We start from the raw sequence: 72,089 nt of genomic DNA, 5'->3' as shown, positions 1-72,089 counted from the left end.
TCTACCATCCTGTTACCTCACCAACTCCTACCCAGACTCCTGCAGAACACCAGTATTACATGTTACCAGCCCACGAATGACCCCGCTGTGCAGAATTCTTCAACAACACCTTCATCCAAATGTTGCATCATCACCAGCTGATCATGAACACTTCCAACTGCTAGGTGTGTGGACTGATGCCGCATTCCATGATACACCCTGTCCCATTCTTTCCCTACCCCTTTTCCATCCCTGGGTCTTGTCTTGCATGGTGGATGTTGAAGCAGGAGTCCTACACTGTCAATGGTACTGCCAATACTGCCCTTGGAACATTTCGGGATGAATTCTAGCGGAACAGATCCGGCCATGCCAATGCTCCTTTTTGCCCGACCAGCTCATCCACAGCGCTACTACCACCAGATGAACTCAGTGAGACGGTAGTATTCAACTCAACTAATCGACGAACATTTTCCAGATTCCGCACAAGAAGGATACTGCCTGATGAACGAGACACTGTGAATGTCATAAATGTGCAAGGCAGTGTCCTTCCTTTCTGGGGCTCCATGGCCAACAGTCTGGCTGTACGAGGACTGACCAGGGTCCTTAAAGCCACCATCACAGTAACAGCTGGTGCCCTCTCCAATATCACAACACACAAGATGATGGACGGAATGTTGCACAATGGCAAAACATTCACCCCCAGTCACAGATCTGGGTTTAATCCATCGTTTTTGTGCTCACCAAGCCACCCCAGTTCAGACATGTCCATATGCAAGTCAGTCTAGACCCTGTGCCTCATGAGAACAGTCCAGCCCGAACTGCCAAGCCATGTCTTCCCTGGATCAGAATCAAGCATCCTAGGACCGGTTTCTGGCTATCAGCCGTCTTCAGCCAGGATAGCTTGACTCCAGTGGCTTAGTGAGCACGGGACCTACGTCTGGGCATACTCTTCCCACATAGGGTGAACAGCAAAACACACAAGATGATGGAAACCGGTCCCAGGATGCTTGTTTCCGGTCCAGGAAAGACATGGCTTGGCAGTTCGGGCTCGACTGTTCCCATGAGGCACAGGGTCAGACTGATTTGCATATGGCCATGTCTGAACTCGGGTGGCAGAGTGAGCTAAAGACTGGTGATGGATTAAACCCAGATCAGTTGACTGGGGGTGAGTGTTGAATTTGCTCAGACGCTCTGTCGATCATACCCTTTTGTATCGCTTTGTTCGCCATAAGTTGGCATGGTATGCTCAGACGTGAGTCCCTTTCTCACTTTGCCACTGGATTCAAGATAGCCTGGCTGAAGAGGATTATGAATCCAAAACCAGTCCCAGGATGCTTGTTTTCAGTCCAGGAAAGAATTGGCAGTTTGGGCTGGACTGTTCCCATGAGGCACAGGGTCAGACTGATTTGCATTTGGCCATGTCTAAACTGGGGTGGCAGAGTGAGCTAAAGAATGGTGATGGATTAAACCCAGATCAGTTGACTGGGGGTGAGTGTTTGATTTGCTCAGACGCTCCGTCCATCATCCCCTTTTGTATCGCTTTGTTCGTCATAAGTTGGCAGGGTATGCTCAGATGTGAGTGTAGGAGAGTAGCGTCTGCTTCCTATGGTCACCCCCACTTTTTGCTGTGATTTTCTGGTTTTTCTACTTTATTGTGGCTGTGGGCCTGCTAATTAGACCAACAGCCAGCTGTTCCCTTTCTCTAAATTGATACCATGTACTTTAGGTACATACCTAATTGGGAATTGGGTCATCTTTGTGAGCCCCTGTATAGCTTACCATATGTACCCAGGGCACAGGTGCATCCAAGGCCTACCAGGGGCTGCAGCATGTATTATGTCACCCCTGGCTGGACATCCAAACTGACACCACAGGCTGATCACTCAGCTTGGGCAAAGTGGTGTAATCACCCATTGCTTAGATATATTATACCTATATCTACCTTTATATATCGACACATATATACCTATAAGTCACTCCTAAGCAGGCCTTAACAATCCTGGAGGCAGAGTGCTTGGTTTAATGTGAGAGGGTGCTCTAGCATGAGCTGAGCCCTTCTGCAGTTTTCGGAACCATGTCCTTATAGCTGTTCTATAATATAGCCATACCATATACTCTTAAGTGCATTATGAACCTCGCGGTTAATGCTAACTTTGGTTTGGCTTTATCAAAACATGTTGTGTAAGGTATCAAACACTTTGGAATACTACCCCCCACCCCCAAAGGTCCTGGCAGCGGGGGTAGCATTCCACCCTTCTAGAGGGAGAAGACACGTAGTTACTGCTTTACCCGGTTAAAAGCTAAACAGAGCCTCAGCATCACAAAATGGATGCTGCTGCCACAGGCACGAGTCTGACCTCCTGCAGCTGGACGAAACTCCGGCAATGGAGGCCTGGACAATAGGTTTCCTGTTGAGGGAAGTGCTAGCACCTCCCCAGACAGCCTGTAGTGTATTGGGGCAGGGTGGGTTGAATGGAAAGATGCTTTTCAAGAAACTGCCTGGGGCACACAAGGTGCTCCATGCATAGCCTGGTTCAAACCAGTTGCTGGGGCCCTCCAGCCCCAGCTCTGGCGCGAAACTGGACAAAGGGAAAGGGGTGTAACCACCCCCTTCTCAGGGTCCACCCATAGGAGGGACCTAGCAGGTAATCCAGCCCCTTAGTTTAGTATAAAGTTTAGTTTAGGAGAAGTGTGGCTCACTGGTTAGAGCAGGCAGACCCTGAAGCAGAGGTCAGACCCAGGACCAGGGTTCAATTCCCGACGCGGCAGGGTCTTGAGCTCAAATGTCCATGGACTCGATAATTCTCGCTTCGGTGCCTGACCTAATCATGGGTTCACACTCTGCAACTCTGGGCATTAAGCTTGCTTAATCTCCACAACGGCCCCTCGCGGCGGGATGCCTGGCTTTCACCTTGGGGACGCCCTGTAGGGGCTATCTCACAGGGAAAAGCCAGGATGGGTTCCCAAGGCAAGCGCGGAGATACCCCTTCGGGGGTCGATTCAGGCGCTATATAAGAAACATAATAATAAAGATAGGAGCTGTGTCTAGAGACATTAGATTATCCTGGACTGAAACTCTGAAATGAAACTCTTGGACCTTTGACGTTCTATTCTGACTAGAAGACTGAAGGCATCTCCCTTGTGGTCAAGGAGTGACCACCCTGTGCGAACAGGCACCAACAGTAACTTTCCGGGTTTTCTTTGTCGACGCTCCTGCCGGAACCTGAAGACTCAGCGACTCAGGAACTGGACTTCCAGACTTCTCCGACTCCGATCCACATCCACAACAGAGCTGAGACCCGTGGCGGACACGAGAGACGTGGGACCGGACATCCTGGACTACCTGCACTTTGCTAACTGTGCAACGACCGAGGCACCTTCGAAGTTCTGCATTGGGGATTGAGAAGCCCCAGACCCGAGCGCCATTTGCACCGAAACTCAGCCTTTCACACTCCACGAGTGCGGCGTGGGGCCTGCTCTTGCATTTCAGCTCAACCCGTCTTCCCAGTTGCTAGCCCGTGTGCTAGTTAGCCCTCTGAAGACTTTTCTTTGAAACTAAAATGCTTGCCTGGTTGCTCCGGGCTTGCTCCAGCTTCCCTGCAAAGGAGAAGCTCCCCAGACCTTGCTGGTCTGACCTGAAGCCAATCTTCCCTTCCTGCATGGATTGCGTTTGCCACTGCTTTTTTGTCCAATCCAGATACCGACACCGCAGTCAACTAGATCGTTCATGGGACAGCTCAAATCCAGCTCCTGGTCATCGTCGACGCCTCCTGGTCCTCATGGCTGCAGAGACAAGCTTCACCTCTTCACCTGATTGCATCTCGACATCGCCTGGTTCCTTCCTGGTTCCTTCCTGGTCACTGGCTGGTGACCCAGACTCTGTCCCCTCTGCTATCAGGTTCTTCACATATTCGATCCACACTTGGATCCACCTGGACACTTTCCTTCTGCTCGCCTGAAGCACTTCTTTGCAGCTCTCCATAAGAATCAGCGACGGAACCCGACACGAAAGAACACCTATGCACCCGGCTTCCCTGGGTGAGGTTACTTGAGTACTACGGTGCTCCCGTGGGTGTTGACTCACGAAGTATCCTAGTTTAAAAGGGTTTTACCGTAGTCCGTCCGGAGGTGTCCTTAATCTACTACTTTGTAAGTTTTATGTTCCCATTATAACTGTATGGTAACTCGTGACTGTGTTTAGACACTGCACGCGTCTCCCGTGGGCCTCCTACTTCCAATCCCTTGGTTGTCCAGTGTAGCCACAGCGATTCCCTAGGCCTATTCACCATTCCTGAAGTGGTCCTTATACCACTTATTTAGTATATGGTTCGTGAGGCCCCCGAGGGCAGAACTGTATGTGTGCAACTTATAGTATGCTTAATGAGTAACTTGTAATGTACTTCGATCTCTGACCTCATAAAGAGTGCAGAGGGGTTGTGTTAGTAATAAATACATACATATTTGATATATACCTTGTGTGGTGTCCTTTCATTTGGTATTCAATGGATTATAATTGGTAAAACAGCTTGCTTCACATGCTCTCTGAAGGTTTTAGCCTAAGACTGCTGGTCCATGCTACCACTATGATAGCTTGTCTATAAGGTTGACTTTACAACCGCCACCAATAAGGGTCGTTTAGACTGGCGCAATGTGCTCACTAGAATAGTGGACATCATATACCAGGCTAAGTTCTCACATTGGTGCGCAGCGCTTTGGGATAAGAGCTTGCTGTTGTTTTACCATATAATCTTAAAATATAATTTGAAAGATCACATTAAGGTACCTAGAGGCACATATAAATCAAGTCTTATAATACTTAAGTTCTACTGAACTTAGCTGTTGTAGATCAAATGGCTTAGCACACCCAGACTACAACTCCTAGAGAGGTTTAGTAGATAACACTAAGTGTAGGTAGGTGCACACACCACACCTCACTAGAAAACGTCCTTGAGAGGAGAGCCTAGTGGGTCTCTCCCCATAGAAGTTGACCCTCCCAGGGCACCTTCTTGATATGACACAATCACTTTTAATGAACTTAGAAGTTTGTGTTCACTCAAGAGACTGAGACAAGGACAGAGTCCAACCCTAAGACACCTAATAGATCTCTTAGTGGAGTATGATGCTGAGAAGGCAGAAACCCCAGATCAGACAGGTAGTGGAGGGGGGGGGGGGGGCATCCCTCAACAGAAGACTCCAGGGATGACAATCCAGGGGGTGCTGATGATGAAGAGGATGCTGATCAGGTTCATGTTGGAGAACTGAACCAGATCAACCTAAGGCTACATGGGGCTGGAGAAGAGAGAATCCAAGCCAGACCCTCAAGGAGACTCAACACTGAGCACAGAAGGAGGGCATCACTTTCCAGTGAATCCAACCACTCTGGTGACTCACTAGGGTCAGATGCCTCCGCTCTCAGGAGAATGACTTCCCCTGAGAGAAAAGAACATAAAGCAAGGATGAGAGAAACCAAGCTTAGGACCAAGAATCAAGAAATTGCCCTTGAGGAAGAGACCCTGGCTCTTGAGAGAGAGAGAAAATTGTGTGGACTAGAGTCCACTGGTGGAAGCATAATTTCTAGAGATAGGGAATGGTCTCATGACCATAAAAACCTAAATAAGATTGTCCCTCCCTACAAGAGTGGGGATGACATCCACAAATGGATAACTGCTTTGGAGAGGGCCTGCAAAGTACAGCAGGTACCCCAGAGTCAGTGGGCCGCTATACTATGGCTCTCCTTTTCAGATAAAGGCAGAGATAAGCTCCTCACGGTTAGTGATGAGGATGCTGACAACTACACTGTCCTGAAGAGTGCTCTGATCGATGAGTTTGGCTTAACCACTGCGCAGTACAGGTTGATGTTCAGAGACACCCAGAAGACACAGACTCAGGACTGGACTGACTTTGTAGATTGTGCCACTAAGGCTCTGGAAGGATGGTTACTGGGCAGTAAGGTGAAAGACTATACAGGATTGTATAATTTGATTATGAGAGAACACATTCTTAATAATTGTCAGAACCAGTTGTTACATCAATACCTGATTGACTCTGATCTGGCCTCTCCCCAAGAATTGGGAATGAAGGCAGACAAATGGGTCAGAACCAGGGTGAGGCAGAAGGTACAGAACCAAGGTGGTGATCAGAAGAAGCAAGACCAAAAGGTTGAGGAGAAAGCAAAAGAGCAGAAGTCTTCGCCAGGTTCCCAAAAAGCTTCTAATGAGGGAGGTTCCAAGAAATCCAAGAGGAAAGAAGGTCCAAAGAAACCATGGTGCAATTTTTGTAAAAGTAATACTCACTGGTTCAGTGATTGCACCAAGAAGGAGACAGCTCAAGCCACCATTGCCCCCAAGGCAACTGTTCCCCCTAGTTCAGCAAATAGTGGTGGTTCTCAACAGAAGGGTGTAGTAGGGTTAACCCTGAGAACTTAAGTGGATTCTGGCCTTGTCAGAATACTTACTCAGGCTGTTCTTGTCTGTGATGTGGACATGGCTATGTCCTCTACTGTGAGCCCCAGTAACCTGGGCAAGTACAGACAGGCTCCTTCGACTAATAATAAAGTGGCTCAGGTCTACAGGGACACATGTGCCAGTGTCACCATGGTGACGCCTAACTTTTTGGACCCTGGACAGATCATACTAGGTGACAATTACCTGGTGACCAATGCAAGCAATGTCACTACCACCCATAGTATGGCAATTGTTAATTTCTCCTGGGGAGGGGTAACTGGCCTCAAAAGAGTTGTTGTTAGTTCAGACCTCCCTGTAGAATGTCTGCTTGGCAATGATCTAGAATCTTCAGTCTGGTTTGAAGTGGAGTATAGGACTCATGCAGAGATGCTGGGTACATCAGCTTATGTCCTTGCTGTGACCAGGTCACAGGCCAAAAAGTGGAAAACTGAACAGGCCCTGGATACTGAAACTATGGACCAGTTGCCTACCAAGAGAAAGAGCAGTAGGGTTAAGGCAGTGCCTTCCCCCTTGCCTCAGAATGAGGACCAGTCTTCCACAAAGTTGGCTGTGAGACCCAAGAAGGAACTGTCCTAGAAGAACTTGAGCATGATCAGGTTGAGTTTCTTGGGACAGGGGGACCTTCCAGGGCAGACCTGAGGCAGGCGCAATTGGACTGCCCCTCTCTTGAACCCCTCAGACAGGAAGCTGCTGCTGAGGCTGCTGGGAAAGCTATAGGTACCCATAGAGTGTATTGGGATGAAGGGCTTGAGGTACCGGGTTTTTAGGAACCCGGTGGTGCCAGGGGAAAACACCCAAAGATCTCTTGAGTTCTTCCTGTTCTGGACCACAGAAACACAGAGTCTTCTAGGTGATGTCAAAGATCGAGTTTTATTGGCTGCAACCAAGTAACGAGCGTCCTAGAAGTACAACAGCACGGTTTGTATATTCTCAGGAGACTGTTCGTTTTTACAGAGCCAGCCTTCTCTTTTTATACACAATATTACACTTCAGGCAAGAATTCTTTGTTTTATGATGCAACCATATACATATTTCTACAACACAGAAAAAGCAAAGTCATGATGGCCAGCCTACATTTTCGTATGTCCAGTTTGTGATGGATTACCCGGCCAGGCCCAGAACTACCATCAGATATCGATGAAACCCCAATAAAATCGGGCACCTCCTCCTCGTAAAACTAACCATGAAGAAGAAACAGGGACAGGTGTGTGTATGATAAGCGTGGTTTGTATGCAGTGAATGGTTTATGACATGTTGTGCCTTGATGTTAATCTCGCTCGGCCAGTGGGTTGGGGACTGCCCGAACAGGTTTGGCTGGAGGCAGTGGAGGCAGCTCGCCCAGGTCAGCGAGGAGTCAGCAAAGGTGGACGTGTCCTTTCAGCTCGAATTCGGCCTTGGTCAATTGACTATGTAAGGGCAACCCACAAGATGGATGCCGCTCACAAGATGGAACCTCGAGGGTTCAAGACAGAAACTACTGTTCAAAGGTGATTGCATTGCTCGATCACGACGCAAATGCACAGGTATAATGTCCAAGTCATTACCGGTCTGCCGATACCAAATTCGTCATGATTGGATGATATTTTGTGACACGAGTGTTGGGCCTCGATACCACATCATAGCAGGGTCCATAATTTTCAGAACCACAGGCTCCTGTATTCAGAGGGTAGAGACCCCAAGCCTGGTGCTTCCAGGAGGTTGGTCATACCTTTGGCATTCAGGGGCTTCCTTTTTACCTTAGCCCAGAGGTCTTCAAACCTTTGGATGCCGAGACCCCCCTGTCAACATTTCGAGGCATAAGGACCCCCTCCAGACAAAAATGTCTAAACCTGTAGGCAGGGCTACTAGAATTATGAGGCAGGTGAGGACCAAATTACGGGACAAACTTGACTAAATTGTGTGGGAAGAAAATGTAAGTGATGGTATGTGATGCCGCGTATTTTGGGATAGCATTACTTCATTATTTTGACATTTTTTACACACAGTAACACTGAGGAAGGATTTCACCGCATCAGTACCCGTTTATAACCAAAATACAGCAATTAACTTCAGAAAGATTTCTAGTCAACTTTTGTGAAGGGCCTTCCACTCCGCACGAATAGGTGCTGCCACATTAGAAGCTCACCTGGCCAGAAGAAGCAGGGGTCCCTAAAAAAACTGGTGGTTTTGTGCAGCGTTAAGCAGTTTACCCATGCAGCTTTCCTCTCACCCCATCCCTTCCATTCCTCTCTCCTCTCCTAACCCTAGATCTCTCCCTCACTTTGCAGGCCATTTTCTTTCACCCCTTTTTACAACTTCTGAACTCTCCCCATTCAACCTCTCACTACACCTTTAATCACCTCTTGCCATTCTGTCTTTTCCCTGCCCTCATCTTTAACAATCTCTCGCATTTATCTCATGGCCTCTCTGGTCCCGTCATCTCCCATGCCCCTCAGCACTTCTCATTCACCTCATCTCTCCATTCAAACTTTTGTCTATTTGTATCTTACACCTCTCCAGTCCCCCCATTCAACTTTCATATCTCCTCTTTGTTCTAACAGAAGTCCTCACCTTTGGCTCACACTCACTTCTTGCGTGTCCACACTTCTCTTCGGCAATTCACATTTCTACTCATCCCTTACCTCTTCAATCGAATTCTCTCACTCCCTTGCTGTCCTCTCTCATCATCTCATCTCTCCTCATGGAGCATACGGGTCGGACCCGTATGCTCCTTTCGGCCTCTGCCACTCTGCTTATTGTTCCATAATTCAAGAAGGCATGAGTTGTCTGTCTCACTTTTTGATGCAGGCCGCGTCCACCACCACCACATCCACCATCACCACCACGGCCACCACCACGTCCACCACGAGGCCACCTCACTCTATCGCCCTCACTATCTATCTGTCGCCCTCACTATCTATCTGTCGCCCTCACTCTTATCTATCTGTCACCCTCAATCTATCTGTCGCCCTCACTCTATCTATCTGTCGCCCTCACTCTATCTATCGCCCTCACTCTGTCTATCTATCGCCCGCACTCTGTCTATCTATCGCCCTCACTCTGTCTATCTATCGCCCTCACTCTATCTATCTATCGCCCTCACTCTTATCTATCTATCGCCCTCACTCTTATCTATCTATCGCCCTCACTCTTATCTATCGCCCTCACTCTTATCTATCTATTGCCCTCACTCTTATCTATCTATCTCCCTCACTCTATCTATCGCCCTCACTCTATCTATCGCCCTCACGCTATCTATCTGTTACCCTCACTCTATCTATCTGTCGCCCACACGCTATCGCCCTCACGCTATCAATCTATTGCCCTCACTCTATCTATATATCGCCCTACCTCTATCTATCGCCCTCCCTCTATCTATATATCGCATCACCACTGCATCACTCAGCACCACCACAGCATCACTCAGGGGCACCACAACATCACTATGCGCTACCACAGCATCACTGAACACCACAGCATCACTCGTCGCCACCACATCACTCAGCGCCACCACAGCATCAATCTGTGCAACCATTCAACAACAACTGGTTCAAATATGTTCTCTGAATGTTTCAAGCTTTATTACAAATGTCACAAAAAGATGTTAATATTTCACTTCTGTTCTTGGATTTTCGTCACAATAAAATACACTGAACATAATCTTCACAAAAGTTATTTACAATTATAAATTACAATAGCTTTTATTTAAGTATTAATTATTTTAAAAAAATAAAAGCCATTGTTATTTGTGATATCAATACATCTAAGTTATGGAAATAAAACACATATTGCATTACAAATGCTATAGGTGTCACATTTGCGAAAGTTAAAACTATTGGCATTGTAAATGACAAAGCTATTAATTTTGCTATTTTCAAAACCAACACATAAATAAAAAATGTGTCATTTACAATACCAATAGCTCAAGCTTTTCTAATACGAGACCTATTGCATTGCAAATACTTGTTCTTTTGGCAACCCTACTTTATATTCCTTTTCATTTAATGCATTCTCACTCTACAGCAGTAATTGTAAAATTCAAATGTAAGGAACAGGCAGAGTGGGGGCACATGGGGTACTGGACCCAGGAAAAAAACGAAGCCTCTGTAACCAGTTTACAAAGGCATGTAAATATGCAAATGGTCTTTAAAGAAATGTGAAAAACTTGGGCGGCTGGAGATGACTCCGGACACTGCCCAGCCGAGCCCACAGCTCGAGTTATACTGCAGCAGCAGCCAGGCTGAGAGACACACGAGGGAGGAGGGGGGCTGAAGCCCTTGGGCCTGGGCAGAAGTATGACTGTAAAGGCGCGACCCCCTTTGCATCACTCCACGGCCCCCCCGAAGGTCGCGCCCCATAGTTTGAAGACCCCTGCCTTAGCCCATGATATTCCCTTAGCACAGGGGTACTCATAGTACGGCCCGCGGGCCGGTGGCAGCCCGGCAAGCCTTCCTTGGCGGCCCGCCGGACCTTGCAGACATGTACCAATTAAAAAAAAAAAAATTCAAGAGTTTTAGTAAACACCGGCGGTTGATGCAGCCTGACTCTGAGAGGCTCTGCTCTAGGGGGGCTGGGAAATCCCAGCCATAGAGTGGGGCTGCAGGGGCCTCAGAAGAGGTGAAACAGAACAAAGCCTCATTAATGATTTAATGGTCTTCTAAAGACCTATGAAGTGCTCCGGCTGTGTGCGCGCCAGGCAAGCTGACTCATCCCGGGCTGCCACAGAGGAGGGGGGTTGGGGGGGGGGATTGTTGGACAATTACTGTGATCAGGACAAACCCCGTGACTGATTGAACCGAGCCACTTGGAGATCACTCTGCGCAGACTCGAGTAGCATTTGTTTTATCGACACTGAAGGGATGAAAGTCTGAATCAGCCCAGCCTTATTTGGAATCTCTGCCCTCCGGATTACACCTGATCTCTGCTGCAGTGGTCCAGCCAGCTCTCGTGCACCCTCTACATCAGGGAGTCACTAATAATGTGCTGCAGATTTTGGGAAGGCTGGGGAAGGTGGTTCGATGTGTGCAGCAAATAGCTCTTGCTTTTCGTGATATTTCTAATAGAATTAATACACCTTGCCTAGACAGAGATAGGGAGACAGAGATGGAGAGAGGGGACGAGGGAGGGAGAGACAGAGGGAGGGAGAGTCAGGGGAGGTTGAGGGAGTGAGAGAGTCAGGGGAGGGCGAGGGAGGGAGTGAGAGAGGGAGGGGGAGAGTCAGGGCAGGGTGAGACAGAGGGAGGGAGAGACAGAGGGAGGGAGAGACAGGGGAGGTTGAGGAAGGGAGAGTGAGGGCGAGAGAGGGAGAGTCAGGGAAGGGAGACAGAGGGAGAGCCAGGGGGGTGAGGGAGGTAGAGAGAGGGAGAGTCGGGGAAGGGAGGGAGGGAGGGAGGGAGGGAGGGAGAGCCAGGGCAGGGAGAGGGAGAGTGAGAGTCAGGGGAGGGCGAGGGAGGGAGAGACAGAGGGAGGGAGTGTGATGGGAGGGAGGGAGAGTGAGGGGAGGGAGGTAGAGAGAGGGAGAGTCAGGGGAGGGAGAGAGAGGGAGAGTCAGGAGAGAGGGAGGGAGGGAGGGAGAGGGAGAGTGAGAGTCAGAGGAGGGCGAGGGAGGGAGAGACAGAGGGAGGGAGGGAGAGTGAGGGGAGGGCGAGGGAGGGAGAGACAGAGGGAGGGAGAGGGAGGGGAGGGCGAGGGAGGGAGAGACAGAGGGAGGGAGTGTGAGGGGAGGGAGGGAGAGACAGAGGGGGGAGTGTGAGGGGAGGGAGGTAGAGAGAGGGAGAGTCAGGGGAGGGAGAGAGAGGGAGAGTCAGGGGAGAGGGAGGGAGGGAGGGAGAGCCAGGGCAGGGTGAGGGAGAGGGAGAGTCAGGGGAGGGCGAGGGAGGGAGAGACGGAGGGAGGGAGAGTGAGGGGAGGGCGAGGGAGGGAGAGACAGAGGGAAGGAGTGTGAGGGGAGGGCGAGGGAGGGAGAGACAGAGGGAGGGAGTGTGAGGGGAGGGAAGGAGTGTGAGGGGAGGGAGGAAGAGAGTCAGGGGAGGGAGAGGGAGGGAGAGAGAGAGAGTCAGGTGAGGGCGAGGGAGAGAGGGTGAGTCAGGGGAAGGCGAGGGAGGGAAAGAGTCGGGGAGGGAGAGAGAGGGAGAGACAGGGGAGGGGAGGGAGGCATAGGCATAAGGAGGGAGGGAGACAAAGGGAGGGAGGGAGGGAGAAAGAGGGTGAGAGGGAGAGAGAGAGGAAGACAGGGAGAGGGAGGGAGACAAAGAAAGGGAGGTAGACCAAGAGAGGGAGGGATACAGAGAGAGGGAGGGAGACAGAGAGAGGGAGGGAGATGGAGGGAGGGAGGGAGGGAGGGAGGAAGTGGGAGGGAGTGAGGGAGACAGAGAGAGAGAGAGAAAAAGAGAGGGAGGGAGAAAAAGAGAGGGATGGAGAGAAAGAGAGGGATGGAGACAGAGAGGGGAGGTAGAGAAAGAGAGAGGGAGGGAGGGAGACAGAGATAGGGAGGGAGGGAGACCGAGAGAGGGAGGGAGAGAGGGAGACAGAGAGGGAGGGAGACAGAGAGAGGGAGGAAGATAGAGAGAGGGAAGGAGACAGAGAAGGAGGGAGACCTAGAGAGGGAGGGAGACAGGGAGGGAGACAGGGAGGGAGGGAGACAGACAGGGAGGGAGGGAGACAGAGAGAGTGAGGGAGACAGAGAGAGTGAGGGAGACAGAGAGAGTGAGGGAGACAGAGTGAGGGAGACAGAGAGAGTGAGGGAGACAGAGAGAGTGAGGGAGACAGAGGGAGTGAGGGAGACGAGAGAGGGAGGGACGGAGAGAGAGAGTGAGAGGGAGGTAGAGAAATAGAGAGAGGGAGGGAGGAAGAGAAAGAGAGAGAGGGAGGGAGACAGAGAGAGAGATGTGTGTATGCTCGGTCTGGCGGCTCAGTGGACAAAGACATCCGCTGCCAGGGCCTGTGTTCAACCTCATGGTCTCAGTTTTTTTTTGTCTCTAGCCCCGCCCCCTCTCTCACTGACCACGCCCCCACCGGTGCGGCCCTCGGCCACAAACTACACTGTAAATTTGGCCCCTTAGAGAAAGTTTGTGAGTACCCATGCCTTAGCAGAACATCTTGGCCAGAACAAGACTTGGGACAGGCTTGCCCCTCACTTTCACTGGCCCCACATGTCAGAGGAGACTAAGGAGTTTTGTCGCTCCTGTGTCACCTGCCAAGCCAGTGGAAAATCAGGTGGCACCACAAAGGCCCCTGTTATACCACTACCTGTGGTGGGGGTTCCCTTTGAAAGTGTTGGGATAGACATTGTTGGACCAATGGATCCTCAAACAGCATCTGGGCACAGGTTTATTCTGGTGGTAGTGGATCATGCCACCAGATACCCAGAAGCTATTCGCCTAAGGACCACAACAGCACCTGTTGTGGCACGAGCCCTCCTGGGAGTTTTCTAAATAGTGGGTTTTCCGAAGGAGGTTGTCTCAGACAGAGGTGCAAACTTTATGTCTGGATACTTGACTGCTATGTGGAAAGAGTGTGGCGTGAACTATGAGTTCACCACACCCTACCACCACAATGCAATGGTCTGGTGGGGAGATTCAACAAGACTTTTCTTTGAAACTACAATGCTTGCCTGGTTGCTCCGGGCTTGCTCCAGCTTCCCTGCAAAGGAGAAGCTGCCCAGACCTTGCTGGTCTGACCTGAAGCCAATCTTTCCTTCCTGCGTGCATTGCGTTTGCCAAGGCTTGTTGGGTCCAATCCAGATACTGACACCGCAGTCAACTAGAACCTTTGTAGGACAGCTCGAATCCAGCTCCTGGTCGTCGTCGACGCCTCCTGGTCCTCGTGGCTGCAGAGACAAGCTTCACCTCTTCACCCGATTGCATCTCGATATCACCTGGTTCCTTCCTGATCCCTTCCTGGTCACTGGCAAGGGACCCAGACTCTGACCCCTCTGCTTTCAGGTTCTTCACACTTTTCTCCTGGTCGCCTGCAGCACTTCTTTGCAGCTCTCCATAGGAAACAGCGACGAAAACCGATACGAAAGAACACCTATGCACCCGGCTTCCCTGGGTGAGGTAACTCGAGTACTCCGGTGCTCCCTTGGGTGTTGACTCTCGAAGTGTCCTAGTTTAAAAGGGTTTTACGGTAGTCCACCCAGAAGTGTCCTTAATCTACTACTTTGTAACTTTGACGTTCCCATTATAACTCTATGGTAACTCGCGACTGTGTTTAGAGACTGCACGCGTCTCCCGTGGACCTCCTACTTCCAATCCCTTGGTTGTCCAGTGTAACCTCTGCGATTCTCTAGGCCCTAGGCCTATTCACCATTCCTGAAGTGGTCCTTATACCACTTATTTAGTATATGGTTCATGAGGCCCCTAGGGCAGAACTGTATTTGTGTAACTGCTTAATGAGTAACTTGTAATGTACTTCTATCTCTGACCTCATAAAGAGTGCAGAGGGGCTGTGTTAGTAATACATACATATATATATGATATATACCTTGTGTGGTGTCCTTTCATTTGGTATTCAAGGGATTATAATTGGTGAAACAGCTTGCTTCACATGCTCTCTGAGGTTTTAGCCTAAGACTGCTGGTCCATGCTAACACTAGGATAGCTTGTCTATAAGGTTGACTTTACATACAACCACCTTCAATAAGGGTCTTTTAGACTGGTGCAAGGTGCCCACTAGAAAAGTGGACGTCATATGCCAGGCTAACTTCTCACAGTGAGTTCCTTGCTCACTTTGCCACTGGATTCAAGATAGCCTGGCTGATGAGGATTATGAATCCGAAACCGGTCCCAGGATACTTGTTTCTGGTCCAGGAAAGACATGGATTGGCAGTTCGGGCTGGACTGTTCCCATGAGGCACAGGGTCAGACTTATTTGCATATGGCCATGTCTGAACTGGGGTGGGAGAGTGAGCTAAAGAATGGTGATGCATTAAACCCAGATCCGTTGACTGGGGGTGAGTGTTTGATTTGCTCAGATGCTCCGTCCATCATCCCCTTTTGTATTGCTTGGTCTGCCAGCCTCAACCCTCACATTCTCTTGCGCATGCATGGTGTGCTCAGACTCAACCCTCACATTCTCTTGTGCACTCTTGGTGTGCTTAGACTCAACCCTCACATTCTCTTGTGCACCCTTGGTCAGCTCAGACTCAACCCTCACATTCAACTGTGTATGCGTGGTCTGCCCAGCCTCAACCCTCACATTCTCTTGTGCATGCTTGATCTGTGCAGCTTCAACCCTCACATTCTCTTGTGCATGCTTGATCCGTGCAGCCTCAACCCTCACATTCTCCTGTGTATGCGTGGTCTACCCAGCCTCACCTCAGAGTTGAGTTCTGTGTGATTATAAGAGAAACCACGTCATCTGTAATTCTACGTGCTTAGTCATCAGCACTAATAATTGAATGTGTTTTACACCAAGCGCGTAGAATTACAGATGGTTTATCTTATAATTACAGTGAACTTTCGCCAGCACTTATTTGGTTGGAAATGACAATGTGCCGCACATGACAATGCGGAATTAATGCTTTTTGCAACGGCAGGTAAAAAACTCAAGAAAAATGTTTAGGTTCACAGCAATGACCTAATGTTTAATTTACATACTGCATGATGATTTTAATGCAATGTCTCACGATGTATCTCCCAACATTGACTAAACAAGTCTGTTTTTCCAGCTCCGAGGACGTTCAAACACCTTGAATCTGTTGTCACTGTCTATTACGTAGAGGTGTATCACATGATATTGTATAAACACTGTGATTTGATTGTACTCGTACTCGTGAACCAGGAGGTTGCCTCCGAAACGCGCAGAGTGACTTGGCTTAAAATAAAAACACACTGAAAAGGAATACTTGTGGCCCTGGCATCGTTTGTGGGATACCGACAAACCGATTGTTGTTGAGATTTGGGGTTTGCGACCCCACCAAGGCCCGCCACTGAAAGCGGCTCGGATTTTAGCTGTAGGTTTACACATATATAGAAGTTGAGATGGACAAGGCGGGGGAAGAGAAATAAAGAGAAAGTTATTCGATTTTCAAAAATGCGATGGCGAAAATCCTGAGATCGGTGCTTTGAATTTTGCTGCTGCAGCAGGAATGCCTATGGTGATATATTTGTAATTACAAACATTTATATACACTTTCAAGTGCTTTATGTATAAGTCTTTTTATTGCAATATTGTGCACTAGTCCACTAAACGTAGAACACATAACCCATAACAGGATTTCCTGCAATGGGAGTAACAAGCTGACTGGACAGCCACATAAAACCTTTTTGCACGAAAATATATAGACTCAATCGCAAAAAGAAATATCTTTATCAATGTTTGTTCAAGCTTCGTTGATAGTACTTGGCTGGTGGACTCTAGTCAGCTTGGACTTTAGATGCTTTTGCCGGCCACGGGTTCTGAAGGCTTAACACGATTAAATATTTTTGGGGCATCACACGGACTTCAATGACCCTAAAAGCAGTAATACATTCAAGTGCATTCCAAATAGGGAGCCCCAAATATGTGTTGCCTGGGCCCCACAAATCATTAGTATATCAACGAATTAGAAGGCAGCTTCATATGCTAGTTATGAATAAAACAACCACCTCACTTTAGGGAACAAAGTCCGGATATCAAAGGGTTCAATGTACAGAACTGTGGAAAAAGGTGCTTACTAAACACATGCATTCTGAGAGAAGAAACTAATATTGTTCTGCAAAAATATGCTTTTGTTTCCTCCTTGTATCAAGGAACAGGAGCATAAACCTGTCAACCGTGTTGGGATTGGGGTGAAGTGTAATAAGAACAAGGAGTATCCCAACTGGTATTATTCATAGTCAATTAATAAGGATATGCATACAACATTATCCACAAGAAGACTCTATTTGATTATAGCATGTGCTCATGGCATCATTTATATAAACAGTAAATTTGGAAAGGAAAAGTAAATTACAGTTGTAACAGCACTGTACTACATAAATAAAAAGCAATTGTGGCAACCCAAATTGCACATGGTGCTCGTGGTTTGTGAGTGAAGACCGAAGTAGTGACTCAGGTGACAATGTGAACAGCGTGGGCGGCGCAAGGTGACTGGTGCAGAAATATATACAGTGAATAATTGGCACAGTATGGTTCCGGATGGTTAGAAGAGTTCGTTTTGACTTCAATGCAATTTTACTGTTCGTGAACCACTCTGTGTAAAGCGCCTATGGCTGCGCTGGTGTGTCGATGGCGTTTCGATCCACATGAATTGGGATCATCATCAGGACTGGGTTGGGTTCGAAGGCAGTGCTGGATACGTGACCCGGGGTCATAAATCGCCATAGTCTGGGACGTCTGTGGGGTGGCGGTAGAGGCGGTATCTGCGAGCGATCAGCTAAAATCTGGCCTTGGAGTCGTCATGCGTGGATTCGGCGAGGAATGCGGAACCGGACGCTCATTCAAGTGGGAAGGACGAGGTCCAAGGGGCCCACGGGGCCCATTCCGTAGTGATCGGTCTTGAGAGACTGAATCTCTGGCTCGCATGGAGTCGGCACGATGCTCGAACAAGGCTGGCGTTTAAGAAAGTGAATTGTGATGTAGTATCATGCGATGTAATGCCTGCGTTGTAAAGGATGTTGCGATGCAATGCTTGCGTTGTAAGTGTAGTGTGATGTAATGGTTGCGTTGTAAAGGTTGTTTCCCATTCTGGATATAAAGGAGTTAAGACCACACACTGAGGCCACACTAAATCTTTGATGTATTATAACAAGGTCACAATGTCACCCCCTTGCACAGTACAACTCAAGTTCTGAATTTCAGCAAGGATACATAGCATTCTGGCACACGTAGCTTGGATCTAAACACTGTTAATATGGGTGTTTAAATATCATAATGCACTGTTCTTTAAAGAGCCATGGCTAAATGAAGGGATTCATATATAACAGTGGGCCATGTCGTCTCACAATTAAACATTACACATACACCTGCAGGCTGCATCCCCTGATGATGTTGCGAGGTCAGTACACCTGCAGGCTGTGCCCCCTGATGATAATGTGAGGTCAGTACACCTGCCCCCTGCACCCCCTGATGATGGTGTGAGGTCAGTACACCTGCCCCCTGCACCCTCTGATGATGGTGTTAGGTCAGTACACCTGCCCCCTGCACCCCCCCCCCTGATGATGGTGTGAGGTCAGTACACCTGCCCCCTCTCCCCCCTGATTGTGGTGTGAGGTCAGTATACCTGACCCCTGCACTCCTGATGATGGTATGAGGTCAGTACACCTTCCCCCTACACCCCCTGATGATGGTGGAGGTGAGTACACCTGCCCCCTGCACTCCTGGTGGTGGTCTGAGGTCAGTACACCTGCCCCCTGCACTCCTGATGATGGTGTGAGGTCAGTACACCTGCCCCCTCCCCCCTGATGATGGCGTGAGGTCAGTACACCCTCAGGCTGAACCCCCTGATGACGGTGTGAGGTCAGTACACCTGCCCCCTGAACTCCCCTGATGATGGTGTGAGGCCAGTACACCTGCAGGCTGCACCCCCAATGATGGTGTGAGGTCAGTACACCTGCCCCCTGATGATGGTGTGAGGTCAGTAAACCTTCCCCCTGCACCCCCTGATAATGGTGTGAGGTCAGTACACCTTCCCCTGCATACCCTGGTGATGGTGTGAGGTCAGTACACCTGCCCCCTGCACTCCTGATGATGGTGTGAGGTCAGTACACCCCCCCTCCCCTGATGATGGCGTGAGGTCAGTACACCCCCAGGCTGAACCCCCTGATGATGGTGTGAGGTCAGTACATCTGTCCCCTGCACTCCCCTGATGATGGTGTGAGGCCTGTACACCTGCAGGCTGCACCCCCAATGATGGTGTGAGGTCAGTACACCTGCCCCCTGCACTCCTGATGATGGTGTGAGATCAGTACTCCCCAGGCTGCACCCCTGATGATGGTGTGAGGTCAGTACACCTGCCCCCGGCACTCCTGATGATGGTGTGAGATCAGTACTCCCCAGGCTGCACCCCTGATGATGGTGTGAGGTCAGTACACCTTCCCCCTGCACTCCTGATGATGGTGTGAGGTCAGTACTCCCCAGGCTGCACCCCTGATGATGGTGTGAGGTCAGTACACCTTCCCCCTGCACCCCCTGGTGATGGTGTGAAGTCAGTACACCTGCCCCCTGCAATCCCTGATGATGGTGTGAGGTCAGTACACCTGCCCTCTGCACCCCCTGATGATGGTGTGAGGCCAGTACACCTGCAGGGTGCACCCCCAATGATGGTGTGAGATCAGTACACCTGCCCCCTGCGCCCCTGATTTATTTATTTAATGTATTTATTTTTGATATTTATAAAGCGCAGCATATACCCTCGGGCGTCTTGGCGCTGAAAAAAACAGTTATTTGTGATGGGAGGCGAAGGGAAAGAGAATCATTGATCGAACAGCCAAGTTTTTAGGAGCTTGCGGAAGTGAAGGAGGGAGGGGCTCTGCCTGATGTTTAGGGGTAGAGTATTCCAGAGCTTCGGGCTGCCACCAGGAAGCGTCGATCACCCCTGATGATGGTGTGAGGTCAGTACACCTGCCCCCTGCACCCCCTGATGATGGTGTGAGGTCAGTACACCTGCCACCTGCATCCCCCGATGATGGTGTGAGGTCAGTACACCTGCCCCCTGCACTCCTGATGATGGTGTGAGGTCAGTACTCCTAGGCAGCACCCCTGATGATGGTGTGAGGTCAGTACACCTTCCCCCTGCTGATGGTGTGAGGTCAGTACACCTGTCCCCCTCCCCCTGATGATGGTGTGAGGTCAGTACACCTGCCCCATCCCCCCTGATGATGGTATGAGGTCAGTACACCTGCCCCCTGCACCCCCTGATGATGGTGTGAGGTCAGTACACCTTCCCCCTGCATACCTTGATGATGGTGTGAGGTCAGTACACCTGCCCTCTGCACCCCCTGATGATGGTGTGAGGTCAGTTCAGCTGCCCCCTGCGCCCCCCCGATGATGGTGTGAGGGCAGTACACCTTCCACCTGCACCCCTGATGATGGTGTGATGTCGGTACACCTTCCCCCTGTACGCCCTGATGATGGTGTGAGGTCAGTACACCTGTCCCCCTCCCCCCTGATGATGGTGTGAGGTCAGTACACCTGCCACCCTGATGATGGTGTGAGATCAGTACACCTGCCCACTGCACCCCCTGATGACAGTGTGAGGTAAGTACACCCCCAGGCTGTATTCACACCTCTTAGGTTGTACGATGGTTGTGAGAGGCTCACTTACCCCTGCAGTGTCTACAATTGAAACTGAAGGTAACTGCAGCCAGGGCTCCTCCTTCCACGGGACAGACAGACAGACCCTCAGGATTCCTCCTTCCACTGGACAGACAGACAGAACCTCAGGGCTCCTCCTTCCTCTGGACAGAGAGACAGATCCTCAGGGCTCCTCCTTCCACTGGACAGACAGACAGACCCTCAGGGCTCCTCCCCCCTGGACAGACAGACAGACCCTCAAGGCCACTCTCCTCTGCAAGAGGCTGGGACTCGCTGCTAGTGCTGACTCTGCCCTTCGTGACCCAGACACTATCATACTCACACGCCTGAGGAGAGCTCAGCAACATCCGGTACAGACGCTGACTCTGACTACGCTGACCCGGAAGCAGACATTATTGAGAGGGAGTGGGGCGGGGCTTATGGTATCCTGAGAGGAGGCTCCATTCAGTCTCCGCTGCCGGTGCTGACGCTGCCCCCATTTACCCGGACACTGTTCACCTCTCAGGCCTGAGGAGAGCTCCATCGGCTCCGTTTCTTCTGCCGACTTTGCCACGGATGACCCGGAAGTGAAACTGTTCTTTAGTTTCCAACAGCAAAGGAGAAGAGAAGAGACTCCTGAGAGAGGAGAGAGGGTGAGACTTAGAGGAGGGCAGAGGGGGGGAGAGGGAGGAGGAGAGGGGGGAGGAGGAGGGGGCGAGGGGGGGAGAGGAGGGAGGAGAGGAAGGGGTGAGGGGGGAGAGGAGAGGGAAGGGGGCATAGGGGGGAGAAGGGGAGCAAGGGAGAGAGGAGGGGGGAAGACTGCGATGGGGGAGAGGGCGAGAGGGAACAGAGAGAGGGTGAGACTGAGAGGAGGGGCAGAGGGGGGGTGAGGTGGGTGTAGCGTCGCCGAGACGCGGGGGTCAAGGGACACCTATGCCACGAAGTGGGGCCTAACTGTGACCATAATAAAGACACGACACTAGCTGTCAGTTAGGGCCAAAGACCACGAGCGGTCAATCAGCTGTTTATTTATACTTGGGGGCTTGCCCCGCCCCCAAGGTGCATGCGTGCGTGCGTGCGTATGTGTATGGGCCGGGTGGCTCCATTACTACATCCCTCCAAACTCACAGATCAATAGTCCCGGCCATGAGATGTTTTTGAATTTAGTTCATATTCCATGCATAGTCCTTCAATCGTTGGTTGGGGATCGGATTAGGTCGCAGGTGATATCTTTGGCTTTGACGACCCTCCAGACTCCCCGTTTCCACTAATTGCTCAGAGCAATGCTGGTCATTATTTGATGGGTTCTCAGGGCTGGCGGTGTTTGCTGGCTCAATCCTCGTTGAAGTCTGTCTTTCTTCTTCTTGCGGTGATACTGGTGACTCCATGCGTGCTGGTTCCTGCTCTTCGTCTTCCATTTCCTCAGATGCAGTTCCGTCGTGCCCATCTTCACGTGAGACGCGTTTGAACCAGGACACATTTCGGGTAACAGCTCGTGTACCTCTGAACGCCGACACCATGGTGCCGTGCACGTTCACAACCTCCCACACTTCTGGTTCAAACACTGGGTCGTATTTTGATTTTCGTTGCCTGTTCTTAATAACCACTTTGTCTCCAACCACCAATGACCTGGCTTCTGCTTTCCTTGCCTGACTGGCTTTGTCGTTAGTGCGCTTCCGGCGTTCTTGGGTGACTTCGTGATCTATTTCTGGGGGGCACCAGGCAGGTGTAGTTGGCACGCAGTCTCTTGGTACCTTTTTGAATACTAGGTGTGCCGGAGCACAGCGTGTTGTCGAGTGGGGTGTCTGTCTGTATGCACTGAGGAATTGTGACAGGCACTCTTCCGCGTCTTCCTTTCTTTCCACACCAATTTGCAGTGCTCGATTCAAAGTCCGCATAAATCTCTCGACTTCCCCATTTGCTTGGGGCCATTGCGGAGTGATTTTTCTGTGGTGAATGCCCCGGGCGGCGAGATAAGTCTGAAAGTCTTTTCCCTGAAAAGGAGGGCCGTTGTCCGACCTCACTTCTTCTGGTAGGCCTACCATGGCGAACACTCTCTCCAGAGCTTTCTTGACGTGGTTGAACGCTGTCGTGGGTACAATTTCCACTATTGGAAAACGGGAGTAGGAGTCTATCATGACGAGGGTGTGTCGTCCATCCGGGAACGATCCAAAGTCCATACTTATTTTTGACCATGGCTCTTTACAGAGGTCTTCGGTGATCACCGGATGAGGAGCAGGTTCCCGGCCTGTGATGATGCACGAGTGGCAGTTTCCAACCTCTTCCTCCACCGCTGCATCCATGCCGGCGAACCACACCTTGCTGCGCAAGCGTCCTTTTGTCTTCGATACTCCTTGGTGGCCTTGGTGTGCAAGGCGCACAACTTCTCTCTGCAGCCTTGCAGGTACCACGATCGCTGTCCCTCGGAGGACCACACCGTGCGGTCCAATGCTCAGCTCACTCTGTGCTCTCCACAGTTGTTGTCTCGCCAGCTGTTCTTGGGGTGTGAGAGCGCTAACTCCATCAAGAAAATTTCTCCAGTTCCTGTTTGCCAGCGTCGTTTTTACCTTGACAAGGCATTCGTCTTCATCTGTTGCTTTTCCAATGTCCTCCAGCGTCAGGGCTACTGGGCAAGCGTCTTGTGAGATCATTCTGACATATTCTTCAACGTCATCTACATCACTTGTAGTTTGGACTGTATCTCCGGAGCCGGGGTGTCTGGATAGGAAGTCCGCAGGATTGTCGGCTCCAGGCCTATAAATCACCTCAAAACGGTATGTTTGGAGTTGGACAGCCCATCTCTCAATTCTGGGGGGTGCGAGTCTGGCAGTTCCCGTAAATAAGGGCACCAGGGGCTTGTGATCAGTCACTACTTTGAATTCATGTCCGAACAGGTAGAGGTGAAAATGCTGGCACGCCCATTTTATTGCCAGTGCCTCACGTTCAATTTGGGCGTACCGCATCTCCGTCGCAGTCAGTGCCCTGCTGGCATATGCTGTCGGCACCCATTCATGAGCTTCAGTCTCTTGCATGAGGACGGCCCCTAATCCTACAGGACTTGCGTCCACGACGACTTCTGTGCGCCGGTGTGGCCTGAAGTATGCCATGACTTTGTCGTCAATTAATGCAGCTTTGATTGCCTCAAATGCTTCGTCTTCCTTGGCCGTCCACATCCATGGTTGACTTGCTTTGGTTAGGTTACGTAATGGCTCAGATAGGGATGCTAATCTTGGGATGAAACGGCCGCAGTACGTGGCCATTCCCAGGAAGCTTCTGACTTCCGTGGCTGACGTTGGCTTGGGAGCTGTCCTGATGGCGTCCGCTTTCTTCGGGTCGACCTGAAGCCCTTCTCTGGAGAAGATATACCCAAAGAAGTCCACTGATTCCTTGTAGAAGGAACACTTTGCTTTGTGGAGGGTGAGGCCGTGATCAGCTAGGCGTTGCAATGTGGCTCGGAGGTGGACATGGTGTTCTTCCAGAGTCTTGGAGAAGACAAGGATGTCATCGCTTAAATTTATAACTCCTGTCAGGCCGGAAAGAGTCTCCCTGATGGCGTTTTGAAAAACTTCAGCCGCCGATGACACCCCAAAGCTTAACCGCTTGTACCTTCGGAGTCCAACATGGGTGGAGAATGTCGTGATGTTACGACTGTCTGGATGTAACTCAAGCTGGTGATATCCGGCGTTGAGGTCCAGTTTTGAAAACCAGCGTGCACCATTGAGATCTGCCACTATGTCATCCATAGTTGGAGTTAGATGCCTCTCCCTCTTTACTGCCCTGTTTGGAAGACGCATGTCCACACACAGGCGTATTGCGCCTGGTTGCTTTAGTTTTGGAGCAATCACAAGCGGCGATACCCAGGGCGTTGGGCCCGACACTTTTTCAATTACCCCTAACTCTTCAAGTTTGTGCAATTCTTCTTCTACTTGCTTCCGTAGGTGAAACAGCACTCGTCGGTGTCTGAGAGCCATGGGTCGGACCGTTGGGTCTACGTGAAGTTTGAATTTTTTTTCCTTTTAAACAGCCAAGACCTTTGAATAGGGTCGGGAAATCTCTCAAGATTGCTTCTGCGTGTAGTTCATGTACTTGCCGTGCAAAGAACACAAGTCGTAAATCTTCTGCCGTGTGGCAGCTCAGGAGCGTGCCACGCCTGCCTCCAGTTACATGAAACTTGGTCTTCACTTGTTGATCATTGCACGCAGCTGTTACTTCGATTACTCCCCTCAGAGGAAGCGGGTCGTCACTGTCATAAGTGTAAATCTTGGCGTTTGAAGGAGACAGCGGTGGGCGCGGAGATAGTAGCTCATATTGCGTGCTGTCCATCACATTTACAGTCGCCCCAGTATCAATGAGTGCTTGCACTGGAGATCCAGCGATGGAGATCTCACACATCGGTGGTGGTCGTCTTCTAGAGCCCTCTCTCCCCACAAAGGAGACGAAGAAAATGTTGTCATCATCATCATCAGCACAGAATGCTGTCCTGGAGGCGTCGCTACACGGGCCTGGATCTTCCAATGATAGTTGTCGCACTGCCTGTGTAGGGCCTCTTCCATTCGAGCTAAAACGGCGGTTCCCACTGCTGCGACACACCTTTGCAAAGTGATTTATTTTTCCGCAGTTGGAGCATACTTTTCCTCTTGCGAAACATCTCCCACTTATCGGATGTTCCATGCCACAGTTCCCACAAGGATTCCGAGAGCTGGCTCGAGGGGCTCCTCTCTGTGTTTGTGACCTGCGCCTGATTGCGTCTACTTGTTCCTCCTTAATTTGAGGGGTTTTCGCTGGTGCACTGGGTCTGTCAAGAGCAGCTTGCATTTCATCAGCTCTCGCATTGGATAGCTCATGCGAGCGCGCAAGGACGAGGATCTCATCAAGAGAGATACGTGGCTGTCTAAGAATGAGGCGTCTTAGTTGTACCGATCTGCACCCCTGGATTAGCTGTGCACGGATCTCCTGGCGCTGGTCTGGAAGTTCACAGGCAATAGCTAGTTTCCTTAACCGGGCATAGAAAGAGTCAATAGGCTCCGTTTCACCCTGCCTGGCTTGACGCAGCTTAAACCACTCGTAATCAGGGTTCACCCTGGGATCGAAATGAAGGCTCAACGCCCGTACTGCTGCGTCATAATCCTCTTCTCCCCCACGATCTGGCAGCGTTTCAAAAAGCTCATACAACTCATCCCCTCCATAACACATGAGTAAAGAGCGTTTCACCTTGCCATCAGTTTCACGGACACCAGTAAAATAATGCTCCAATCTCCCAATCCATATACGCCATCTTGCCGCAGCTGTGTGCGGATCTGTCAGTTCGCTGAATGGAGGAAGTGGCGCTGCGAGGCCATGTCCGGGAGAGGCTGCAGCAGCGGCTGTGGCGGCACCAGGAGCTGGACCCGGGACAGCAGGTATCTGCACCACGGCCGGGGGTCCAGTTGGAGCAGGTGGTTGCGCTTGCGCTGATGTTGCGGCAGTGGCACCTCCATTGGCTTGTTGGTCTGTCATAGTTTTGACTGTCCACGCAAAGAAATACTGTGTAAAAAAAACTAGGATCAAACAGGTTCTGTGTGACGCTGATCCCACGTGGCAAAAACGGCCGCTCTAGGTAATTTTCCTGTCAGTTTATATGAGGCGCGCGAAAATGTGTTTGTTTGTTTTTTTCTTGTCAGAAGTGTAGCGCTGGTGAATGAGGCATTCAATTTATCTTTAATTTTTGCTCACTCGCTGTCTGGTCAATGGCTGAATACTTCGTTCGTTTTTTTTTTATTTATTTTTTTTATTTCATCCGCTCAAAACGTGAGGATTTGCCAGTCTCTTTCTCCTTAGTCAGCTGCCTGAAATACGATCTGACAGGGCTTACGCGACCCGATTCATCGTGCGCATGCGTGTGTCAGTACACAGCTGCTGAGGTAATTGTGTGAGGGCCGAGGATTCCTTTCCGATGCGCTGTCAGCTGGTGATTCAGCGTGCGCATGCGTGTGTCTGCACACAGCTGCTGAGGTAATTGTTCGAGAGCCGAGGATTCCTTTCCGATGCGCTGTCAGCTGGTGATCGAGCGCTTGATGCAGCCGCTGAGGAGATTGCGCGAGGGGCGAGAGTGTCCCTCCGACGCGCTGTCGGCAGGTGAGAGAGTGCACACCACGGTGTGTGGGCGAGCGGGTGTCGACTGTGGCTCTGAAAGGGCGCGAGCTCACCTGACGCACCACGACCTGATGCTTACTTTATTCTCGTCAGACACGCTTGGCTCCGTCATGTAGAGGAGACCGGCACAGCTGTGTGGCGAGGCGTGAGTGACCGTGTCCGCCTCGTCGCCAGTGTAGCGTCGCCGAGACGCGGGGGTCAAGGGACACCTATGCCACGAAGTGGGGCCTAACTGTGACCATAATAAAGACACGACACTAGCTGTCAGTTAGGGCCAAAGACCACGAGCGGTCAATCAGCTGTTTATTTATACTTGGGGGCTTGCCCCGCCCCCAAGGTGCATGCGTGCGTGCGTGCGTATGTGTATGGGCCGGGTGGCTCCATTACTACAGTGGGGAGAGGAGGAGGAAGAGTGGGGAGAAGGAGAGGAGGGGGAGGCGGGAGAAGGAGGGGCAGAGAGGGGGCGAGGGGTGAAGAGAGAGTGTGAGACTGAGAGGGGGGGCAGAGGGGGGGCGAGGGAGGGGGGAGGGGGCAGGGGGGGCGAGGGAGGGGGGAGGGGGCAGAGAGGGGGGGAGGGGCAGAGAGGGGGCGAGGAACAGAGAGGGGGCACATGGGGCAGAGAGAGGGGGAGAGGCGCAGAGAGGGGGTAAGAGGGGGCGAGGGGCAGAGAGGGGGGCGAGGGGCAGAGAGGGGGTGCAAGGGGCAGAGAGGGGGGGCGAGGGGTGAGAGGGGGGCGAGGGGCAGAGAGGGGTAGACGGGCAGCGAGGGGGAGAGGAACTTTTATGTTCATTCTTCATGTTTGCAAACATGTTAGCTGTTGCATATGTAGGAGCTACGCACCAAGGTTTTGTGGGAAAGGTGATGGTGTGACCATGTATTATACGGGATAAAGTACCACCTGGTGAATATCATAAGATTATTGCAAGTCACCTCAGTGTTCCCTAACCTTATAAAGGAACTCTGCCTTCCTCGTTCCTCTTTATGGTTATGGAACACCTTGTTGACTTGCAATATCCTTAGAAGGTGCATAAGGGGGTACTTTATCCCTATATATTTCCACTGAATATGGTTAAAGTGAAGTTGTAGATGGCCTAGTTAAAACACCTGAATGGGTCTTTAAATAAAACATCAGAAATTCACTTAAAAACAAGGGTAAAATGCATATATGGTTAAGACTTAAAGCCAAACAAACTCCTGAAATTTGCAAGTTATGGTTAGAACCACAATCCGTCAGTCACACTACGGTTATGCAAACCCCAACTCAGTATGTTACGTGTGATGATGCAATGACATTTTACACAGTTAATGAGTTTGCTAAAGGCAGGATGCTGCTGTAGGGAGATCATGGCTACTTTTGTCTGCCCATAAAACAATTAACTCTCTTTACTGAGCTAGAGGTGCGCTCTGCAACTCCTGGCCTGTCGTTTGGTGCCGAATTTCACCGCGCTCTCGGCTGAGACGCGAAAGTTACGTTTTTTTCCTGCTGTTGTATTCGGGCTCTTCTCAAGCCCCCCCATCGCCCACTCCCCCCCCCCCCCCCCCACCCCCACCTCCCCTGGATTGGAAGCGTTTGCTCGGCTGAGCGTGAACGCATGTGTTTCAAGACATTCTTTACCGGCAGTAGAGGGCAAGGGCAGTTCTTCCCGGAGGCTTGCAGGACACTGAGTTTTTACGCCCTTCTCAGTAACTCTTTCCTCGGAGGTCCGGTAAGCTCAGTGGATTAACTGAGTTTCTTTGATTTGTTTCGTTTGGTTCTGTTCCTTGGTACTTTAAGAGCGCTCTGATTTTTCTGCGGCTCTATAACTATTTCCTTTCCGTTCCATTTGGAGGAGCTTGTGAAACATTTGGGTGCTCAGAACATGTTACAGGACATTGTTGTATATCTTGACAACCAAGGGGGATCTGTTTTCAAATCATACCGGGCTAAGGAGGGGAGCAGGCGGACACACCTTCCCTCACCTGCTGCTGGGGCTCTGACGCTGCTCGTTCCCCCTGCCGCCGTTGTTTCCAGCTTCACGGCCGCAGTTGGGGGGAACTACAGCTCCCAGCAAGCCCTGGGACAACATCCTGCACCGCCCACGCATCCCGAGGACTAGCGCGCCCGGAGGCGCTTAAATTGAGGAAGCTCCCTCCGCGTCGCGGACGCGCAGAAAGGGCGGGCCCTCTGTGGCCCTCAGAGGCCGGAAGAGGCAGGGCAGGGCCACCTCACTTGTTCCTTGCCTGCTTACTGCTGGAAAAAAGAGGTACACCTTTCAGACCTTTTAGACCCCGAACAGTAACTGCCTCGAACACTTTGGCTAACGCTCAAAGACTACCGCGGTTACCACGTAACACGTTGGTCTAGCGCAGGAGTTTGTTCTTACCACTTAAACAATCCACATTATGACTGGTAAAGAAGTTTCAAAAAATGTTTTCTCCCAGGGGGGGCCTCGGAAGGGGACTCTGGACAACTACCTAACTAGGGTAACATCGGACATTGATTGTGAATTAGAGAGAGTTGAACAAATTCCTTTAATAGAAGCCACACATAGTTGCCAATCCCCTATGATGGTAGCAGACCCTACTGGATGAACTTAATCTGCTATGCCAAACTGTATATGCCAATGTTGATGAGGGAAACAAACAATCAGGTGCCCCATCCGTACCTAAAGCAAGTCATCCGGGAACCCCTCTTTTTTTTCTCCAGAAAAAGTCAATACTCATTCGATAACGAACCCTCAGACTCCCTCTGTCAAAAGAAAGCGCAGAGGTGCCAAACAAAGGGGTCACAGGAAGAGAGGGGGCGAGTCTGGGCTCCACTGCTGGTGATGACTTTACCCCCGCTGACCCGGACACTGTTCTACCTGCAGGCCTGAGGAGCTCAGCAGGATCCGGTACTAGAGGAGACTCTGCCACCTCGGACCCGGAAGCAGACATTGTGAGAGGGAGGGGGCGGGGTAATGTTGTCCTGAGACAAATGCTCCCTCCGGCTTCCGCTGCTGGTGCTGACTCTGCCGCGATTGACCCAGAAGAAGGAATGTGTTGGTGTAATGTTACTTTCAGAAAACAAAGAGGCTTTAAACATCCTCCGCGCGGAGCTGCCTCCGGTCACCCGGAAGTGAATCTGTTCAAGAGTTACAGATAGTGTTGCCAGATTGGGCGACATTTTTTCCAATTGGGAGGGAAAAACCCATGCCTGGCTGGGGGGCAAATTTTTGGGCTACTATTAAGCGTGTGTGTTTTTTGTGGCTTGGGCGTGCGCCGACCACGATGAGGACGTGGCGTGCGCCTATCACAGTGGCCAGACAGTCCGGTGACAAATGAGCTCGCTGACATCAGAGCAGCACAATGCTAATCATTGGCCGAGGACCCAAGACCACACCCACACTCGCGTGAATTGTGAAGTGCTGTACAGCCAAGACACACCTTGTCTAGTATCAATGTGAGTCCCCAGGGACACAGTTAAAAGTTCAGTTATGGTTCTGGCTCAATGCGTTAACCCCTTCAGGGGTAACAAGTGCTATATGAATGCAAACCTTTCTTCCCACTCCAAATAACTGACTAATATCCACCACTCAGATTACTTTCACATTTCACCATATAAATTCACCACTAGGCCTTTATGGGCTTCCGGAGTAGCGCGCTTCAACACCCCATTGGGAGTAACAAGCGCTATCTAAACACAAAACTTTTTTCCTCCTCTATCCTTCTACTATCCTTCCGAATCCAAATAACTGATTAACATATCCACCACTTAAAAAATGTACATGCATGTTTAACTATAGGGGGGAGGTAAGTCCAGGGGTGTAGGGGGAAGTGAGTCCAGGGGTGAGGTGAGTCCAGGGGTGTAGAGAGGAGGTGAGTCCGGGGATGTAGAGGGGAGGTGAGTCCAGGGGTGTAGAGGGGAGGTGAGTCCAGGCGTGTAGAGGGGAGGTGAGTCCAGGGGTAGAGAGGAGGTGAGTCCAGGGATGTAGAGGGGAGGTGAGTCCAGGGATGTAGAGGGGAGGTGAGTCCAGGGATGTAGAGGGGAGGTGAGTCCAGGGGGAGAGGGGAGGTGAGTCCAGGGGTGTAAAGAGGAGGTGAGTCCGGGGGTGTAGAGGGGAGGTGAGTCCAGGGTTGTATAGAAGAGGTGAGTCCAGGGGTGTAGAGGGGAGGTGAGTTCAGGGGTGTAGAGGGGAGGTCAGTCCAGAGGGGGAGGGGATGTGAGTCCAGGGGTGTAGAGGAGGTGAGTCCAGGGGTGTAGAGGAGGTGAGTCCAGGGGTGTAGAGAGGAGGTGAGTCCAGGGGTGTAGAGGGGAGGTGAGTCCAGGGGGGGAGGGGAGGTGAGTTCAGGGGTGAAGAGGGGAGGTGAGTCCAGGAGTGAAGAGGGGAGGTGAGTCCAGGGGTGTAGAGGGGAGGTGAGTCCAGGGGGGAGTGGGTGAGTCCAGGGGGGAGGGGGGAGGTGAGTCCAGGGGTGTAGAGGGGAAGTGAGTCCAGGGGGGAGAGAGGAGGTGAGTCCAGGGGTGTAGAGGGGAGGTGAGTCCAGGGGTGTAGAGGGGAGGTGAGACCAGGGGTGTAGAGGGGAGGTGAGTCCAGGGGTGTAGAGAGAAGGTGAGTCCTGGTGGAGGGGGGGTGAGTCCAGGCGTGTTGAGAGGAGGTGAGTCCAGGGGGTGGAGAGGGGAGGTGAGTCCAGGGTGTAGAGAGGAGGTGAGTCCAGGGGGGGAGGGGAGGTGATAAGCAGCTGTCTCCAAACGTTCATAGTGGCATAGCCTCGTCATTCTCAAGCCTTTTCATCTCTGGTTGAGGATTGTATGCAACATTTCTCTAACATGTTTACTTGTCTTCCCCTTCTTCGCGCATATATACTCCTCGATCCTGATGTTATTCCTTCAGGACCTCTTCTCTAAGGCCTCCTCCTTTACTGAAATATTATATTTATTTTCCCCAACTAAGTTATGTGGCGGGGTTATTGCTCTTGCTCAGAGAATCTGTTTGTTTGTCGTCTCCTACAATGACTTCATCTAGTTATCCAACTCATCTGTGTCCCTTTGTATGTCAGCTTCACAGCAACTTTCAATTTATAATTCACTCTCACACTGTTGCGCCAACTGTGTGACACAACAAAATTAAAACCTTAATGGGGAGATTGATTCACGTACCTGCCCCCTGGTAGAGACCACTTCAGCACCTAGTATTATTTGACACAGGGAGTTCTCCACTTTATACCCTGAGACTTCTGCAACTTCCTTTTGAGGTGACTAGATCTGGCTAGCTGAACAACGTCAATCCTGTAACAAATTTCAAACATCTGAACCTCTAAGTTGGTCCAGTGCCTCTACCATTACTCCCCACTTAGTTGTTAATGGTATGGTTCCTGCCACTCTTAAAGTCACCACAGCAAATCCCTTGTTCTGGAAGCTAGGAGCAGATTCCTTGGTTTAAAAAAAGTTATTACCAATATCGTTACTTTCTTTTGCTCTTAGCTGGTGGAAAGGTTTGTAGCAAAACCACTTTCTCAAGGACACTAGGGCGTGATTTTGGCCATCACACAATACAAAGACATTGCCTCTACCGATTATGGATGAGCTGAAATGGGAGCAGGAGCCAATGCTTTATTCTCATTAGATCTCTCTGCTGTCGTCCCACAGTTGAGTACTCCATCTTGTTGAGGCTTTGGGCATCGGGTGCCAGGCCCTAAAGAGGTTCATATCATTCTTTACAGGCTGAACGTGTATCTCCAGATTGGGCAACTTTTCGTCCAACATATTGCATGCAATTCCAGAGTGACTCATGGGTCCTCAATCTCGCCCCATTTGATCACCAGCTATGTAATCCCGCTTGCTGAAGCTTTACTTGAGAAAGGTGTTAGAGCATTTATGTGTTCTGACGACACCCAGATCTTGCTGTGTTTAGACAGTTAACTCTCCCCTCACCTCACATTCCACCAAACCCTGCCTGTCTATAGCAGAGGCTGGGTTGCAATAAACTAAAGTGAAACGCTGAGAAGACAAAAGTTCTGCTTATTAATTGTCATAATGATTAATGGCTTGATGCCTACTAGCCTTCAGAGATGGGCGCTCTTTCACTCTTTGCTCAAAATATGTAGAGCTTGAAAGTAAAGATCAACAGTGCTTTCTCGGTCTGGCAAGGTCTGTGAGTCATGTCATTGTGCATGTATCATATTAAACGCCAGAAAGAGATTGGCCCTTATTTGACATTAGAAAGCAGGCACCTTGTAGCAGCAGCATAGGTTGGGTCCAGTTTGGACTAGTCGAACATCCTCTACTTACAGTTTCCTACACTCCACAAGAATGTTTATTTTGAGAGCCCAAAGCATGGCCAAGGCCTCCTTCTGGAATGTCTACATTCAGCCTCAAGCAAAGCCCTAAATGCAAAGGCAATCATGACTTGCTTTCCGATCATGCCGCTGTTTCAGTTCCACTCCCAGGCCCTTGTCTCTGGCGTCCATAACAACGCAATGGGACAAAACTATTCAGACTGTGAGCATTCACAAGACTCTCCTTAACTTCTGCAAATTCTTCTTGCATTCCCTACTCCACACATAGTCTGCACCCTTCCTCAGCAGGGCTCACATGGCACAAGAAAATTAGGTACAAACTGAGAATAGAATGTTTCTCACCAAAAACGTGAGTGCCTCTTCTTTCTTTATGGATCTAGGTATTTCCTGTGTGTCTTTAATTGATTCATTTTAGGGGCAGACCCCATCAGCAGAGATTACGTGGCCTAGGTAGCTTCTGACAAGCAAATTTTTATTTTTATCTGGGACCTTAAATCTATTATTCCTCAATGCTCAATTTCATAGAGAATATCTATTAAGGTAATGCTTACCAAGTTTTAATTAAAAAAAAAGAATTCCAAAAACATAATAAGTTCGTTAAATTATAGGATTAGGTTTGATGAGGTCATACTGATACATTTTGAAGCTTAACAGATCAGCTCTGGATAGGGAGTCCTCTCTGGCAGGGCAGAGCGGACCTGCATGAAATCTCACCATATCACGTAAGGGCAGCACTGAGCGGGTTTAGATGTGTAGCAGGGTAACTCCTGATGTCCTCAAGGACAGCCGGACCTTGAGCATGGTAGATCCTCTCCAGCTCTTGAGACAATTTAGTTCTTTCGAGCCATTAGCTGGACTGAATATTTTTTTTTTTAAAGCTTAAACAACGTGTGTTGAGACAGGAAGGAGTATTTTGACCTAATTGTCCTGTGATAATGTGTTGTCTTTTCTATGTTCTTCCCTTCACAGACACCTGAGGACTTGAACATCAGAATTTCAGAATGGAGAAAAGGCGGGTTCCAAGACAAATAGGAGAAGTGCAGTGTTCACCTGAACCCGTAAGATCCACACTCCCTTCTTCTCCTATCCATAATGTGCCTTCTTCAAGATCCCAAACTGATGCTCAGAGAGACTCTGAGATGGAACCACTATCGGGGAACCTGCCTAACATGATCCTTTTATCCATGCTAGAGCAGTTAGAAGCCAAACTGGATAACTTGCAGAATACCCTAGAGGACGTGCCGTCAAGAGTCGCTGGGCTTATGGAGCAAATCTGGATAGCAAAGGGTCTAGATCACCTTGTAAATGGGGGGGTGTCTTTGGAGAGGGTCAGTCCGGTGGTGGTCAGAGATTGTCCTCTCAGCAGGTCCCCTCCGATCAATCTTTCACTCAGGGCCAAGGAGGTGAACCAATGCCTTCAATCTACATCTTCACCTGGTCGTGATCCACAGCCGAATCAGTGTCTTCAATCTCTGTCTCCTCATGGGCATGAACCAAAGCAGAGCCAGTGCCTCCAACCTCTGTCTCCGGCTGGCCCTGGACCACGGCAGGACTGTACTGTCTCCAGGGGCCCTCTTCCAGATGTTCAAGTCATCCCAAGTGAGCCAAGCCTTCGTCTTCCACCAGTGTTTGATGACGGGCAGGAACCACAGCTGGACCAGTGCATACAACGAGAACCAGAGGAACACGAACAAGAGGAGCACGTGAAGAAGGAACCATTGTATGCAGATAGTTGGGGCGCACAACAGAACGTCTGCCTGCAACCACTGTTTCATGAGGGACATGAGCCACAGCGAAACCCCTGCAGACAACCAGTGCTCCCAGATGGGGAGGGACCAATTGAACTCCTGAAGCAAGAGTTGTTGTGGTTTGATGGTGACGGTCAACGTCAAAACGTCTGCAGACACCCAGCATTTCAAGTAGACCGGAGTCTACAGCACATCACCTGCCTGCAGCAGATGCTCTCTGATGCACATGAACCACATCAGAACTGCAAGACCGAACCAATGCACCTTGAGGCACCCAGTCCAGATCGCAGCTATAAGCTAGAGCCACCGAGTCCTGAGGACTACGATCAGAACTACAAGCTAGAACCACCGAGTCCTGAGGACTACAATCAGAACTACAAGCTAGAACCACTGAGTCCTGAGGACTACGATCAGAACTACAAGCAAGAACCACTGGGCCCTGAGAACCGAGATGAGAACTCTGACCTACAACCGACATGTGCTGATGTGCAGGGCCCATCTGGAGCCTCATCATTCCTGCCACAGAATGCTGCTGATACTGATGGAGCTATCGCTAGAGACCCACTGGAGAGAAGAAATACAGACGCAGATGGATTGCTGCTCAAAGCCATCCCAGGTATTTGGTTCGTACTGAATTAACATGCAGAATGGCGAGTAACTTGTACATTTCTGAGGGAATGTAGCATAAAATATCTCCAAAGTGGATCTTTCCAGATTTTTAGTAAGATCTGAAGGGGGCCAAATCGGAGTTGTGTGGACTGGTAACTTTGGGGAGGGCCTTGAGTACACCAGAAGCGGTCATGTAACTGGTATCGCCTTTATTTTTGCAAAGGAGTTTCTCCTTCCCGTTCAGTGATAGGCTAAGAAATGGAACTCTGCACATGAAAAATTACCTGAATTCTGGTCCGCGCATGAGAAGCCCCTTTCCGGACTCAGGACCTCTGAGGAATTAGTGGCAGAATCTGTGATTTCAATCGAAGCTCCGCGATACTCACCATCCCCTAAGTGTGAGATGTAAGTGAGGTGTTATTCACCGAGAGTAACATTGCCTTTTTTGTTGCTAGTGCAAACTAAAGCACTTTAGAGATGGGACTGGGTCTATGTGATGTTCGAGTGTTCAGAATATAAGAGGATTTCTGGGTCAGTCAGGGTCTGACGCTTAGAAGGGGAGGAAGGCAGTGTGAAGAGGACAAGTGATCTGTAAGTCAGGTCTGTAGTGGTGGAATGGGGAGGGTAAGACCCGCAGCACCCCTAAGCCTTCGATAAGAAGTGGTCATTTTTCTGAAGTGTGTAGGTACTTGTAAATAGAACTGGGGGGCCTGCAGGTCAGAGAGGGCGGGCTGTATTATATCATACTACATCGTGTAGACCAACGTACAAGGTCAAGGGAGTTTCAAGATTAAGTGTTGTCTGTTGTGTTAGGTGCACAGTACAAGGTGGTCTGAATATCAAGCTGGGTTAGTTGTATTACAGGATACAGGATTGGGTGATATATTATCTTATGTTTATTTTATCTAATATGGGCCCCATTATAAGACCTCAGCTGTGTCTCCATAATGTCTCCTATTACATTACCCTCACTTTTTCCTCCCTCTAAGTCGGCAATATCAGCATTTAAAGAAACTCTTCTGGAGGGTGGGTGAAGTAAATGGTGATTGCTCTGAGATATGTTGAATTATTGTGGGGATTTGGCATCTGATTCCCTCAGTAATTCCAGAGTACTATGATTGCATAAGATTATTGGCTCAGTTATCATGTCTGTGCGAACAATAGCTTTACAGCATCATATGTATCTTTTGAAGCCCAATTAATCTTTCTTCCTTCTTTATATAGCTATTGTGTCTCAGCCCCTCTTTAGACATTTCAGTGCACATTACTAGGACCAAATCATACAAATTTCCGCCTCTCAGCACAAAATGGTCCCATGCAGTGTGTTGCGATAAGCTGTAAGCATAGCCCTTGAAGCATCTTCCACTTTGATACCGGCCATGAAAAAACCCTGATTGACCAATCTGTTCATCCTCTCTGCTTGGCCATTACTCTGTGGGTGATGACGACTAACACATTTAACTTGAATCAAGTTCCATCCAAATACTTCTTCATCTCCCTCAAGACAAATTGTACACCATTATCCGAAACCAATTCACACAGAAAACCCTCACTTCCATGTACAAATCATACTTTCAACCAATTTGACATGTACTCCACAAGCACAATGTCAAATTTCTGATGCACAGGAAGCATCTGAAACAGACCTAAAAAATCATTACATTCATTGCCCCACAGGAAAACTCACTTCTGTCGTATGCAGAACTCTGTATATCATCCTTTTATCATTTTGCAAACAACTGGTAACTCTCTCCAATGAGTTTTTCCACATCCCTGTCCCTGGCAGGCTACCAGTATTGCATTGTCAGTCGTTTGTTGCTAGATATCACACCTAAATGTCCTTCATGGCTCCCCCCTGACAGAATGAACTTGGCCATCGGTCTGCAGTTCACACAACAAATCGTTTTTCATTGGGCCATTCTTTCCTCATGAAATGAATCACTTTCAGTAAAATAGAATCTTCATCCAATGTCTTTCTATACTTTTGCCCCCACACACAGTCTTTACCCGGCCAACAAATACTTGCAGCAATACATTCCACAACTTCACAGTCATTCTTTTTGTTCTTATGTTCCACATCTTCCTGCCCTCAGGGCAGTCGGGGCAAGCAATAAGTATTTTTGTTCCTCTCTCCTGCAGTGTGTTCGACCTCAAAATTATGTTTCAAAAGTTTTAAACTTAACCTCACCAACCTGGCAGTAGCCTGCTGGTGTTCACATTATTACCATTCAAAAGAGGTTGATTATCAGTTCATATTCTGAACTTGTTCCCACACAAGGATGACTTAAACTTTTCAGTTGCCCATGCGCAGTCCGACATCCCACGCTCAATGGTCGAGTGTTTACGTTCATGTGGTCGCAGTGTGTGTGATGCCATTGCACATTCCTGATTTCCTTTGCCTTGAGCCACTACAGCGTCATTGCCAATGCTACCAGTATCATCAGTGATAGAGCACTCATTGCCTGATAGATATGGACTCAGAAGTGCTGCATTGAGCAGTTTTCCACTAATCTCTGCAAATGCAACCTCCTGTCCCCAACCCCAGATAAATAAAACCTTATTGAAAAGGTTGTGAAGTGGTTCAGCAATCACCGCAACATTTTCAGTACATTTTGAATAAAATTCATACATTCCTGTGAGGAGGACCCCGAGAGTAGGGCCCTGAACCCCCGTTACCAGTCATGGAAACCGGAGATGCCACCGAAAACCAGGGGGCGGCAAGGGTTAACCTGTTGCACCAGACCTCACCTTGCAGGAAGAAGGAGGTGGCTTTACGGAGAAGGACCAATCAGGAATGCCGACAAGAAAAGAAAATGGTGGAGACGGAAGACGCGGAGAGACCCAATGAGGAGGTGGCTTTACGGAGAAGGACCAATCATGAAGCCCGACAAGAAAAGAAAAGACTGAGATGGAAGACGCGGAGAGACCCAATGAGGAGGTGGCTTTACGGAGAAGGAGGTGGCTTTACAGAGAAGGACCAATCAGGAAGGCCGACAAGAAAAGAAAAAGCAAAGACTGAAGACGCGGAGAGACCCGATGAGGAGGAGGCTGGAGTGTGCATCGAGTTGTAGCAGCAGGATGCCTGAGGAGAAAAGAGGGAAGAGACGTTGAGAAAACGGGACGACGACAGCAATGATAACCCGGAGGAAGTAGAGGAGTGGAGCGAGGATTGGTGGATCCCCACCAACCCCAGGAGGTGCGTAAACGTTGGACAGTGAGCGAACCGGGCAAATTGAGGGCACTAAGCTAGAAGGGGAGGGCATATTGAGGTACAGGGAGGAAGTCAAGGGGTGGTTGTACTGCACCAAGTTAGAAGGGAGAGCATATTGAGGTACAGGGAGGAAGTCAAGGGGTGGTTGTACTGCACCAAGCTAGAAGGGGAGAGCATATTGAGGTACAGGGTGGAAGTCAAGGGGTGGTTCTACTGCACCAAGCTAGAAGAGAGAGCATATTGAGGTACAGGGAGGAAGTCTAGGGGTGGTTGTACTGCACCAAGCTAGAAGGGGAGAGCATATTGAGGTACAGGGAGGAAGTCAAGGGGTGGTTGTACTGCACCAAGCTAGAAGGGAGAGCATATTGAGGTACAGGGAGGAAGTCAAGGGGTGGTTGTACTGCACCAAGCTAGAAGGGGAGAGCATATTGAGGTACAGGGAGGAAGTCAAGGGGTGGTTGTACTGCACCAAGCTAGAAGGGGAGAGCATATTGAGGTACAGGGAGGAAGTCTAGGGGTGGTTGTACTGCACCAAGCTAGAAGGGGATGGCATATTGAGGTACCGGGAGAAGGTCAAGGGGTGGTTGTACTGCACCAAGCTAGAAGGGAGAGCATATTGAGGTACAGGGAGGAAGTCAAGGGGTGGTTGTACTGCACCAAGCTAGAAGGGGAGAGCATATTTAGGTACAGGGAGGAAGTCAAGGGGTGGTTGTACTGCACCAAGCTAGAATGGGAGGGCATATTGAGGTACAGGGAGGAAGTCTAGGGGTGGTTGTACTGCACCAAGATAGAAGGGAGAGCATATTGAGGTACAGGGAGGAAGTCAAGGGGTGGTTGTACTGCACCAAGCTAGAAGGGGAGAGCATATTGAGGTACAGGGAGGAAGTCAAGGGGTGGTTGTACTGCACCAAGCTAGAATGGGAGGGCATATTGAGGTACAGGGAGGAAGTCTAGGGGTGGTTGTACTGCACCAAGATAGAAGGGAGAGCATATTGAGGTACAGGGAGGAAGTCAAGGGGTGGTTGTACTGCACCAAGCTAGAAGGGGAGAGCATATTGAGGTACAGGGAGGAAGTCAAGGGGTGGTTGTACTGCACCAAGCTAGAAGGGGAGAGCATATTGAGGTACAGGGAGAAGGTCAAGGGGTGGTTGTACTGCACCAAGCTAGAAGGGAAAGCATATTGAGGTACAGGGAGGAAGTCAAGAGGTGGTTGTACTGCAGCAAGCTAGAAGGGGAGAGCATATTGAGGTACAGGGAGGAAGTCAAAGGGTGGTTGTACTGCACCAAGCTAGAAGGGGAGAGCATATTGAGGTACAGGAAGGAAGTCTAGGGGTTGTTGTACTGCACCAAGCTAGAAGGGGAGAGCATATTGAGGTACAGGGAGGAAGTCAAAGGGTGGTTGTACTGCACCAAGCTAGAAAGGGAGAGCATATTGAGGTACAGGGAGGAAGTCTAGGGTGGTTGTACTGCACCAAAGTAAGCCACATATTGTCTTTTCTTTCATGAGGATATTTCTTTGGTGTCTGCCTTTATTTTTCTTTCACCGTTTACCGATGTCTTGGGCTAATACTCGTCTATGGTGATTCTCTTCCTATAACTCCTGAGTGACTCGGCTTGAATTACCTACACGGGGTGCCATTAAGCCCAGGGCCGTATTAAAAAGGCGTTAGCCCCCACTTCATGCACAACGTGGTGTGGTGACGGGCACTTTCCCATCTCCTGACCTAGTAATTTTCCGAGAACCTGAGTCTCGTTGTCCTTTTTTTGTTCTTCTACTTTCAAGCTATCTGGGGGACGGACAGTCAAAAGGGATATCAGGAATCACCAGGATACAGGAACACACAACAGAAGAGACTCTCCGATCACACGCCAGGACAGCAGCTCAAGAAGAACTCATTCTTTTCTCTACAAACTACAAATAAACCAGAACAATTGATAAACTCCTAAAGCCTCAAAGCTTCTATTTCCGCCCATCCCTCCCACAATTCCCTTAAACTCAAGTTGTTGGTCACAGTGTTTTGGAACAGGTATTTTAGTGACTGTCAACAGGCCAGGCCATAGTGAAATCGCTTTAGCTGAAACCACATGCCCAAATTATTCATCCATTCATACATTTATCTTTTTTTTTTTTAATTCTCAAACCTCTTTTCAGGAAGGCTCTCAAGATATTCCAAGTGTACGCATATGGTTATCTAAATCTTTGCCGAAAATTAAAGCATTGTTTTGGAACACCAAAACTTCAGAGAGACCATTTACCTCCTCTGCCATCCTTCTTTGAAACATGGCTGCTGGAGTGGCCAGACCAAATGGCATTGTGTAATACTGATTTATTCCATCAGAAACTACAAATGCCATCATCTGTCTTCATATCCAATTTTGAGAAGATGTTTGCTCTAGCAAGTGTTGTCATTTCATCTATTATCAATCAATCAATCAATCATTTTTAAAGCGCACTACATACCTGCGAGGGGTCTGCTGGGGGGTCGGGTGGGGTGTTACTAATCGAACAGCCAGGTCTTGAGTATCCTCCTGAAGGTCAGCAGGTCTTGGGTCTGTCGTAGGCTCAGTGGGAGAGTGTTCCATGTCTTGGCGGCGAGGTCGGAGAAGGATCTCCCACCGGTGGTTGTTCTTCAGATGCGCGGGACGGTGGCGAGTGAGAGGTCGTTGGAGGTAAGCTGGCAGTGGGGGATGTAGAAGGAGAGCCGTCTGTTGAGGTAGGCTTGGCCAGTCTTGTAGAGTGCCTTGTGTGCGTGGTTGAGGAGCTTGAAGGATATCCTCTTGTTGACAGGGAGCCAGTGCAGGTTTTTCAGGTGGGGGGTGATGTGGCCGTGGTGTGTTACGACGAGGATTAGTCGTGCCGAGGCGTTTTGGATGCGTTGTAGTAGTTTGATGAGCTTGGTGGGGCCTCCCGCGTAGAGGGCGTTTCGGTAGTTGAGTCTGCTGCTGACGAGGGCCTGGATGACTGTCCTTCTTGTATCTGTCGGGATCCATCTGTTGATCTTGCAGAGCATGCGGAGGGTGTTGAGGCAGGAGGAGAAGATGGCGTTGACTTGCTTGGTCATTGAGAGCGTTCAGTCGAGGATGATTCCCAGGTTGCGTGCGTTGTCGATGGGTGTCGGGGCTGCCCCCTGTGCCGTTGGCCACCAGGAGTCGTCCCAGGTTGAAAGGTTGGAGCTGAGGATGAGGACCTCCGTCTTGTCTGAGTTCAACTTCAGAAGGCTGGTCTTCGTCCAGTCGGCGATGGCCTTCATTCCTTCGTGGAGGTTTGCTTTGGCGGTTATGGAGTCCTTGGTGAGGGAGAGGATCAGCTGAGTGTCATCGGCGTAGGATATTATGTTGAGGTCGTGCTGTCGGGCTACGTGTGCGAGCAGGGCCATGTAAATGTTGAACAGTGTCGGGCTGAGGGAGGATCCCTGGGGTATGCCACAGATGATCTCGGAGGCTGGGGGGAGGCGGACGCTCTGGGTTCTGCTGGAGAGGAAGGAGGTGGTCCAATCCAGAGCCTTGTCTAGGATCCCAGCGGCGTGGAGGCGTGCGCGTAGTGTGCGGTGTCAGATGGTGTTGAAGGTGGCAGAGAGGTCTAGGAGGATGAGTGACGTGGTCTCGCCACTGTCCAGCAGGGTCCTGATGTCATCGGTGGCGGCGATGCGGGCAGTCTCAGTGCTGTGGTTGCTCCGGAACCCGGACTGGGAAGGGTCCAGGATTCTGTTTTCTTCAAGGAATCGGGTTAGCTGTGTGTTGACGGTTTTCCTGATGACCTTGGCCGGGAAGGGAAGCAGAGAGATTGGCCGGAAGTTCTTGAGGTCTCTTGGGTCTGCCTTAGGTTTTTTGAGTAGGGCGTTGATCTCGGCGTGTTTCCAGATCTCTGGGAAGGTTGTGGTCTTGAGGGGGAGATTGATGACGTTGTGCAGGTGGGGTGTGATGGAGCTGCTTGCTCTGTTGAAGACGTGGTGCGGGAATGGGTCTGATGGAGAGCCGGAGTAGATTGTGCGCATGGTCTTGATGGTGTCATCAATGCTCACGCTGGCCCAGGCTAGCAGGGGGTCATGGTCAATGGTGTATGGAGGGTCTGTTGTGTTGCTGTCTGTTGGGGCTGTCTGGGTGTTGAAGCTGTCGGGATGTCTACTATCTTGCGGTGGAAGAAGGTGGCGAGGGAGTCGCACAGGGCTTGCGACGATGGGATGTCGTAGGTGTTGGAGCTGGGGTTTGAGAGTTCCTTCACGATGTTGAAGTGCTCCTTGCTATTGTGTGCGTTGTTGTTGAGGCGGTCTTTGAAGGAGGTCCTCTTGGCCACCCTGGTGAGGTGGTGGTGGTTGCGGATGGTATCCTTGTGTCCTGCGTGGCTGTCCGGAGTTTGTTCACTGTGCCATTTCTTCTCTAGTTTCCGGCAGGCTTGCTCGGAGGCTAGGAGTTCTGGGGTGAACAAGCTGGCCCTCTTCCTGGTGTCTCTGTGGGGGTGGGGGGGTTCTTCAGCGGGGCTAGGGTGTTGGCGCAGTCCTCGATCCAGTGTCTGAGGCTGTGGGCCGTGTCGTCTGTGTTCGAGGGTTCGGTGGGTGGGCTGAGTGCGAGGTTTGCGTGTAGTTGGTCTCCGGGGATTTTGCTCTAGCAGCGGCGGGGGATCTGTTGGGTGCGGTGGTGTGTGGTGGGTTTCAGGAAGGCGAAGTGGATGCAGCGGTGGTCGGTCCAGAGGAGTTCGGTGGTGTGGCTGATGGAGACGTACGGGCTTGAGGAGAAGAGGGGGTCGAGCGTGTGGCCGGCGGAGTGGGTGGGCATTGTGACAAGTTGCTTCAGTCCGAGGTTGGCAAGGTTATCAATCAGATCTATTATGGTTAAAGGATGATGTAGGACAGTGCCCTTTTTGTAAGGTCACCCCTGCAACCCCACACTTTTTTCCCAATGCTGATGGCTTTGACCTGCTAACCAGACCCCAGAGGCTCTGCTCTCTCCCGAAAACTGTTACATCTGAATTGGTAACCCCAATTGGCAAGGACTTTAACCCGCTTGTAAGTCACTGGAATGTGGTACCTGTGGTACCCAGGGCAGGGCCATTAAAGGTATCATTAGGGCCTGAAGCTCTGTTTGTGCCACCCCGATGTTAGCAGATCTGCCATTACAGACTGCGGAAGCAGTGCAAACCTCTCAGACTCGACTTTGATTTCCATGGCATCTTTCTTTCTCTGTCTCTGGTGGTCTTTTCTGCTGTCTGCCTCTATCATTTCCAGGAACTTTTCATCACTATCTTTCCATACCTTGTCTCTGCCTCTCTCTGTGCCACAAAATCTCTGTCTTTTTCACTGCACCTGTGTCTGCCTCTTTTCTGCTTTTCCGCTCTCTCTCTTCCACTGATGGTGTCTACCTCTTTCAATGCCCCAGTCTCTGCCTCTCTCTTTATCTTTCATTTATGGCCGTGGCGCGGCCTGCCAGAACCAAAAACAAACGACAGATGCATTTCCTTGCAGTTAAACAGCACTACCATGCAACAACTTCACGTTGCACAAACGGAAACACGCTGGGGTTAGTTCCAGCAAACGAGAAGAATATCCTCTTGTGAAAATCAGGGCCTGTTTATAATTCTTGGTCTGTGGATTTAGCACATTATTTTGAAAATAATTAGGAAAGTAGCAATTTAGTGAAAATGCAATAAAAGCAGGGGGTGCAAAATCAGATTTGCTTGCCTGAAAAAGAATTATTTTTAATACCCAAAACAGCTGTGTCAAAGCTTTTCCTGTTGAGCGAAGAGAAAATAAAATGTGAATATCAATTTTTTTAAGTAGCTTTTTTAGTCTATGCTGCCCAGCATTAGTAAAGCCTATTAGTCCAAACAGCAAGGCCTATTGACTGTGCCAATGCTTGTTTTAATTGGGCTCTGGATACGCGGATCTGCACCAATTCACACGGTGGGTGCGCGCTAACCGGCGTGGTGGATCCTCCTGCGGCAAAAATACAATGTTTTTGGGCAATTTCCTTCCCAAGAGGGGCCCCCCACAGATCCCTACATTAGTCCCATGGGGTCAGGATACACCTATCCTGATCCCTCATACCCTATTTACAATTTATTGCCCCACCCCGAAACCCATGTCCCAATTCACAAAATGGCGGCGTCAACTTTTTGCTAAGGTTCCAGCCAGACAATCACAGCTTTGCTGTTGGCGCGTGGATCCGCTCTCAATATATACATAAATCTTTTTTCTTAAAGAACTCCAAAACTACTCAACAGATTTACACCGAAAAACAAAGAGCACTTTCTGACCAAGATCTAGATTTCTGTCAAACGTGGTGTAATTCCGTTCAGCGGTTTGGGCTGTAGTCCTGTCGAAAATCCTGTGGGAATTTACATGGGGAAATCGTGTTTTGGGAACCCCCACTCCCCTTTTTCATGGCCCCTGCTTGACAAATCACCCCAAACCTATCTCTCTCTTTCGCTCTCTCTTACTTGGGTGTTGAAATAAGGTAAAAAGGAACAAAAAACAAACCTGAAGTTCACCAGGTATAATTTACTGATCTAACCATTACATGTGCCCCCATCATACTCTGCTTATGCCCCCACATATTACTTCAATCATGATATGTTAAATTACATCATTGATGAGATCACTTTTGACCTCTCAAACACCATTTCTGATGACATCACTAATGACATCATAGTCATATGCAGCATAACGTTACTCAATGTACATGTGGAAGTCAATCGCATGAAAATAGTGTAAGCCCAAGAGACACGTGTAAATGTGCATTTTAAAAACTATATTGTGCATGCTTTTCAAATCGCTAAAGTTCAGATGGAAGAATTACTCCATGTTGAAAAAGGTAATATCTGAGTGCACCTCACGTGGGTGACAGAGGTATATTTGAAAGTAGGCTGTGGCTTTAAGCCCATTCAAAAGAAAATCTGTGAAAAGGGCCAAAGTAGCTGTTGCCAATTCATTAAAAATCTGGATTTCTGGCCCAAGTTAAGTAGTTGTGACACAGTGTTCTAGAGACATTTTATAAGCTGTGCATATTTATTTGTAGAACTTAAACTAAAGATTTTCAGGTATTACAGATCATTGAATAATATAACATGTAGGGGTGTCCCACTTAGAGGGGGTTTATCTCATTCTAGTGCTGTAGGCATGACTCTGAGGTCGCAGCTGTGATGCCCATCTCCAGGATGTGTGCAGTGTATTTGACTAATCTTCTTAGCATTGAGCCCAAGGAGCCCTACAGAAGCAAACGTATACTTGTCAACCTCTGGACTTAAAATCTGGATCAATCTGAAGTCTTTACGTTGATAATAGAAAATTGTCAAGCATGTTGAATTACTTAATGTCAACACACTCAATAGGACAGTGTCAGAATGTCTGTATGGTGTCATCAATATTGTCAGTTGTGATGTAATATATGAGGTCATAAGCAGTGCATGGCGGGGGCTCACGTTCTAGTTTGGGTTATAGTTGGTAAATATTAGTGTTTGTTTTGGTTATTTAACATTCGTTTTTGTAGTTCTTCAACACTGAACTATAATGTTACTTTTAGCCTTGAGTCAAACGGGACTTAAGTTATTAGTGATACGAAAACACTCTTCCTATGGAAACTCTGACCTAACTATAACTGCTGCCACTGCGCTGTGTGTGTGCAGACTCGTAACTCGTATTTACTCAACTCCCCACAGAAGAGGTCCAAGCCAGTACTCCTGGATTCCTAATTAGGTCGAGACCTGCCAATGCGAAGGCATTGCAGCTTGACATATAGAGGTGGATCAGGAAAGCTGACCAAGGGGCTTTGGCTGGCGGATTACGCAGAGTGCATGTGCCCATGCACGAGCTTGCCATTTGCTCCCCGAGCCGCCTCGCATCATCGCGTCAGACCCGCCACAGCAACGCCGAGAGCTTCAGATCTCAAAGGAATGCTCTCCCCCACGCCCCTCTGAGCAATGCCACTCCAAAGACTTTTTTTTTACACCCCATATGCTCGAGCCTTGGCATCAGCCCCCTGCTCCAGACTTCAAAGGGATCCGCTCCCCCGCCCCCTGCTTCACACTTCAAAGGAATACGCCCCCCGCCCCCGCAATGGTGAGAGCATTTCCCGGCCGCTTTTAATTTCATTTTCACGGCCGCTTTTAATTTCATTTTGCGGCCGCTTTTTTCACTAAGAGAGTTTACGAGTGCCAGGATTGTTTCTCTAAAACTCTCTTATGTGAGCACTAGCGGATGGGAGGTAAGCATGCAGTCTCACCACCCATTGCCAAATACCCTTAATAACTACCCGCGTCCCACACTAAATGCCTCACTTGTTTTTTTTACTGCAGAGTGGTCAAAGTGGAGCATCACTTTGGTTTTATTGGTGTTGTAGGTGAATTTCTTTAAGAATGCTGCTGTGCTAATAAAGAAAGACGAGCCTAATCCTCGTCTGTGTCCTTCATAGAACTGAAAAGTGTCCTGGAAAGCTAGGACATCACCTACAATAATACAGCGACTCATTGAGAGTCATGGAGCAGGGCTCGGTAATAGAGGTACAGGCATGCTTGGAGAAATAGGTTCCAAAATACAGAGGTCAGCTCGTGGAGACTGCTTGCTTGCTGCAGTTCTGACACAAGAGTGTCTGTTTTGCATAAAGAATCGCTAGTTTTGCAAAAACTCTCATGGTGACCGGTTTCCTCGGTTTGGTTTTGTCATGCCTACAGGGATCTCGATTAATCGGACTGCTTGTTTGTCTGTGTTCCGCACTGTTGTAGAATCCTGTCATGCGCCGGGTTGATCGTTTCTCTTAGGCATGGCTACAAATTTCAAATTGCGTACCCTATCCTGATTTGTTCATGTTATGGTCCTGAAAACGCACATTTGTGTGGACAAAAGCCACGGCAGGCAACAAGCACAGCTGTAATAACAGAGGTGGCCTCGTTTGCCTGACCCTGCTACGGCCATCTCCCTTACCGATGAAAGGTATGTTATACATCACTTTTAAATTGTAGGGCCTAAAACGACTTTCTTTTTTAGCTTTCGACAGATGCTGTCATTGATATTTTCCATTTGTAAGAGACGAAAAACGAGACCGCTAAATCCTTTCAGCAGAGAAAAACAGATACTGTGACAACTTTAGGAACGGATTATGAACGTATTTTCTGTGCAAAGTGAAGAACATGCCCTTCCATCCCAGCGAAGCCCTTCCATCCTCCCTCTCACCACTCTCCACTCTGTCCCCTCCCACCACTCTCACCACTCTCCCCTCTCACCACTCTCCTCTCACCACTCTCCCCTCTCACTACTCTCCCCTCTCACCACTCTCCCCTCACCACTATCCCCTCTCACCACTCTCCCCTCCTCTCGCCCCTCTCTCCCCTCCTCTCTCCCCTCTCCTCTCTAGCTCTCCCCTCTCCTCTCTCTCCCCTCTTCTCACTATCCCCCTCTCCTCACTATCCTCACTCCCCCCACTCTCTCCTCTCTCACCACTTTATCCTCTCTCATCACTCCCCCCACTCACTACTCTCCCATCTCTCACTACTCTCCCATCTCTCACCACTCTCCCCTCCCTCTCTCACCTCCATCTCACTTCAATCTCCCCTCTCCTCACTATCCTCACTCTCACCACTCTCTCCTCTCACACCACTCTCTCCTCTCTTACCACTCTTCCCTCTCCTCACTCTCCACTCCCTCTCTCACCTCCCTCTCTCCTCACTCTTCCCTCTCACAACTCTCCCCTCTAACCACTCTCCCCTCCCTCCACTCTCCCCTCCCTCTCTCCCCTCTCCTCACTCCCCTCTCTCCTCCCTCTCCCCTCTCCCCTCTCCTCAACCTCTCCCCTCTCCTCACTATTCTCACTCCCCCTCTCTCTCCTCTCTCACCACTCTATCCTCTCTCATCACTCTCCCCCTCACCACTCTCCCCTTTCACCACTCTCCCCTTTCACCACTCTCCTCTCTCTCCTCAGTATTCTCCTCTCTACCTCCCCCTCTCTCCTCACTCTCCCCTCTTTCTCCTCTACCCTCCCTCTCTACCCTCCCCTCTCTCCTCTCCCCCTCTCTCCTCACTCTCCCCTTCTCACTCCCTCTCTCCCCTCCCTCTCTCCAGTCCCTCTATCCTCACTCTCCCCTCTCTCCTCACTCTTCCCTCTCCCCTCTCCTCCCTCTCCCCTCTCCTCACTCTCCCCTCTCCTCACTCTCCAATCCCTCTCTCCCCTCCCTCTCTATCCCATCTCTCCTCACTCCCCTCTCTCCTCACTCACCTCACTCCCCTCTCTCCCCTCCATCTCCCCTCTCCCCACTCTATCTATCTATTGCTCTCACTCTATCCATCGCCCTCACTCTATCGCATCACCACAGCATCACTCAGGGGCACCACAACGTCACTATGCGCCACCACAGCATCACTGAATGCCACATCATCACTCGTCGCCCCACAACATCACTCAGCGCCACCACAGCATCAATCTGTGCAACCATTCAATAATAACTGGTTCAAATATGTTCTTGGATTTTCGTCACAATAAAATACACTGAACATAATCTTCATAAGTTATTTACAAAAGTTTAAGCTATTGCCATTATAAATTACAATAACTTTTATTTAAGTATTAATTAATAATAAAAATGAAAAGCCATTGTTATTTGTAATATCACTACATGTAAGTCACGTAGATACAACACATATTGCATTTCAAATGCTATAGGTGTCACATTTGCAAAAATTATAACTATTGGCATTGTAAATGACAAAGCTATTCATTTAGCTATTTTTAAAACCAGCACATAAATAAAAAAATTGTCATTTACAATACCAATAGCTCAAACTTTCCTAATGCGAGACCTATTGCATTGCAAATGCTTGTTTTTGTTCAGCAAGTGTCGTAGTGAAGCGTTGCCCCTTAACAACAAGCCTTTGTCTACCTCAAGTGAAGTGCCCTAATCTCCATAGACATGCATCTATTGGTCCGCAATAGACAATCAATACTCATTGCTACTCCTTTTCACATCATCAATCACAATCATTTTTAGAATATATTTGTTTTGTGCACCAATGCACCATACTAACAATGGGTTCATTATAATCATCTTCGTTCATTCATAGAGTGTTTAGAGCTTTACATTCATTTTCATAGTATTCGGTATCCGCTTTGGTTCTGTCGTCAGTTAATATAGAAATGGGACTTCAACTCGACCTGTCACAAATGTATAATTAAATTATCGTTTCTATAGCATCCAGCAGTTTGTTTCTACTATGTAAATGCATGTGGGTCCATCAGATTATGTGGTTCTTTTGTGGTGGATCATAATGAGTCCAAGCAATAGCGCCTGGCCCTTAGCAGCTTAGCAAACTAGAGGGGAGCGGGTGAAATGAGAACTATGGCAGGCAAGTATCGCAATGTATTCTTCGATGCTCTGTTCCATTGCAGAAGAGTAGAACCCTATCTATGAATATATCGCTTGGGACTAGACAGTGAGGGTATAATTATACAATGCAAGTCATTGCGGTAATACCAGAGCGAGAACCCCAGTTCGCACATGATTTCCTACATATTGGCCACGTGTACACATCATTCATACTGGATCAGATCCTCTGATATATTCAGTTTCACAGACCCAGTGGGCTCTATTCCCAAAAGCAGGCATTGCTCAATTAATCCGGAGTTTGTTGTATAGTGCAGCTCCTCACCCTTGAGGGTCTTAAGGCGCTGAGCGGAGGGGGGGGGGGGGGGGGGGGGGGTACTGATCCTCAGGGCGTGGATGTTCAGTAGAAGAACCGGGTCCTGAAGTCCTTCCTGAATTGGATCAGCGACAGGGATTGCCTGAGGTAGGAGAAGGCTCTTCCTCTGGCTTTGGTCTTGTGGATCCGTGGGACGGTGGCCAGGGCAGGTTGAACGGAGTGAAGTCGTCTGGCGGGTATGTGTAATGTGAGGCAGTGGTTCAGGTATGCTGGTCCTATGTCGTGGAGAGCTTTGTAGGCATGTGTGAGAGGCTTGAAGGGGATTCTCTTGATGATTGGGAGCCAGTGGCGTTGTCTGAGGTGCTGATATGTGGCTGCAGCAGGGGATGCCTAGGACCAGTCTGGCTGTGGCGTTTTGGACGTTCTGTAGTTTCGTGAGCTGTTTCTAAGTGACGCCTACGTAGAGTGCATTACCGTAGTCAAGTCTGCTGGTGATGAGTGCATGTGTGACCGTCTTTCTAGGTTCTATGGGGATCCAGCTGAATGTCGTTTGAAGCAGGATGAGGATACAGCGTTGATATGGTGGTTCTTTGTGAGTGAGGAATAGAGTATGATGCTGTGGTTGTGTACACAGTCTGTAGGAGTGGGAGGGGTTCGTAGTGCGACGGACCACCAGGAGTCGTCCCAGGCTGAGGGGGCGGGTCACAGGATGAGTACTTCGGTCTTGTCTGAGTTGAGCTTGAGGCAGCTGTCTTTCATCAAGGTAGCAACGACCTTCGTTCCGCTATGAAAGTTGAATCAGGCGGCTGTAGGTTCATTGATGAGGGAGAGGATCAGCTGGATGTTGTTGGCTTAGGAGACGATGTTGAGTCTGTGGTTTCTGACAATGGCCGTGGGGGGGGGCAGGCGGGGGGGCATGTAGACGTTGAAGAGGGTGGGGCTCAGGGAGGAGCCCTGGGGCATTCCACGGCTGATCTTTGTAGGTTCTGAGAGGAACAGGATAGTCTGACACTCTGTGTTCGGCCGGTCAGGAAGGAGTGGATCCAGTCCAGTGCCTTGTCGTTGATACCGGACTGTTCAAATTGGGCGCAGGGTCAAGGCTGATTTGCATATGGCTGGGTCCAAACTGGAATCGCATGGTGAGCAAAAAAATGATGGATTGAGGCCCAGATCTCTGAAATGGGGTGAATGTATGGCATTGTTCTGCATTCTGTCCATCAATTGTTCTTTCTGCCTTTTTCGTGGATACCAGCGTCCTGGAATCTTGTGATTAGGTGCGGTGGGAGATGTTGTTGAAGGTGGCCGAGACGTCCAGTAGGATGAGGGTGGTGGTTTCGCCCCAGTCGAGGAGGGAGGGGATGTCGTCGATGGCGGCGAGGAGTCCGGGATCGGTGCTATAATTGCTTTGGAAGCCAGATTAGGATTTGTTCAGGACATAGTTTGCTTTAATGAACTTGGAGAATTGGGCATTGATGGCCTTTTCGATGACCTTGGCAAGGGGGGGGACTAGGGAGATAGGTCTGAGGTACTTGAGGTCTGTCGGGTCGGCAGACAGCTTCTTCAGCAGGGGTTGATCGCGGCGTGTTTTCAGCTGGCAGGGAAGGTGACAGTTTTGATGAAGCAGCTGGTGCTGCGGCTGTTCAATGGAAGATGTGATGTGGGCAAAGATCCAGTGGGAGTGGATGCCCTGCATTGTCGTGAGTGTGTCATCTGTGGTGAGTGGAGTCCCCTTGAGCACAATATGTTGATGTAAGGCCTTGTTGTGTGCGGTGGTGGCAGGCATTGTAGCAGGGTCTTGGGTGTCAAAGTTGTCATAGTTCTGCCTGATCTTGTGGTGGAATAATGTGCTGAGTTTGTTGCTGAGGTCTTAGGGAGGGTGAGACATCTGTGGTCTCGCTGTTGGGTCTAGCGAACCCTTTGACGATGGCAAAGACTTTTGTGCTGTTGTGTGCGTTTGATTCTGTCTTTGATGGCCGTTTTTGTTTGTGGTTTTAAGGAGAAGGTGGTGTGCGTTGACAGCGGTTTTGAAGGTTGCTTGGGTTTCTGGGATTTTGTTGTTTTTCTATCTCTTCTTGAGTTGTCTGCTGGTACGTTTGGACTTGTGGAGGGCTGAAGTTAAGCAGATGGCTTTCTTGAAGTTTTGCCTGCCTGGTGTTTTCTTGAGGGGTGCTGGTGTGTCAGCTCAGTTGGAGATCCATTGGTGACGGTTGTGTGCTGCAGTGTTGGCGTCTGCTGGTGGTGCGGTCATGCTGAGAAAGTTGATGAGAAGTTCTTCGGTGGCCTTGTTCCAGCTATAACAGATGGGTCATGGGGGAGGGAGAGGGGGATGGTGAACGGTGGGAATGGCTAAGTGCACACAGTGCGGGTTGGTCCAGAGGAGTTCAATGGTGTGACTGTAGGTGAAGGTCTAGCGTGTGTCTGGCTGTATGGGTCGATGTGGTGACTAGATGCTTGAGTCCGATATTGGCGAGGTTCTCCAGTAGGGTGTCGGTGTTTTGGTCACTGGGGTTGTCCAAGTGGAAGTTGAGGTCTCCGAGTAGGATGTAATCGGTGGATGCTAGAGCCTGGGGTGCGATGAGGTCTTCAATGGCATCATTGAAGGGTGGGGGCCGGGGGTCCTGTAGATTTGGGAGCCATGGAGGGTGGTGTTGGGGTTGCTCTGGATCTGGAAGGGGAGGTGTTCCATGGTAGTCGTTGAGTCATTCGAGTAAGTGGTCAGTTGGTGGGTGTTCTTGGGGATGATGGCTTTGCCTTCTCCTGGTCGGTCAACGCTGTATTTGCGGGTGATTTTGTAGCCGCAGGGGATCCTTATCACTTGTTCGTCATTCTTGTTGTCCTTAAGTTCAGCTCTTATTTTCAAGTGCAACAAATGCGAGGTTGGCGAACTCCATCGGACTGCAGATTTAGAACTGTAACAAAAAAAACAAGTTAGCAGGCCTTTTCCATCTATGAACTCATTATCTCGAACAACATCCCTGTATCAATCAGGACCGCCCAACATTGCTCCCATTTAGGAAAGAGTTGAGGACTTCCTTCTTTAAAAATAATTTATGTTTATCATTGGCTCTAGCTTCAAGCTAGGATTGCAGTATAGAAATAACATATACATACATACATAAAGAAGCTGGCTTGAATACTTTTGAAAAACTCTTGTGAAAATGTTCATGGGAGAGTTGAGAATGGTTATCCCACCAGAGCACCCCTGGCATCCAGTTAAGGTTTTATCAAGAGTAACAAGTCCACCTTTTAAGCCACTACATCACTGCAAGCCTTAATGTAGATAGTGGTCTACCTAGTAGCAGTCACTTCCTCAAACAGTTAGCAAACTACATGACCCATTACTAGATGAACAGTTCCTGCAAGTTTACAAAGACAAAGTTAAATATGCACCCAGTGTTAAACATGCGCTCAAGCTCTACATTATCAGAATTGAAAATGTATGACAAATAAGACCGTTTTTTGCACTGGCACAGTTTGGTATATTCTGTTTTCTACTCGTGCGGAGACTAGGGGTGGGCGGAATTTGCGTAGTCGTGTTACGCAAAGCACAGCATAAAATATGTCTGTGAGCACACAGAATCCTGCAAACACGCGGAATTACTTCTTCCGCTCGTTCACAATGCTTTTTTCCTGTTTGCGTGCCCGGGGGGAAATATCTTGTGAACACACATTTTGAAAACCTGAACAAGCAAAAAATTCTACAAAGCCGCGGATTGCGGAGGTTTTGGCAATTCCACTTTCTCCGCGGAATGTGAAATTACCCAAATTCCACAAATTCCGCAAGTGGAACTGAATTTACCGCCCGGGCCTAGCGGAGACACCACATAGAAATACCACAGGCTTAGTCCACGTGTGATAAAGATGCAACCATGGCTTTTCTACCCAACATACCTCTAGTAGATATTTGTAAAGCAGAAACATGTGGTTCTGTGCATCCTTTCATAAAATATTTCTATGGTGACATCAACATATTCGGTCGTTGAGGTATGTGGGTCCGATGTTGTTGAGGGATTTGTAGGCGCGGATGAGGAGTTTGAAAGTGATACTCTTCTCAACGGGGAGCAAGTATAAGCTTTGTAGGTGTTGGGTCATATGTTTGTGGTGTGGTGTCCCTAGAATGAGCCTGGCTGCGGCGTTCTGGACCTTACCGATTCTTTTAAGTTATGGCACAACCTGTGATGTGCCACAGCTGCTGCAAATGGAAAATGTTACTCACTTGCAAATACTGTCAGCTTGTCATGTTGCAGGCTCACATGCATCACCCACTTGCTGTATGGTTGTAAAGTATATAGGTTGCTCAGATGAAGCAGTTTATTTTTTTTATTTTACACATATAAGCAGTTGTACTCCGATGGAGAAAACAGCACAATGATTTTAATTGGAGTCTGCGCGCTGATGCATTATGCCTTTCTGGTATGGGATTACGAGTCGTTCTCCAGATCGAAACTCAATCTTAAATTAATTTATTTTTAGTAGTCAGAACCCAACCCATGAGAGGTCACCACATGTGAACTGTAGGACTACAAGCAGCAAATGATTGTTTACAGGTAGTAACATTTTCCTTCCTTCCTAGATATTACTGTCCACCTTTCTCATATTATAACCGTGCATTTCTTTCAAGAAATATTTCCCTTGTATAATTCTCAGTGTTCATTTCATTCTGCAGCACAGCAGCCGACGACAGAAAGTATGAATGGGAAAGAGAAACGTAAAGCTTCTGGAGGAAGGAAGAATTTTGCTTATAAAGCGAATGAAAGAAAACACCAAGGAATAGGCAGAAGACAGAATTTTAACAATAAAACACTACTTGCAAGGCAGAAAAGAATATGCACCAGCGTAAAAGCTTATGCCTGTGCTGAGTGTAAGAAGGCATTTACTGGAAAGACGCATCTTTTACTGCACAAACAAACACACACAGATCGGTATCCCTACACTGAGCATGAAATGAGGTTTGCTGATAAGGCAACACATGAAAAAACTCACAAAGGAGAGCGGCCCTTTCACTGCAATATCTGTGAGAAAAGTTTTACTAAGAAGGGACATCTTCTACAACATCAAAGCGTACACACAGGAGAGAAGCCTTATCACTGCACTGTGTGTTCCAAACCCTTTTCTCAGAAGGCAAACCTTGTAATGCATCAAAGAACTCACACAGGAGAGAGGCCTTATCACTGCACTGTGTGTTCCCAACCCTTTTCTCAGAAGGCAACCCTTGTGCGGCATCAAAGAACTCACACAGGAGAGAGGCCTTATCACTGCACTGTGTGTTCCAAACCCTTTTCTCGGAAGGCACACCTTGTACTGCATCGAAGAACACACACCGGAGAGAGGCCTTATCACTGCACTGTGTGTTCCAAAAGGTTTTCTCGGAAGGCGTACCTTGTACAGCATCAAAGTGTACACACAGGAGAGAGGCCTTATCACTGCACTGTGTGTTCCAAGGGCTTTACTCTTAAGGCAGCCCTTATACGCCATCAAAGCGTACACACAAGAGAGAGGCCTTATCACTGCACTGTGTGTTCCAAGGGCTTTACTCTTAAGGCAGCCCTTGTACGCCATCAAAGCATACACACAGGAGAGAGGCCTTATAACTGCACTGTGTGTGAGTAGAGGTCCCTTGTACGGCATCAAAGCGTATACACAGACCAGAGGCTTTATCACTGCACTGTGTGAAGCAAGAGCTTTGATCTTAAGGCAAGCCTTGTACGCCATCAAAGAACACACAGGCGACGGCCACGACGCCGTACAGGAAATGGAAACTGCTGTAAACAAAAGGTGGTGCTCAGCAACCTCAAGTAACACTTACAAGATGGAAGCCTTCTCCAAGCACTGCCAAAAAAACCTTCATTTAAAAAAAAGAAATGTGATCTTCTACATCATCTAAGAATCTACAGCTGAAGTTAGACCTCCTATGACATCTAACAATCCTTCTGGGCTGAGATCCTTCCTTTCCTCTGAATGTCAGAAGAGCTTTGAGTTAAAGGACACACTCTAACGTTCGCAGCTTCTCCAAAAAGAATGTAGGTTCTTCAACGTCACTAACGTCACTTCACCAAGCAATAAACTTCACAGAGGCTGCTTCACTGCGAATTAAACCTGTCAGACTCTCATGAAATGTGTGCAGTGTTGAGGACATGTTACCAACTGTGGATCATAAACTATCCTGATAGACATAACTTCTGGGATTCAACAAAAAATTATTGAAAGACCTGAGCACATGGAAAAAGAAACTAGGAGAAGAAATAGGAATCCATAACCACTTGAGTACAACAAATATAAACTCCTTTCATCACTAAAGCAGGAACTACTACTCGCTATTAGTATCTTCAGACCGGCTGTGTAAATATTCTGTGCAACCCATCCAGGCTGAGAGATCAAAAGAGGGTTCATGGCTGTCCAGATTCTAACAACATACAAAGGAGGCACCAACCATATCATTCTGCAGTTTTAACTGTTGAGACTGTGACACATTTCACAATGTTTTGAGATGGTTTATTATGGTGGGATTTGATAATCAATTTTATTATCATTTGAAAAGAAAAAAAAGACAGCATACATCATACACAGTAAAGCCAATTCCATCTCCAACAGACAGTAAAAAAACCACTGTGTGGGTAGGAGTATTTATGCAAGCCACCCAAGCTGGAAAGCAGCACCCCGTTACATGGGAGAGGCAAAGCTTGCAATTTAAAACAGTAGGTTCAGCCATTTGCCCCAAATCCTATGGCACCTTGTGGGACAACCATGTTCCTCCTGGGCCGCGCACCAATCCACTCCCTGGTGCCACTTTCACAGGGTAGGGGGGTTGGGCTGGGCCCAGGCCGCTGCCATATCTCATTTAGCCACAGCGACCGCAGTTCCCAGAGAATGTTTGTCCGCTCTAGAGCTGTCCAAACCTTCAAATACACCAAGGAGAAGACGTAAGGGATTGTGTGGAACCTGGCGACCCAAGGTCTGTGTGAGCTCAGATTCCACCTCGGACCAAAAGGGGTCAAGGCCTGGGTAAAGCCAGACCATATGGTAGAAGGCGGCCGGAGTTTGGTCGCTATTTTGGTGAGAATTAAATACCCAAAAACTAACGTTCACATATATTACAAAACAAAGCAGATTGTCTGGTAAAGATACTGTAAGGAGTATTTCATTGCATGCTGTGATGTGTTTTGTGAGGTCAGTTGTGTCCTTTTCTAGTGTGAGGGGTGAGATTAACAACTAGACAAAGGACACTGCCGCCGTGAGCTGTTTGCCAAGAATGTCTTATTTTACCCAATAAAACTTTGCTAATAAACCAATCTGCCTGCCTGTTCCATGTGTTGATGAGACTGGAGATTCTTCAAACTCATCAGTACGTTCAGAGTGTCTGTTTTCCATCTTGGTGATTAGTATGTCACGGAAGAGGGTGAGGAGGAGCTTTTGCTCCCCTGCAGCCCTCCAACCACCAGCCCCTCAAATTTGAGGCATTTCAGTGTGCAGTTTGCTCCATCACTGTGTTTATTAGAGTAGTGCAAGCGTTACAAGTACAATTTGCACTGTTGATGTTTCAGAAGACAACCTTTGAAGTTTAATAGTGTAATTGCTTCGGGAACACCTTTGTCCCTCGGACCTTTTCTTTCACTGAGCGTATTGGTTGGCTTTAAATAGTCCGACTACTCTGGACACTGTGCCATCTGTGAGCGCACAAGGCGTGCCTCCAAACTATTATATGGAAGCAACAGCACTAGTGTATGAAGTCTTGAATCATCCTGATGAATGTTGTGTGTCCCCCACAAGATCCACCCATAGTCATCAGTGACCATGAAGCAAGGGTCAGACAGATGCCTGGTGCAAGGCTGCTCTGGGGTCACTCAGACACCAGTGCCCATGTCGCCACCCCTATCCCCGACATTGTTTAACATCTACGTCTCTCCTTCGGCCAGACTTATCAGGAGGCGTGGATTTTCCCTGGCCTTATATGCTGATGATTCTCAGCTTGTTATCTTTATCTTCAATCAGCCTGAGACCACAGCCGCCAGCTTTCATGCTTGTCTCACTGAGATCATGACCTGGATGAACCATAGCTTCCTGAAAATGAACACTGACAAAACGGAGGTGATAGAGTTTGGCCCTGGCTGGTGCCTGTGAAATTACTCCTAGTGGCCCGTTCAGGCCGGGTAATGCCTGTGTCCTGCCCCCAAGGTCAGGAACCTCAGAGTCCTCTTCCATGACCAGTTTAATTTTTCTGCCCAGGTAAACAGTCTCCCTTCCTCCTGCTTCTTTTTACTAAAAACCTTGAGAAAAATCTTCCCTTTTCTCTCATAAGAATTGCAAAAGACGCTGGTGGTGGCGCTCTTCCTGTCTAAACTGGACTATTGCAATGCCCTTTTTTGGGGCATTGATAAGACCCAGCTGAGAAAACTGCAGTCTCTACAGAACACTGCAGCAAGATTACTTCTAAACTATCCTAAAGGACAATCAACCTCGGCAGGAATTAAGTCACTGCACTGGCTTCCCATCCAGCAGCGGGTGGAATTTAAGGCCTTATGCCTGGTGCACAAAGAACTTTATGGTGGCGATGCTGAGGATCTCCCAAAAATTTTCCTACCTTATATCCCCCAAGTACCCTTAGATCTGCTAATTTGGGCCTTATCCAGATTGCTAAGATCAGACGGGCAAGATGGGATGACAGGACTTTATCAAGTTGTGCATCAAAGTTATGGAACAAAATGCCTATGGCCATGAAGTTTCAATCTAATCAGCAGGTCTTTAGGAAGGACTTGAAAACATGGCTGTTCACTTCCACATAGTCCCCCGGTAACACAGGCCATACTTCCTTTCTACATACACTAGCGCCAAGACGCCACGGCAATCGCGCACTCTATAAACATATATCCTATCCTATTTGGGCAAGTGCTGGAGCTTGCTGTGGCTGGTAGCAAGCCCTGGATCTGCAGTGACGTGTGGATCTCTAGGAATGAACTAAGTAGCAATGGTGGCATGTATGTGTGTGCAAGGATGAGACGCCCTGGGTGTAAGTGAATGATGAGACTAGGAATTGGCGGCCTCAGCTGAAGCTGTGATACTGGATTATTGTCAAGAAAAAGCCAGCGGGTCACAAGATTGTTACAGCTGCGTTGGCACATTTACGGCATATAAGCCAGACATAAAACTTTATTCGGCTTACACAGGCTCTAAACGTACCAGTTACTAGCATATTAGACTCAAAATTCATTTACTAAAACACAGTGATTTTTTGGCGCCAGATGTTTGTCCCGCGCAGTAAAACCAGTGCGAACAGCACCACGCACAGTTCAAGAGGGCGCTGCATCTTTCCGTCGCTTGAGTAGAAGTTCTACTAGAGCGGCAGCTTCCTCAACGTGAATGGAAGGTTTCTCAACATGAGTGCGAGTGCCCATCCCCGGGCAGCCGCGTTGAGAAATGTCGTTGGGAGATGGTCTAGTACTGGATTTTCCTTGCTCACGCTCTTCAATTTAACATTGGTGAGCACAAGCAAGGAAACGTTTTTCTGAACTCCGAGTGTCTGAGGAGTGCAAAAACTCCACAAAGTCTACGAACGGAGCGGAGTTCACCGCCCAGAACTAATGGTTATGTCTCTGTATGTACGTGTTGAGAGAAAGCTCCAAAAAATGATCACGTCAAGAATTTAAAATTCTATTTAGCACATATTGATGGGAATAATGCTTCTTTTTCTATTACTGAATTTACACAGCAAACAATCAACAGTAAACTTAAAAACGACATTTCCCATGATGTCAGTAACCACAGTCCACAAATCACTGCCCATTATGCTCAGGTATGGCCAGCACCATCTTACCCGTCTTTGAGTATTCTCCGTTTCAAACAGTTCAACCACAATATCCGGGTCCTAGATGGGATTACCTCCTTTGTCTAACCTGGAACACTGCATTAGTTGTATAAACGTCACTCAGCTGAAGAGCTGTAAAGCTCCAACTTGAAGTCTGTTACCTTGTCTAGTATCCAGGTGTCTTGAGACAACATGTCCCAGTTGTTAAAGAAATATCTCACTTTCCCCCCAACCCAAACGTTGTTTGACATGGAATGATCTATACCCTGAAAAATAAGCATGGAGGGATGTCTCGCTCTGGACGGTCCCCCCTTAACTGAATTATTGTAGTCCTTCTCAGTGGTAAGGGCACCAGGAGCGGAGTACCATAGTACTTGTCAGCTACTCTCTGTAGGCACATAGTTTTACTCTTGCTGGTGCAAACTCTGGCCTCATTTACAAGAGGCCTGCCCAGCTGGAGCGTCACTTTGTTTTTTAAAGCTCGGGTGATGCAGGCCTCTGAATCATATCTACAAGGCGACGCAAAAGGCTTCATAGATATGGAGTGAGGCTAGGCAGCGCAAAGCGCTGCGTTGGCTTACTCTGCATCAAGGAGGCGTTCCATGGGTGTTGCTGTGGGTTTTCCCATGAAACACCCATTTATTTTGACACTGCCCCAGATTTAGACACTCACGTAAACCTGGGGCAGCGCCAAAACCTTACACCGACCCAAAGTAGGCATAACGAGGAGAAATGTTTTCATTTCTCCGCTTTTGTTTCTCTTTCCATGTGTGCCACGCTCTTCAGCCGACATAGACCCCAGTGCACCATGGTGCAAGGGTGTCTGTGTTGGTGCTCAGCTGCAAAATGTGCGCCTGAAAGGCCAGTAATGCACTGTGTCCTGTACGGTGCAGTCCTGCCCTTTCGATTGGCGCAGAGCAGGGCAACAAAAAAGACTCGCAATGCTGCTGGATGCCAATTCTTGGTAAATGAGGCCCTCAGTGTTCCCCGATCAGTGTATGAGGTGGCATTGAACGTGTCTTGTTGGTCTAATTATCACAGCTCGGCCATGGGCTTATCGCTCGTGCAAAGCGGAGTGGGCACACAGGAGCGCGTGCATCAAAGCAGGCAGTAGAAGACTGCGTCCTCCGATCAGAGAGGGCACACTGGGGCGCGCGCATCAAAGCAGGCAGTAGAGGGCTGCGCTCCTCTGACCAGAGAGGGCACACTGGGGCACGTGCATCAAAGCAGGCAGTAGAAGGTACGCTCCTCCGACCAGAGAGGGCACACTGGAGCGCGTGCATCAATGCAGGCAGTAGAAGACTGCGCTCCTCCGATCTGTGAGTGTGCAGTCTGACCCAAATCAACTGCTCCACAGATGAAAACGTTGTAGCAATTACCCACCGATCGCATCACTCGGCAGACAAGTGTAGCAGCTTCTCTTTCAATTACATTAACAATCAAATAAAAGAATCAATCAAGAAGCAAATACACTGTACATACATTATATACGAAGATCTAACCACAACCAGATATATGAATGATAACTGTAGGGAAACTGGCTCTTTATATAGTATACCAAAAAGAGGTCTACTGTGCATAGAGTCATGAGTGGACGGGGTTTGCTTTAGCAATCTTCAAGGTGCTCTTCTACGGAGTAGTGTGGTAGAGCAGCTTTAGGCTTATCAGAGAGGAGTGTCAGACATCTGCGATACACATAGAGTCAATAAATGGTACACACGACTCAATAAGGAGATATATAACCCTTGATATATATATTTAGGCACCAGAATCAATACGATCAGGTAACAGTGCAATTTTCATAAGCGTCAATGCTATCCTATGGAGGATAAACAAATGCTGCATACAAGTTCTTTACAGCGCCTCACCTGATCACTCTCCTGGTATTAAGGTGAGTATGGGGCAAGGTCCAAGGCAGCATCAACAGGTCACCCTCAGGGGCACTAGGGCGGCCGGGGTCAGTGGTGCAATACAGCATCTGGTGCCCAATGTTAATCTATGGGGATCGGTCTGGTTGAAAAAAGGCTTTGAGTTTGGACTGGGAGGCCAGTCAGGCTGAATCAGCAGGTGGACTCGGCTCTTATGATGCTCAGGGACACCTTTGGTCCTCTTCACCAACGGTGCATGCCGTGTTGGGTTTTTGGTGTCCGGAGTCCTCTCAGTCCTGATGGGTGCCTGCAGGATGCAGGGAAGGAGCTCTGCTGCTCCAAGGGCGATCCTGGTTCATGGGTGAAGTGCTGGCACTTCTCTCAGGCTTCTGGAGACACGGCAGCTGCGGGACAAGTGGTCTTTGTTGCACTCGTCAAGGACAGCAATCCGGTTGGCACCAAGTCAGTTAGTGTCTTCTGTTCCTTCTTGCGAATCTTCACAACCATCTTCTTGTTTCAGGTCATCAGGATCTCATTTCATGGTGCCAGAAGCTCCCCTAAATACTAGATTTAGGGTCTTTAGGGGAGTGAAAGGTAGTAGCCAAAGAGTCCTGAGGGAAGTGGGCATAACTCTGTCCCAGAGTTCCTAATTCTGTCATCACAAAGATGACTCTGAGATTTCACGGTCACTCAGGTAGCCCATCTTAGGGGCGGAACTATCCTGAAGGTGAACACAACTTTCTGACTACAAATGTTCCCACCTTGTCCAGGCGCCAAACAGACCCTGGCCAAGGGGGATCAGCATCCTCTCCTGTGAGCGAAGCCAGGTTCCCAAAGGCGGTGGGCTCTTTGAAGCTCCCTGCCTTGGGATGCTATTCACAGGTCATCCTGTGGGAGGGGTTGTAAACACCCTCTGCCTGAGTGGGCTTTGTTTCAGTCCTACTGAGAGAAAAAGGCCGTCACCCTTGGGTTCCAGAACCTTGTCTGTGGTGGCAGGCTGGCTAGGACCAGTCAGCATAGCACACTGGTAGTTGGTAGGTTTTCCAAGGTGCCCTCGGGGTGCATGTATTAATAAATCACCACTGGAATCAGCGTGTGCGTATTAATACGAGATGTTTGATACCATCATGTAGTTGGGGAACTCGTTTTCACCAGTGTTCTGCACATGCACTTAAAACGGCTTCCCTGTTCACTTTTACTGGCAGTAATGGAACTGACCAACATAGTGCCATATCTGCTCATGCAGATATCTCCACACATGTAGCATAGTGCTCCCTGCCTTAGGGCTGTAAGTCCTGCTGTAGGGGTGACTTATCCACACCGCATGCAGTGTATGCTGGCATGGCAGACAGGAAGGTGAGCGATGTGGTGTTTTCACTTTTGTCTGCACCAAGACCTGCAGCCTGCAGTGGCAGTGCGTATGTTTTTACTGAGGGGTCCCTTAGGATGGCACAATATATGCTGCAGCCCTTAGGTACCCTCTTTAGCCTCCTTGCCCTAGGTACCAGGGGTACCATTTACTAAGGACTTACAGAGGGTGCTAAAGGTATTGCCATTTGTGGAAACAATTGAACAGTTTTGGGAAAGGGATCTGGCAATGGGAACCTGGTTAGCAGGAACCCAATGCACTTCCGGTCAAAATTGCATCAAATACTAGATAAAGTAGGGGTGACCATGTCAAAAAGGCTCTCATTCCTTCAATACCTTCTGCACTCAAATACTTCCGCATTTATTTTGGCTGCTGAACAGCAAAAAAAGAGGCAGTCAAGATGATGCCGGCCATATTTGAGAAGAATAAAGGGCAGTGATTGGTAGGCAGTGGTTACTGATATATAGTATACTAGCAGCCCGTCCTGACGTTGTCCGGGTATGAAATAGAATGTGTGTAATGTGTGTATTTGGCATGGGCAATTTATTTTAAAATCTCACGGTAGGCAACATTTTTTGTTTCATTAGAATAGGGACGGAGAAGGCCCAGCTGCAGCCCTGGTTGATTTTAGCAGGCGCGTGTAATGTCGTTGAATGAGAGAGTTCAGTGACAGCGAGTAGGAGAGGCTGCAGTAATTGTCCCCGCAGACACGCGCATTTGCGTGTTCCCCCGCTTGAGGCCTAGCTGCAGCCCTGGTTGATGTTATCAGGCGCGTGTAATTAGTGTACTGATCCGCCGCCTGAGCCCGGCTAGAGCCCTGGTTGATGGTAGCAGGCACGTCTAATTTCGTTGAATGAGAGAGTTCAGTAACAGCGCGCAGGAGAGGATGCAGTAATGTTACTTACCAGGCCTCCAGCTGAATGCGTTTGTCATGCCCCCTGCACACGGCCACAGCAGACGATCTTCTGATTAATGTACGACCCACATGGCATGAAGGGCGGAACGTAGAACGTAGCCCCCAGCATTTCCCATGCCCCAGCGTGCCCCTTGATGCGGCGCAATTGCGTTCACATGGCATGAAGCCCGGACACACGCCCCCAGCGTGTCACGCCCCCAGCGTGTCACGCCCCCAGCGTGCCCCTTGATGCTGCGCAGCAATGTAATTGGCTCTTGTATGTACGACTCACATGGCATGAAGGGCGGACACATGCCCCCAGCATTTGTCAAGGCCCCAGCGTTTGTCACACCCCAGCACATGCCCACAGCCCACAATGTGATGGCCATACCACATGCCCCCAGCGTTAGTCACACCCCCAGCTGGTCAACCCGCACACCCACAGAGCCGGACACATCCTCAACCCCATCTTCGCAGGAGGGACAAACATCCACTTCAGCCACACCACACAGCCCCTGCGGGCAGACCACCACTGTATACACTTAACCTTCAACACCACCACCGCACCCAAACCTGCCCTGTGCCGGCCACGCGGGAACTGGAGTAAGATCACAGAGGAACACCTCAGCACCAACCTCCTCCACGACCCCCCTCGCCACAACCAACGCCAACTCCGCAGTCAAATAACTACACCGCTGGATCTCCAGCTGCGCAGACAAGGTCGCACCCCACCGCCACCCTGTCTAAGAATGCCCCCTGAAGGCCACCTGGTTCACCTCTGACCACCAAGAAGCCAGGCGCTCCTGCAGATGCCTAGAGAAACTCTGGAGAACCATGAAATCGACCAAAGATCAGAACACCTACAGGAATGCCATGACTGAATACCACCAGCGTATAAAGCCACCAAGTGGACCTTTATCAAGAACAAAATCCACACCACGCAAGTAACGCAAAATTACTCTTCAACGTTGTATAGCAGTTTACCAAACCCCCCTGCGAAGCCACAGACGTCTCCCCACCCCAGGACCTCTGCAACAAGCTCAGCTCCTAATTCCACCTTAAAATCAAGGCCCTCTACGACATCATCAGCGAACAGACTCCAGACACCAACCCCCTCCCCACGACCAAAAACCAGCCCACCATCACCACCTGGAAACCTGTCACCACTGAAGACACCGCCATGACCATGAAGAACACTCACTCAGGAGCCCCACAGACCCCTACCCACCATGGCACCCGAGCTAGGCCGGACCATTAATGCCTCCTTCAAATCCGGCATCTTACCCAACATCTGGAAGCGGGCAAAGGACAAGCCCCTCCTCAAGAAACCCTTGGACGGACCTAAAGAACTACTGGCTTATCTCTCTCCTTCCCTTCGCAGCCAAAATCACAGAGAGATCCATCAATGCCCAGCTGACCACCTTCATCGAAGAGAACGCCATTCTCGACCCCTCCAGTCTGGAATCTTCAGCAACCACAGCACGAGACCGCCCTCTTTGCCTCCAGCGGCAACATCCGCATGCTACTCGACCAAGGCCACACTGCGCCCCTCATCCTACTAGACCTCTCTGCAGCCTTCGACACCGTCTCTCACCGCACTCTCGCAACCAGACTCCATAATGCCGGTATACAAAGAACCTCCCTCAACTGGATCTGCTCCTTTAACTCTGGCAAAACCCGAAGGATCAAACTCCCACCCTTCCTCTCCGAACCAACAGAGGTCAGCTGCAGAGTACCCCAAGGATCCTCGCTCAGCCCTACGCTCTTCAACATCTACTTGGCCCCCACGCCACCATTGTCAGACAGCATGGACTCAGCATAGTATCTTACGCCGACGACACCCAGCTCATCCTCTCCCTCATGAAGAACCCCTAAGACACCAGACTTTGCTTCCAGGAAGGAATGAAGGACGTCGCAGCCTGGATGAACAACAGCTGCTTGAAGCTGAACTCGTCGAAGACAGAGGTCCTCGTCCTTGGACCCTCTATCAGGAAATCCTGTCACACTATCCTTTGTTCGCCATGTGTTATTTGCCTACATACATGTGGTCAAAAGCTAATCATGTCGCAGTAATTCAACAATGAATTAACTGATACCAGTGGTTTCTTTCATTATTCATTTGTTGCTGTTTTCTGTGACCAATGCTCATTTGTATATTGCTTTCCTTTTTTTTAAAAATGTTGCCAATGCTTGTTGAAAGTAGGGAGATAGGGGAGCACGTGCATTTAAATGAGACAGCTGCTCTTTGCAGCTTAAACATGTGCTTGGTAACTGAATTGACACGTTGTCAGAACACGCCCAGACAAAGCCCAGTATCCAGGCTATAAATAGCCTTGCTCTTCAAAGCCCTGGTTGCTCAGCTCTTTTGATTCCTGCACGTCGTTCAAGGATTCCACAGAGCCCTGCGTCATTCAAGCCTTCAAGGAAGAATTCCCCAGAGCCTTCTCCTCTTCAGCAAGCACTGTGACTCAGCCTCCAGGCATTTCTCCCAACTTCAAGTTCAGGCAGAGTTCAAGGACATTGCAGAGCCCGTGAATCACTCAGAAGGGCTGCGTTTTCAATCATTGTTTATTTTAACTTCATCTCCTTTCCGCTTCAGTTATATCTGTGTTAATTGCTTGGGGCTTTACATGCATTTTTGATGAGTGGACATTTTGGGTCAATATTGATATTGTTAATACTATCCTTTATGAGGACAATAATAATTTCGTTTTTATTACTATTGCCTAATGTAAAAGCACATGTTACTGGGCTGCGAATAGGCAATCATTATTCTTTTTCTTGTAAAGTGTGTAACTCTGTTTGTACTCGTATTTGGCAGCGTGTGTGCAGAGAACAGATCTTGTACAGGTCTCCTGATTTAGGCATACATGTTTTTTGTTTGTTTTAAAAGTGACTTTATTTAAAGGCGCAAGTAACTCCCTCTAAAGGCGCACCATCCCCAAATTGTTGGAGAATCCTGGCAGCATATTAGGGACACTTTGGCCAAAGCATTATATGATTGACATTAGGAAACTTCTTGCATACATTAAGGTGAGATCATAGGGTGAAATAAATCTATTGCATAAAATCTCATGTAATGATCTAGATTACTCAGCCTAATACAATGCCTGTTTATGTTATAGAAGTAAACTGTATATACCATAGTCTTTACTGAGAGACGACCTAGTTGACAAGGCATCACACAAAGAAAGGTAATGTGAACATTAACCCATGTGTATGTTTCACATGTAGTCCCACGAAATTGGGGAATGCAACGCTTATGCGCTTTGTATATTTTTTAGGATATATCTCAAGTAGCTTGCTGAGTAACCTTCCAGAACCTGGCTGGCCCAGACAGCACATGCTCCTTGTGGTGAATACAAAGTGTAGCAGTCTCTCTCTCTCTTTGTCTCTCATCCCAAATCCCCTTCCCTCTTTGGGCACCTGCCAGGGATTCTGTTTTTATCAGCAGCACTGAGAGGTGCTCAGGGTGAGTTGAGAAATAGTCATCGGCCTTGCAGATGGACCTGGTTTCCAGGTGAGTTGCTGGACTCACATCTTACACCCCCCTCCACTGCCTGAGACAACACCTGGTGGCCCCCCCACCCTCGGAAACCCACCCACTCCATCAGGCCATGCCTGTAACCTATGCATCATTCTAGACTCCTCCCTCTCCATAACCCATCAGATCAATGCTGTCACCTCCACCTGCTTCAACTTCCTCCGCGTACTCCGCAAGACCTTCAAGTGAATCCCCCCGAATGCAGAAAGACCATCACCAATACACTTGTAACCAGCAGACTGAACTACAGCAATGCCCTACGCTGGAATAAACAGAAACCTGTTTCACAAGCTCCAAACCATCCAAAACACAGCAGCCAGACTCGTCCTCAGAACCCCTCGACATGAGCACATGACCCAGCACCAACGAGACCTCTACTGGCTCTGTGGGAATAAGAGAGTAACCTTTAAACTACTCACCCACGCTTACAAATCCCTCCACAACATCGGACCAAATACCTCAACGAGAGAGCCACCTTCCACGTACCCAAAAGGAACCTCCACTCCGATGACCTTGCCCTAACAATCACCCCACGCTCCGCACAACTCAAGAAGGTAGAAGAGCCTTCTCCTACGTCACTGCAATGACCTGGAACGAGCTCCCAGTCAACATCAGATGGTCCCCTACTCTGCACACTTTCAGGAAGAGCCTCAAGACCTGGCATTTCGACTGATTCGGAGCTGCACCCCTCCATCCCAGCGCCTTGAGTCCTTCGTGAGTAGCACGCTTTACAAAACCCTGATTGATTGATTAACGCTAACTTACACTAACTATCTAACCCTAACCCTTACACTAAGTATCTAATATTATCTCTTACACTAACTATCTAACCCTAACTCTTACACCAAGTATCTAATATTATCTCTTACACTAACTATCTAACCCTAACTCTTACACTAACTATCTAACACAAACTTACACTAATTATATAACGTAAACTCTTACACTAACTAACCCTAACTCTTACACTAACTATTTAACCCTAACTCTTTCACTATCTAACCCTAACTCTTCCACTAACTATCTAACGTTAACTCTTACACTAACTATCTAACGCTAACACTTACACTAACTATCTAACGCTAACTCTTTTGGAATGCTGATATGGGATGCAATACAATTACCTCTTAATTCCATTGGAATACCTCAATACAGTATTATCTTGCCAAACTAATCATGAACAGAACATGAACAGAACATAGGGCAGGGCGCAGTGCATTTAAATAATGTACTTTAAAGTTTTACATTTCCTGGTAGTAAAAAACCCACACTACAGTGAGGTCTACCTCTCACAAAGGATAATATTGGATTACCTTTTTACCTTTAATAAGAGATAGGGTTTGTTTGGGAGCGGGTAGTAATGGCATGTTTGGTGTATGAATAATTGTATTTTAAAACCCTCTGTAGTGGTAAAGTCAGATTATAAGACATAATTCTAGAAATGCCACTTTTAAAAAGTTGCTATGCAACAACAACTGGTTCTTTAGGGAAGAGTACATTTATTTCAAGCTAGAGGATTCTGGTCCTGATTAACTAGGACGTGCCAAATAATGGTGTGACAGAGAAGTGATTTTTGAACACAGCAAATGAAATTAATAAGCACCACAGACTTAGAAAAACTTATTCTCTCAATAAATCTGACCTCATGCGATTTCTTGTTCAATGGTTCCTTTTTAGGACCCTTACAGAACTTGGATACACTTGATCCTTTGTCCGCCTCTTCACTAAGTGAAGGGATACTTCCCAGTTCATACTTTGATGAGAACCTCAAGCAACACGATGTTCGTACTTTGACCGGGCTGCATTCATGTTTTCTAGTCCTTAGGACGATCAGTTGCGATGTTTATGAACAAACCTATTTCAGGTGGTCGAAACGTCAATGATACAAATAAGTGTTCCATACCAAAACCTTACATATGTACTGCCAAGAAATTAGGATATGTTTCAACAGACGAAAGAGTTCTAAACGGACACCGCATTAAGTGATTTTTGTTCTTGTATATTGTCAATTGTTTGTTATGTGGTATTACTTTTTATGTGACCTCATTTTTCGTATGGTACTGATTTATGTTTATTATTATTATTTTTGCTGAAAAACAGTCCTGTGTCTGTGATGTGTAGCACTTTGCATTTCTGCATTATGTGAATGTTATGCAGAAAAAAAAAAATTTTCTTGGTCTATGGTGCTTATTAACTTAATTTATGTTTTCAAATCCTGCATATGCCATGCCATTCATTGGCACATCCTAGGTAATCAGGACCCAAATGCTCTAGCTTAAAAGAAATTGTTCTCTTTACTACAGAACCAGTTGCTGTTGTATAGCACTATTCTCCCAGGTTAAGCAGGATACAGGGTTTACCCATTAGAATTCATGGACTTTCAGAAAGTTGCCATTTTGTTGTCTCTTCTGGATCACTAGACTAGATGATTTTGGCAGTTGGCCTTTGTGTATTCCTCTCAGACAGCGACACAACAGAGGGCCTGGGTGTTGGCAGGTTGGGCCACCCAAGGCAGGATGGGGAGGCGGAGCTGTGAACAGCCCTAATTACACTTCAAAGACACTGCTGCAGCTCAAAACCAAAGAACTTTGCACTAGCCTATGTTGCCTGCAGATGGACTGGGGCCAGGGCAAGGGGCAATAACTTCCAGACACCTTCCAGTGGGGAAGGCTCTAGAAGTTTCTCCCACTTTTAAGTGGATACCAGGTATAAACAGGGACCCTCAAACCCACTCTTCAGTACACTCCTGGACCTGTGGATAAGAAGGACTGCTTGAGGCCTGCTCTGCTCTCTGGGAAGGAAGACTGGACCTGCATCCTTCATCCCAGGCTACCTGAGTGACTCTAAGGGCTAGTTAATTGGCTGCCTGTTCTGAGCTACAGGAACACAACAAGCTCCGGTGGTCTCCCTGTAACTACCCATCTGTCCTGGTGCACTGAACCTGCGTACCCTGCTGGCCTCTGTTCGAGTGAGTTCCTTATCCCAAGAGGTGCCTCCGAGGTCCTGGCCCCTTGGCGTGGCATCGGTTGAGGTCTGAAATACTGAAGTTTTGGGCTCTTTGAGACCAAGATCTTGCTAACCACCAACATGAAGCTCCGGGGAACCGGACTCTTCACGCTACAGCGACCGCCATTGATGACTATGTACGTGAGAGCTGTACTTCGGCTATAGCATTGATCGGATGTACGTTGTTACAACGCAGGTTGTAACAAAGCATACCTTTACCACGCGGCCGCTCCAACGCAAGTCGTTACCACGACTTGCGTTGGAGGGCGCGGATTTAGGATTATTATAATTTTATTTTCCAACACCAGTCCCCGTAACAGTAGGGAAGGTGTTGGAATATACATTTTTAAAATTCCTTATCCCACAGCGCCCTCCACCGCAAGTCGTGATAATGACTTGCGTTGTAACGGCCGCGTGGTAAAGGTACCGCGTGGTAAAAACTTCGTGGTAAAGGTTGTTTACCGCATCGACGCGCACAGTGACCACCAAGATACAACAACGACCATCTGTGACGTCCAACAGCTACAGTGCCACCCGGCCTGCTTGTTTTTGCCTACAGTGACGACTGTGGGGAATGCTGTCCCTTGTCCCTGTGGCCTTTACCATCATGAACAGGACTCTTAATGCTTAACTTTAGAAGATAACCTTTCCAGTAGGTCTAATCTGGCCCCTCGATCCTGCCTGTGCTTCAACATGGTTTGCCTGAATTTGTGACTTTCCCTCGGTCTCGCACGACCAGATACCCACGAGTGGCACTTTGTGCTTTGAGGCGCTGTACCTACCTTAAATCTTTGAAATTGCATATCTCCAGTTCTTCCTGTTGGATTATTATCATTTTGTGTTAAATCAATAGAAACATATTACTCAATTTCTTTCTAAATTCAGGTGGGGGTTTTCTTGTGTTTGTGTTTTTACTTTATTACTGTGTGAGTGCTGTGTTGGACTTGGCCCTGTTTGCAGGGTCATCCCAGAACATTTTGCCTTCCTCCTGTATGTTTTTTCTGACCTGTTGTTGGTGGTTTTATGATTCTGGACACTTTATCTCTGCTGATCAGTGCTAAAGTGCATGTGCTCTTTCTTGTAAACTTGGTAAGATTGGTCTACACCTGTTTGGCATATTTAATTTACCTGTAAGTCACTTGCATAGTGGTATCCCATATACCCAGGGCCTGTAAATTAAATGCTATTGGTGGGCTTGCATCGCTGCTTGCGCCACTTACCGAAGTAGTCTTTCAAACCTGTCTCAGGCCTCTGTGACTGCAAGGTCTGCGTGCGCAGTTTGCTGCCGGCGTGATGTGGCACGTAAAGGGGTTGCCACGTCTGCAACTTCCCTTTTACTACTTGTAAGTCACCCCTAAGGTAGGTCCTAGCTAGCCCTAAGGAAGGGTGCTGTGTA

General features: G+C 48.8%; 2 protein-coding genes across 2 annotated transcripts in view; one reads left to right on the top strand and one right to left on the bottom strand.

The window, feature by feature from the left end:
* Positions 1-20,771, bottom strand: part of LOC147736808 (uncharacterized) — a 79,835-nt gene extending 59,064 nt beyond the window's left edge. The window contains exon 1 of the mRNA XM_086953505.1: positions 20,671-20,771. The gene's annotated coding sequence lies outside the window, so the exon portion shown is untranslated. The remainder of the gene's footprint in view (positions 1-20,670) is intronic.
* Positions 20,772-34,021: 13,250 nt separating this feature from the next.
* Positions 34,022-57,400, top strand: LOC147736807 (uncharacterized). Its single transcript, XM_086953823.1, has 2 exons — positions 34,022-35,390; positions 54,879-57,400. Exons 1-2 carry the CDS (start codon positions 34,028-34,030, stop codon positions 55,820-55,822), a joined length of 2,307 nt encoding a protein of 768 aa, XP_086809949.1. The 5' UTR covers positions 34,022-34,027; the 3' UTR covers positions 55,823-57,400.
* Positions 57,401-72,089: the final 14,689 nt, after the last annotated feature.

The sequence above is a fragment of the Lissotriton vulgaris genome, chromosome 1_2 (assembly GCF_964263255.1).
Source record: "Lissotriton vulgaris chromosome 1_2, aLisVul1.2, whole genome shotgun sequence".
NCBI classification, from domain to species: Eukaryota; Metazoa; Chordata; class Amphibia; order Caudata; family Salamandridae; genus Lissotriton; species Lissotriton vulgaris.
This window is presented reverse-complemented; position numbering and strand designations above follow the sequence as displayed.

Bases quoted from the DNA above. Each gene is read 5' to 3' on its own strand.
- LOC147736807 (XM_086953823.1), top strand. From the start codon at position 34,028: ATGGAGAAAAGGCGGGTTCCAAGACAAATAGGAGAAGTGCAGTGTTCA. The intron at 35,391-54,878 runs GTATTTGGTTCG...TTCATTCTGCAG, and splicing joins GCTGCTCAAAGCCATCCCAG to CACAGCAGCCGACGACAGAA.